This window comes from Pithys albifrons, chromosome 19 (assembly GCF_047495875.1).
Source record: "Pithys albifrons albifrons isolate INPA30051 chromosome 19, PitAlb_v1, whole genome shotgun sequence".
In the NCBI taxonomy this organism is placed as follows: domain Eukaryota; kingdom Metazoa; phylum Chordata; class Aves; order Passeriformes; family Thamnophilidae; genus Pithys; species Pithys albifrons.
Window position 1 is genome coordinate 2,041,562 of NC_092476.1, and position 70,385 is coordinate 2,111,946.

Below are 70,385 nucleotides of genomic sequence, written 5' to 3' on the forward strand. Positions count from 1 at the left end.
TGAGTTGGAAGGGAGGCTGTGTCCTCGTCTGGAAAGAAGGAAAGAGTTTCACAGCCCAGTTTGGAGGGAAAAGCACTGTTTGCACAAGTAGGTACCATAGCCATGCAGAAGCCTTTGCATCCACACCTTCACCTGCAGTAATTATTGGGAATATCCAGGATTCAAGCTCCAGTGTGGTCCCACAGCCCTCATTAGACACAAGCACCCTGTGCTGCAGTCCCAGAGCATAAATTTCTTGGAAACTCTTTTTTTTCCCCATTGGTTTCCATCTTAACAAGGAGAATTAGATAAAAGCCCTCTAATTAATTAATGCCCTTCAGTTTTGCCTTATGAATACTGACTAATACAATGACATAACTAGAACTTCAATAAAAAAGAACCCCAAACTAAAATTTATCTTCGTCCATCAAGCATTAAACAGAATAGAAGCCCATCTGGGGCTGAATTCTTCTGGTCACTTTGATGTTTGTTGTGGTCTCTTTTTACACTTCAAAAGTTTTAACTGCTCATATTCATGTTTTGCTTCTTCCTGGTCTAGTGGAAAGTGTCCCTGCCCATTGCAGGGAGTGGGAGCAAGATGGTCTCTAAAGTCTCTTCCAACTCAACCCATTCCTTGGAGTTTAGGGTATTTTAACCCAACAAATCCTCCTTGAAAGGTTCACAGTTTTACTTACCTCAAGCTCTGTCCTTCCAGGGTAGAGCTCAGAGCTTGGAGTCTGCAGCAATAACCCCCCAGCACAGCTCATGGCCAGGATATGAGAAGGGTCCCCACAAAGCAGGGGAGGGGTTTCACATGTGAGTGCTCCAAAACATCAGGCTCTGTCATTTGGGAGGATAACACCCCCTAAAATGCATTTTAGTGTCAGATTGGGGAGACAGTCGTGGCCCTGGGTGCTGCTGCAGCCAGAGAACCACCAAACACACACAGCAGCAGCAGCACCGGAGGGTCAAACCCAACCCGCACCACGGGGAGAGCACCTCTAGAGAGCAATTATCACCTAAAGCACTGAGAGGCTTTTCATCTTCAAAGCACATTAAAACCACCACCTAATTCATGTTTACAACAGCCCTGTATGCTCAAGTGCCTCAAACAACCTCGATTCATAGACACAAAAAGCTGAGGGTGATGTAGTTTGTTCCAAACCAGAAGGAATCTGCACTGAGATGGGAATGGATGCTGTTTGCAAGCAGTGGCCATCACAAGCCTGTCCAGATGACATTTCTGAGCAAAGATTTATAACAGACTCAAGAAATTATTTGAGTTGGAAAGGACCCTAAAGATCATCTTGTTCCAGTCCTCATCACTTTGGTCTCATGGACTCTGAATCACACTGGGAGCAGCTCCAAAGCCACAGCAGCACATGCAGAATGGCACTTCCTCCCTGCCAGGCTGTGCCATTTCTCCCACTTTCTGTTTAAAGGATCTCCTTACAGGGGGATTTAATTGACAAGGAAAGTTGTGCACAGGTGCTCACCTAAGGAATTCAGTAAACAGGATATTATGGAAGCACAGTTCAATGCACTGCAGTGTTAATGCCTTAATTCATTCAGAAAGGAAACGTGACTGACTGAATTTCCTTTCTTTTCTTTCTTTGTTTGACTCGGCCTTTCAAAAGTAAAGAGAACAAAAAAAAAGGTAAGCATTAAAATCACAAAGGACCATTTCCAAATTCTTTGGAAGCATCCCTGTGGATCCTGTGCAAAACCTGCTGCACTGGGTGGAGCAGAGCAGAAGGAGATGCCTCCATCATTCCTTGCAAGTAAATGTGGGAAGTCCTGCCCATCCTTTCTCGTGCTGTGCAGACTGGGGAGAACAAGCTCAGGATCAGGACAACAAATAAATGGCCAGAGATGGAACATTATTCTCAAATTTCAGCTCAGTGGATGTGGCCCTTCTGTCCCCTCTGGCTTTTATGTCACAGCTGGCAAGAGTGTGGCCTCTGACTGCTCTTCCCAGTCTGCAGAGAGCTCTCAGGAAGCCCAGGAACACTGTAATGATTTTGTGCACTGGTGCAGAAGCTTCAGGTAAAGCAGCTGCTCTTTCTCAGTATCTTTTTTTAACAAAGCTTTGCAGAGCCCTTTGGGAACCAGAAGCCCATCATATAAATCAGATTCAAGTACAGATAAAACCAAATTATTTTATATTTTCCTTTAGACTTACCATCCACTTTTTAACTAACTAGAGTGTCACTTCTGCCCATCTCTTGCTACTGTTTAGATCTATTTTTTCTCATGCAAAACAGCAGGCTCAGGCACTGCCTGAGGAGACACACTGCATATTTACTGGAAACCATGTGCTCACATCAACAAACCTGTGGAAAAGCACAAGGATGATGCATTTGCATCATCTAATGCTACAGCCCAGACTCCTGCCAGGGAAGCCCTTTAGCAGGAATTCAGAGCACCTAATTTAGAGACCTGCCTTTTCTGAGAGCCAGAAAGAGACAAAAATAAACTGTGCAAACCCAACTTCCTTCAGCATTTACTGCTCCACATCTGCAGCTGCACCCAGATGAGAGAGTGCTCAGCCACTGTCAAAGCCACCAGCTCCTGGACAGCAGAAACACTCTGATAGTCAGACCCAGGGCATGATGATCATGTACAGACCAACACCGAGAGTGATTTATTCTTGGTTATAAAGGGGTTAAAAACCAGCTGAGAATGGCAGCATTTTGTACCTCTGTAAAAGGTTACCCAAAACTCAAGTTCTTGAGGAGTCAGATCTGCTCCCACCAAGCAAGAGGCAGATTTTACTCCGTGCCCTTATCCACCTTCTGGAACAACATTCCAATTTGGCTCAAAATAAAATTTCATAAAAGAAATTTCAGTCTTGGCCTAAGACTTGGCACAGGGAGGTTCAGCCCAGAATAGGCTTTTACGGGAAGTTACAAACCTCTGGAAAAAAACAAGCTTTAAACTGAAGAATCAACAGACTCTCGACAACAGCCTTGCCAGCCCTGTAATATACAATATATACATTGTATGTGATGCATATAGAATACTATAATTACAGCCAGATGGGGACAAACAGATATTCATTCAGGCCATGAATAATACCTCATGTTTGTAGAGAAAACCCCACCAAAATGTCTATTTAAATCAGCAGTGTTTGGAGGGGGAAACCATGTCCAATCACTGATGGGGACGTGACAGAAAACAGGTATTTTTCATCAGAACTGCCATCCTCTGGTCCAGTGGCCACTTGCCCACCTCCAGCTGTGTTCCCTTCCCAGTGGTTTTTCTGCATGGATTATGAAATATGATTTCCTCCTTTAAAAAAGCACCACACTGGCTGACTCTGTACTACAACATACTCCAGATATACATGTCAGCTAAAGAAAATTATGTTTCCTGCTGCCATCCCAATAAAAATATCCCTTCAGACAGAGGCTCTACCTGTCCTTATTTAGCACTGCTGTTCTCAGAGTCTCACTTTGGAGCTGCTCAGCCTCATTCCACCATGTTTAGAACATTTTTGCAATGGATTCCTCCTCCTCCTTCCTCTCCCTGGTGAAGGCTCAGCTTCTATCCCTAAATATCCAGGTCTCCTTGCCTTGCATGCTCCATATTGGGAGTTTCCTGATGGTCTCCCACCAAACCCCAGAATGGATGAGACACTGTGTAGCTTTGCATCCATACCCAAAAAATCATCAGGAACCTCCAATCCCGGCAGAGATTTTGCCATGCAGAGATGAAACCCCTGGCAAAGCCACCCAGGACTTGTGGCCACCTTCACCTTCAGTGTCCAAGGTGTCCAAGTGCCAGGTCCAAGCCCCTCTGATGCCAGTGTTTACAGCAAACCATCCAAACCTGTATCTTGTTAAACAGAGCAGAGTTCCACAGGCTTTGGACAAACTCTTCACAAAGAAACTCAGCTCCAGTAATGAACTCCAGATCATATTGCCTGAGGAGTTACAGAAATATAATAAAGGTTTATTAAACCACCTCGACAAAATCACTCACATGGTGGTTGTTGTTCACCCCAAGGAATGAAGACCATCCTTACTCTGGAGAGCTAATGGGCAGCTCTGGTGTGGCAGAGAGGAGCCCTTGGACCCCTCCTGGAGATGCTCAGCCCCAGGTGGGACCCAGGGTCCTTCAGAAAGCCCCTGTGCAGGAGCAGTGCAGAATGGATTTGCATCCATGGGGATCCAGAGAAATGAGTAGTTTATGACTGGACTGTTAATTGTGCTGTTGAATGAGCCTGCAACTCATTTTGGTGGAAAGAAAATAAAACGGTGGAATGAAGGAGTCAGGGAAAAACAGTGAGAAACAAAGTGCAAAGTGAAGAGCAGTGGCCCGAGGTGAAACTCTCCCCTCCAGATCCCAAATGCTTCTGTCATTCAGGATTGAGGGACACTGGGTAGGGGACTGGGGGGATTGGTGAGCCCACACCTCCACCCAGCCACCAGTGACCCACACAATGCCATCCAGTGGTGCCACAGGGCTGGGGGCTTCAGCTCTGGCTCATTGGGGTCCTGCTCCCACCTCTGCCTCCTGGGAAGGAGTAAGGATCCCTCCCCAAACAGCTGGTGTTTACTGAATGTGGCTTAAAGATGCCTTGGCTTCAGAGGAACCTTGAAAGAGTAATTTAAAAATCCCTCAGAGCAGCACATGTGTTGCTGCCCTCAGCCTTGTGAAAGAGCTGGGATATGGGTGACTGGGCAGAATTTAGGAAACTACATTTTCTTTATTGCTCCTGTCTTTGGGGTGAAATCACTGGGCATTCAAACAATGCTTGGTGAGTGACCTGCAAATGTTAAACCCGCGGGGACTAGAGGTGATGGGTCTGACCCTAAAAGATGTTGAAGCATCCAGCTGCCCCTGGCAGAGCTGAGCAGTCCCAGGGCCATGAGCAGGGAGCCTGTGGCACAGCAGCAGGCTCGGGATGGGACCCAGAGCCAGCCCTGCAAATGCAGCAAACACAAAAGGCTGGGCTAAGTGCTCCCAGGATGCCCAAAGGATGCATTTGGGTCCATTACTGCACCAAAGCAAACAGACTGTATTATAGAGTGATGCAGGGAGTGCAGAGAGGAGGAAGGGCAAACAGGAGAAAGAACCCAGCAATATTTTCAGTGTTAAAACCCACACCAGAAGCCAAGAAAAAAGCAGCCACGACTCTCAGAGCTGCCCTTTTGTGCCAACCCCGACCCCAACATGTGACAGAGGGATGGGACCTTTGATGGGGGTTTTTTCCATGGGCACCCCTGTGCAGCAACACAGCAAAAAGGGGACCACATAATAAATATCCAGTAATTTCAGGCTTTTTACAAGAGAGAAAACCATCCCCAAGAGCAGGACTGCAAAGCTCACAAGGAGGGTCAAGCAATGTATGACAGGCCATATAAAAATGCCTTTTCTCCCAACCCTCAAGTCAATGATTTCCAGAGGTATGAGACTACTTTAGTTCATCTGTGCATTAACTTCCTATTTTTCTAAAAATGTAAAAAATCCTACCTGGCTCTCCACCCCCACCTCTGTCCCTCTTCTTTAGGTTAACAGACATGAGCATCACCCTTGCTCCTCCTCAAAGGATGTGCTTGACCCATCATTATTGTCCAGCCAGATTTATGGCTCTAAGACCTTATTATTACTAAGCTGAAAGTAATTTTTATTTGCTGGTCATATTTACTCTGCCTCCTTTATGAGCTGCACGTATTTCTTGGGTCATTTTATTCTCTCCCAATTCCCCACCTATCAGGCTAAAGCCACGGAGGAGAGAATTTACCAACATCTCAGCCTGTTTACCAACATCTCACTCTGTTTACCAACATCCCACTTAGTGCAGCCCAGTTTGTTTAACTTCTGAGAACTGCAACTTCCTGCTGGGCTTTAATCCACCTCCTCGGGATCCGAGGTGGAAAAACGTCCTGGGAGCTGCGGGCTGCAAGAGGAGAGGCTGGAGGAGGAGGAGACTGAGGAAATTCAGACAAAAGGTAAGATGTGGCTGAACTCTCAGGGACTGTGTTTGGCTTTAAATGCCTGCAGCCTGCAATTCCCTGTAACCCGGGGAACAAAGGAATGCAGGATATCACCCATTCAGACCCCGAGGAGCAGATGGTCTCTGCTCCCATGAGCAGCTCCTGCTCCGGACAGTTTATTGTTTCTCACCTCCTCTCTCCCCCAGCCGTATTCTCCTCCCCAGCATCTGCACCCACTGTTTGCTTTGGCTTTTTTTTCCAACCTCCTTCCCCAGACATCCTTCTGCACCATCTCTTTTCCCAGCTGGTCCCTCTTGTATTGGAGAACTTCCTGCAGTTTGTTCACCTTTTATAGCTGAGAGTCCTGCCTTTTCTGCTGCCCTATAGCAGGCAGAGCCTTCAGTGTTCTTATTCCTACTATTTTTAATTTTCAGCTTCAGTGTGAGGCCCCTGCACCTCTGGAGCATTCAGGAATGGCTGGCATTTCCCTGTCCACATGGTCTGTGGGAATTGACCACTACCTCAGCTAAAAAACAATGGGAAATCTCATGAGATGCTGCTCAGGGGATGGGGTCACACTTGAAAATGTCATGGTCTTGCCTCTTGTTTCTAAAGCCATCCTTACACTCTCCCACAGGACATAGCAAGGCAAACCCTCACTGCACTTGTCCCACAATATCCTTCCTTCCCCACAACTCCTATTCCCATGAAGGAAGGTGGTGGCTGGAAGCAGCATAATCCAACAAAAACACAAACCAGAACTGAAGAACCCTGAAATAGCCACTGTGGCCTTCTGCAGAGGTCCTGCTGGAGCCTGTCCCACCTCCTGCTCCATGGAAGTTGGCTCACCATGCTCCTCTGCTTGATTTCTTAATTCATAAAGTGTATTTTTGGAATATCTCACTTCCCAGGCATTGGGACTTCTGTCTGTCCCTGACAGGGCTGTACTCCAAAATACACAACAGGTTCAGAGCAACAGCCACGACCCCCCCACACTGTGTGACACACTGTGACACCTGGGAAAACCCTGGTTTGAGCCCACAGTCCTGGTCTTGGTGTTCAAGGATGCACAAGGAGGTCCCACAGGTGTTTGGACAGCAGTTTTGCTTCTGTTTCCCACCACCTATAATTATAACAGTTATAAACCACACAGGACCAGCAGCTGAATTTTCCAAATAATTCTTAATAAACTGTTATGGACCAGGGGAAAAAACACACCGAGATGTAAGAAACTGAGATACAGAAACTACCTCTGACAATGGTGCTGCAAGAGCAAGGCAGGACAGTTTGGAGCTCGCTGTTGTTTGTGGACAGAGCTCTGGGATTAATTACCCCCGAGAGAGTGTTCACACAAACACTGACACTGAAGCCTCTAATTGTCTTTTCCCTGGACAAACCCAACCCGTGACCCGGCTCAGCTTCCAAGCAAGCCCTGATCAAAGCAAGTGCTGGAAACAATGTTGTGTCTGAAACAAATACATATTTCGGTGCAAATCTCCTGTTTACAGATGCAGAGAAGACATTTTTCAGCAGGGCCCTGAAACCACAGCGTGTTTGTCCAATTTCTCTGTAGCAAATTCGTTCCTTAGCAATGAAGGAGCGAGTTGGAAGGAGGAATAAATAAACCAGAATATGCAGATAATTCAAAAAACTCTAGGCAAGGAGTAAGTACTGGAGAAAAAAGTTATAGCCAGACACAGATGCAGAAGGCAGATCTCTGTCCAGCTGTCTGGATTCCCTTCCCTTCTCCACAGGCTGGGATTGCTGCTGGCTGAAGGAGACAACCTGAAGAGCAGAGGTGGGGACCTGAGCCAGTCACTGGACAGGAGGAGAGTGATCCCACCTGGGCAAAGGAGATCTGATTGCAGTGCCTGCAGAATTTAGATTTTAGTGAGAAAAAGATCTGACAAGGGAAACCTAAACTCTGAGCTGACAGGCCAGGCACTGTGTTGGAGCAACAGAACAATAAAGGTAATAAAGTGTTTTGGGACCACTTGATTTAGATATTTGGAAGAAATTTTTTATGAGTGTGGTGAGACACCAGCACAGGGTGCCCAGAGAAGCTGTGGCTGCCCCATCCCTGGGAGTGTCCAAGCCCAGGTTGGATGGGGCTTGGAGCAACCTGGGCTGGTGGAAGGTGTCCCTGCCTGTGGTTTGTGTTGGACTAGATGCCCTTTAAAGCTCCCTTCCAGCCCAACCCTCTCTGTGACTCAGAACTGACAGTAACCAGTTCTCTCGCTGGGTGCTCTCAAGTCCAGTCCTCCCTACATTATGTCACCCACCAACACCCCTACTCAGCTCCAGGGCAGGGGAGGGCATCCTGCAGGGACTGGGGAAGGCTGCAGCCCCCACACCCTGGGGAAGCCCCCCAGTTTGGGGGTGATGCTGCTGTGTGTCCCTGCCACCTCCTGCAGCTCCCCGTCCTGCCGCAGCCTGTTGGGGCTCCTCCTCTGGCCGAGCCTCACACACCCTCCAGCCCTGCACACAGGAACTGCTGAGCAGCACGGGAGGTGGACAAGCCTCTGCAGGCCCCAGCTCAGCCCAAACACATGAAAATCAGGAGAAAATTCCCCTTGGCATTAGCAGGGCACTGTACAAGGCTGCCCTAATTCTGAGGAAGGCATCGCTGCAGGGGCACCCCAGAGCCCTCCATGCCTTTGAGGAGGGGAAAAGGGGCAGCATGAAAAGACAGGAAAAATTGACCTTGTGCTCTTTGCTGGGTGCTCGTGGTGGGACATGGGGTTTGCTGTGCTGCCCAAGCTTGTGTGTGTGACAGTGACATCCCAGAACACCTGATGGCACCTGGCAGCCAGCAAGGAACATGGCAGCACTCCAGGGAACTGTGGAGAACCAGGACACCATCCTCTATAGCAAAACATTCCTTCAAAATGTGTGAGAGAAGGTTTGGGTTGGATCTCAGAGGGTAGTTGGGCTCTGAACAGGCTCCCCAAGGCAGTGGTGATGGCCCCAAGGCTGCCAGAGCTCCAGGAGTGTTTGGATGATCCTCTCAGGCTCATGGTGGGATTCTTAGGGGTGTCCTGTGCAAGGTCAGGAGTTGGACTGGATGATCCTTGAGGGTCCCTTCAAACTCAGCTATTCCAGGATTCCATGATTCTATGAAAACAACAGGGTTTAGATATCTCCCAGTGGATGATCTTCCAATGATCAGCCAAAAACTTCATAAATACCCAAAGGATCATCCCAGCTGGCACCTGTTTGCAAATTTGACCAACAAAAGTTTGTTAGAAACATTAAAAGCCAGTTAAAAACCAGAGCCTCGCAGCACAACTTCAGAGGAAAGGCCTCTGGCTCCCCATGGTGATCCTGCCCTGATGCTGGTTTAGCTCATGGATACTGAGTGGCAACACTGCCAGTTGTGATGTCTGAGTTAAGGGTCTGTCAGCGTTTCCATCACGAGCCTTTCATTTCGGGGATTTATTGCTTGGCTCCAAGGATTTGCTCGAGCTGGAAGTTTGGCAGGAAGGACCACGCACAGCAGCACATTTCCCTCATCCCTGAAACCCTCTGAACAGCAGGAAGGTCCACACAGATCCCTAATTGAGGGTTGCAGCCTCCTCCAGAGTTTGGTCCTTGTAGTTAAAAATGGCAAGGCCAGACGAGTGTGATTTCACTGCCTGGGGCTGGCTGGGAAATGGAGGCACAGTATCAAAATCAGCTACAACACACATTTTCCAGCCCAAGGAAAAGGTGTCAGAATTGCTTACACTCCCATCCCTGCTCTCCATGAAGCCTTCTTGCTGGATTCTACACCTTTGTCATGAGTATTTCACTGGGGAGTAAAATATCCTTGGCACTAATTTAACTGTAAATGCTTTTAAAGCACGAATTTCTTAGTGCTTGGTTATTTCTATTTATTCTTCCAGCGTTCCTATAAGAAAATATTTATTTAATGGAAAGCACTCCTTTGGGAAGGCCTATCTTTTCCTTAGGGATTTTCCTGAAAGGGGATAGCTCATCCAGCAGTCCCCAGTGAACAGCTGTGTTTCCAACATGGACAATGTGCCATCTCAGGGGGATGTCACCACATCGGCTCCACTGGCTCTTCCCATGGGCAAACCGTGTGACACACTCTGTTTGACTTGGGGTAAATTCACTTCATCTGATCTGCCTGTGAGGGGAAAAGTAAGTCAAAGATTATGAACTTGCTGATGCCTATAAGACCAAGAGCTGTGGTTGTGTCAGGGCACCCCATGCCCCATGGAATGTGTGACATCCCTGGCATGGGATGAGCACTGAGGCAACATGTTCCTCTCCAGAGGGTCCTGACAATCTCAACCCAACAGAGACAAAGCAGAGTGCACCTTTTTTCCTCTTCCCACTGTATTTTTCCATCCTGATCTTTCTGTTTCACCGTGGGGCACCTGATGGTGCAGCGTGACAGGTGGCAGAGGCTCTGAGTGTGCCCAAGCACATGGGGGGACAGTGGGACTGACAGCACAGAGACCCTGGGGGGCAACGCTGTCTCCTTGGTCATGCAGGGGTGCAGGCAGGGTTGCAGGGTTGCAGGGATGCAGGCAGGGATGCAGGCAGGGATGCAGGAATGCAGGCAGGGATACAGGCAGAGAAGCAAGCAGGGGCACAAGGATGCAGGCAGGGATGCAGGCAAGGATGCAGGCAGGGGCACAGGGATGCAGGCAGGGATGCAGGCAGGGGCACAGGGATGCAGGCAGGGATGCAGGCAGGGGCACAAGGATGCAGGCAGGGATGCAGGCAAGGTTGCAGGCAGAGGCACAGGGATGCAGGCAGGGGCACAGGGATGCAGGCAGGGATGCAGTCAGGGGCACAGGGATGCAGGCAGGGGCACAGGGATGCAGGCAGGGATGCAGGCAGGGGCACAGGGATGCAGGCAGAGGTGCGGGTCGAACCACCCCCTCCCCTCCCCGTGCCCCTCCAGGACCCCCATTGCCCCCCCATCAACTCACAACTTCCCCCACAGCCCCCCATCACCCCCATCTCCCCCCATTCCCCCCCATCACTCCCCATCGCCCCCATCACTCCCCATCGCCCCCATCTCCCCCCATTGCCCCCCATCACTCCCCATCGCCCCCATCACTCCCCATCGCCCCCATCACTCCCCATTGCCCCCATCTCCCCCCATTGCCCCCCATCACTCCCCATCGCCCCCATCACTCCCCATCGCCCCCATCACTCCCCATCGCCCCCATCTCCCCCCATTGCCCCCCATCACTCCCCATCGCCCCCATCACTCCCCATCGCCCCCATCACTCCCCATTGCCCCCCCATAGCCCCGCAGCGCCCCCTGCCGCCCATAGGCGGCGTTCTATCCGAACTACATCCTCCAGGAGGCAGCGCGGCGGGGGCGCCTGCGCAGTGCGGCCCCCGTGCCGAGCCGAGGCCGGGGCGGCCGCCCCGGCCCATCATGTAGAGGTGCAGCCGCTCCGGCCCCGGCCCCGCGCAGGGACCCCCGGCCCGGGCCCGGCCCCGCCCCGCCCGCAGCGCCCGCAGCCCGGCAGGCGGGGCCGCCGCCGCTCCGCAGCGCTGCCGGGCGAGCCGCCCCTGGAGGAGCCGCGCGGGGGAAGTCTTTGTGCGCGCCCTTCCCCCAGCCAGGCGGGGGACAATGTCTCAGCCCCGAGGTGAGCGGCGTGCGGGGCCGGGGCCGTGCGGGTGCGGCTGCAGCTGAGCGTGCAACTGCGTGTGCAACTGCATGTGCGTGTGCAGCTGCATGTGCAGCTCCGTGTGCAATTGCATGTGCAGTTGCATGTGCGTGTGCAATTCCGTGTGCAATTGCAGCTGCATGTGCGTGTGCAAGGAGCCCCGTGCGGGTGCAAGTGCGGGTGCGTGCATGTGCTTGTGCGGGTGCACGAGGGTTTGCACACCCGCGTTGCCTCGGGGGTGCAGCCTCGGGTGCGTGTGCGGGTGTGCAGGGGTGTTTGCACGCCCGCATAGCTCGGCGGTGCGTGTGCATGTGAGTGTGCGTGTGCATGTGTGTGTGCATGTGAGTGTGCATGTGTGTACATGTGTGTGCGTGTGCATGTGTGTGCGGTGCATGTGCGTGTGCATGTGTGTGCGTGTGCATGTGTGTGCGGGTGCATGTGCGGGTGCACGCGTGTTTGCACGCCCGCGTTCCTCGGGGGGTGCAGCAGCAGCCCCCGGCGCAGCCCCCGGTGCAGCTCCCGGTGCACCCCCCGGTGCACCCCCCGGTGCAGCTCCCCGTGCACCCCCCGGTGCACCCCCCGGTGCACCCCCCGGTGCACCCCCCGGTGCAGCTCCCCGTGCAGCTCCCCGTGCAGCCCCCGGTGCACCCCCCGGTGCAGCTCCCGGTGCAGCCCCCGGTGCACCCCCCGGTGCAGCTCCCGGTGCAGCCCCCGGTGCAGCCCCCGGTGCAGCTCCCCGTGCACCCCCCGGTGCACCCCCCGGTGCAGCCCCCGGTGCAGCTCCCGGTGCAGCTCCCGCCGCATTTCCTGCTCCCTGCGCCGCTGCAGCCCCGCGCTGGCTCCAGCCGGGATCCGCTCCCGGGATTCCCGAGCGTTCGCCGCCTTTGGCACGGCCGGGACACGGGGAAGGAAGGGGGTGTTGGAGGAGCAGCTGCGGCCGCGCTCGGTGCGGGGTTAAAGCAAACTTTGAAACAAGTCAGCGGAGGAGATGAAAGGTGAAACTGGAGTGGAGTTACCAGGAATTAAATATATACCTATGTTTCCATGGGAAAGTATTGTTCTTGTGCCAGAGCTGAGATCATTTTCCACTCATTTCTCCCCCCCCCCCCTTTAATATTTGGTAACTTTTGGTCAGAGGCAGCAGCGGAGTTTGTCACACCAGGACGCTCCGAGCGTGCAAAAAGGCAGGAATGGAGCGTTTGGGAGGTGCAGAAAGGCAGAAATTGGGGATTTGGGAGCTGCCGAAAGACAGGAATGGAGCATTTAGGAGCTGCGGGAATGGAGCGTTTAGGAGCTGCAGAAGGGCAGAAGTTGAGAATTTAGGACTTGCAAAAGTGTGGAAATGGAACGTGTAGGAGATGCAAAAGGGCAGGAATTGGGGATTTGGGAGCTGCAGAAAGGCAGGAATGGAGCGTTTGGGAGCTGCAGGAACGGAGCGTTTGGGAGCTGCAGGGGAACAGAAGTTGAGAATGCAAAAAGAAGTTGAGATGCAAAAGGGCAGAAAATTGAGAATTTGGAAGCTGCAGAACCTGAGCATTGAGAAGCTGCACAAATTGCAGAAGGGCAGGAGTTGAAAATTTGGGAGCTGAAGGAATTGAGCCCTTAGAGGCTGCAAAAGGGCAGGAATGGAGCATTTAAGGGCTGCGGAAAGGCAGAAGGGGGGCCCGGAGGCAGCGGGAAGGGGTTTGGGAAGGGGACGGCAGTGATTTATTTTTGCCAGTGTGGTGGTGAGTGCTCGCTCTGTGCATTTAACTCTGTGGTTATTCCAGAGTGGCTCTGCCTTGTGTCCTGCAAGGAGGGGGGGTGGGAGGAGGTGGAGAATTTAATATTGCAAAAATGCTGTGGGAATGAAACAGCCCCTGCAAGAGCAGGCGGAGAGGTTTAAGGAGGAGTTGCTGTGGCCATTCATTGTGAAAATAGATGCCCATGTGTCAGCACCGGCCACACAGATGCAGCTTTTTGGGAGCTTTTTAAATGCTTGGGTTGGATGTTGCAGCTTGGATCTCAGTGCATCCTGCAGCCCTTGCACATACTTGGGATGGTGGGAGCAGGTCCCAGACTGGCTTTGGGGCTGCCTCTTCTTGCGTTTATTTATTTATTTATTTATTTATTTTAAATAAGCCGTCTGTGAAGTCAGTGGCCTCTCCCAATAATCCTTGCAGGGAGGACATGGGGAAGGAGGTGCTTGCACAGCTCTTGCCACACAGTTTTCCTTTGTAAGAAAAATGTAAAGTTGTTGTATAATTTATTCCTAATTTGGGTTTGCTGCAGTCATCTTTTCCAGCCAAGTGGGGAATTGTAAAAGTTTCCGATAGAAAGAGCCAAGGAAGTTTGATAATGCAGAGTCGAAGCTGGTGATACCCACAGCACTCTGCCCATGGCAGGGGGTCCCTGGGGGACCCTTGGAGTGGCAGGGGTTGGGCAGGGAGGCAGCTGCTGCCATGGGGGTCCCCAAAAAGCCTTGGGATGGGAAAACCTGAGTGTGCAGAGCTGGGGACAGGCAGGGACCTGTGCTGGTGGCCCTGCAGCCCACCCTGCTGAGGGGCTGCTCAGCCCCCACTCTCCCCAGCACTTCCTTCTCCGTCCTCCTCAGTACCAGGCAAAAAGGGAGACCAGGAGTAGCCAACCCACAAAACATGATCTCAATGAATGGCATCATTCTTGAGTCCCTTTTCCGTCCGTCTCGGCTCTGCAATCCCAGTGTCGAAGCTGGAATTCCTTACACGGATAACTTTTCCAAGTTCAGCTGTTCAGGCCGAGGGTTTGCTCGGGAAGGGGTTTCAGCCCCGGGGTTTGCACCAGAGGTATCGTTCCTCAGGATGAATTCAGGGAGGCATAATCTGCATTTCAGGATCAGCTTTCATGTGCTGCACAGGAGGTTCCTCGTCAGCTCTCTAAAATACAGCCCAGAGCCCCAGCCAGCTGCTGAACCCTCTCCCTGCTTTGAATCCTTTCCAAAGTTGTTCTGAGAATTTGCCAGAGATTAATTTTTTTTTGATGCAGCTTGTCAGGGGAACATGTGAGCAGGAGGGTTGTTCTTCCATAAGGGTTATTCCCTGCAAGGAATCTCACCTAGTTCAGGGGGACCCTACCTGTGGCACGTGAACAAGCAGAGGTGATCTGCTTCCTGCACAACCACAGCATGGGCTGCTGGAAAGGTCAAAACTCCCCCTGGAATTCAGAAACAGCAGTTTCATTCTGGCCCTTTCCAGAGCAGGAGGGAGCAGATGCCTCCAGCACTGTGCTCATAGTTCTCAGCCATGCCACCTGTACCCTGGTGGGCTCCTCAAGGGTCCACTGAAATATAAAATACAGGTCAAATCAAACTCACCACAGGGTGCAAACCCCTGCATCTCACCCCGTGCTCATTTCTACCTTCATCAAAGCTGAAAAGAACTATTTTTTTGTTGTTGGATGGAGCAATCCATAGCAAAGTTCCTGAGCACAGCAGGTCCCTGCAGGTTGCCCCTCACCTTTGGAGATCAGCCCATCCCAGACAAGTGGGACTTGATGCTGATGGAGCTCAGAACTTGAGGCACTGCCCAAATAGGGCCCATTTGGCTGTTGTGGCTAATGGGATATTATTTTGGAAGAGGGGAAAAACAAAAGCGAAAGTCCTTGTTAATTACAAGCTAAACACAGTTTGAGGCTCTAAATCTGAATCTCCCAAATTCATTGTAGCCAGGGAATTATTCCCTGGAGAAGCCCACATTGGAGAAGCCACCTGCAAATATGCAGATTTCTCCATTGAAAGAAGAAAAGGGGAGGGGGAGCAGTTCCCAGTAGGGCAGCGATTCATAAATAGTCCATTGGAATGAGCGATATTTAAACTAGTTATTGCTGCCTGTTGAACTTACACTTTGTTGTTTTAAATGCAATTTTCTGTGCTTGAGCTGCAGAGGGAAGACTGAGATTATGAGCAGCACAACATGTCCCACGTGATGCTGGCTGAGCATGTACCCTATGGACTTTGACCAAAGGCCCTGCACATATTCAAAATACTACATTTTTATGTGAAACACTTTTTTTTTTCCAGCTAGAAGGCTCAGTGGAACAGATGTAAAGGCTAAATGGTGGTAGTTGGGTTTTTTTTTTTAAATCCTGGGTAGGTGGCAGGTTGTTGCTGGTGTAAGATTAACCTGTGAGCAGCTCCTGTGGGTTGTGCAATGTGCATTTTGCCTCGTCAGCACCACCTCAGCTTCTCCCCACTCACACACTGCCATGACACAGGACCTGGCACGGGCACAGGGAGCAAAGCCATGGCACGGTCAGCCAGGTGCAAGCCTAGCAAAGCCTGGACTAGCAGCAACCAGGCCATTTCAGGTCGAGTTGCTGGTTCAGTTTTAATTCTTGTTTTAAGGATCCCCTGTTGAATTCGTTTCTCCCTGTTGCATGTGCTGCCTGCCCTGCTGCAGTGATGGAGGTGTCTGTGTACCTGCTTTGGGTTAAGAGGGGGAAAGTGTTTCTAAAGAGGTTTAAAGCCTTGTGCAGTTCCAGGCTGGAGGATTTAACCTGCATGGGAAGAAGGAAAACCAGCTGGTTGGGGTACAGAGTGTTTGGCTGCAGATGAAGTCTGGCATAGACCAAATCCCTGCTGTGCCCAGGTGAGCACCTGGTTGAGTCCCTCCAGTTGCTGTTTTGCTGCCTGCACCCCCTCCACTGCCCTGAGGAGGTGTTTTTAGGGTGCCTTGTCCCCATGTCCTGACATATCACGACAGCAGCAACATGCTGGGCAGGGCAGCAGCTCCCTCGTGCTTGGCAGGGACAGGACACAAACATTTAAAAGCTCAAACTATGGAAGCAATTATAGCCATAAAAGTGATAAGTTGCAGGGAAAAGGAGCAAAGAGCTGTTTTCTCCTCACTGCCAGGCCAGTGCTGCTCCTTTGTTACTTTAGTCACCAAGAACTCCGAGTTTCCTTGGGGTGAATTCCCTCCTGTGACACATACACAAGCTGCTAAGGTGAAGCAAATGATGCTCAATTAAAACCACAGGAGTAATTTAGAGAGATGAGACACTTCATCCCTCCCAGAGTATTGGGGTACGGCAGATTTGCAAATTCTGGGTCCTGTAGTTGCAAAATACACCAGATGACTAAAAAGTTGCCTTTTTCACACCCAAACAGTACCTGTGTTTGTTGTCACTTGTCCATTTTCTCTGGCTGAAAAGAGCTGTAACAACACCTATAGAAGCCTTTGAAAAACAACACACCTGAAAAAAGCTCTGATCCCTTTTTTAAGTTGGAAAAAGCAGAATAATATGGGAGTTTTGCCAGCAGAGGAGTGGGAATGGCCTTGCAGCTCTCTGCAAATGCACCTGGAGGACCACAGCCTCTGTTACCCTGGTCATGGTCATGATTCCCAACCCTTCCCCGTGGGGTTTCCTGCCTTCACCCCATGAACTTGCATTCCTGATGCTCAGCCTGCCCACAAGGGCTGCTCCTGCTGCAGCTCCAAAGGCAAAGCTCTCAACTTCCCAGGGAGTTGAAGCATCTGCTGGGCAGGTCCCAGCTTTGATGGCAGTGGGTGGCACAGGTAATTCTAAGTGAGAATTACTCACCCGAGCACACAAGTGTCCCTTCCTGCAGTCACTCATGTTTGAGGGGACCCTTTTGGGGTGCACTGGAGTTGGCAGTGTGACCCCCACCAGCAGCATTATTGTGTGAAGTGTTCAGTCAGTCTGCAGTGGGTGGATAAATTGCAGGACTGTTCTTTTAATTTTAGACATGGACAGAGCTATAATTAAAAAAAACAATCTGTTTCATTACCTGTAGAGTTACTTAGCTCCCTTCCTGAGGGCCTGTCTGGGAATAGTTTAAGGGATTAGCATTATCAGCTACAGCAGTGTTAGCAGGAAGGCAGATCCAGGAGCCTGGAGCTGTGCCATGTCAGATACTGTGATCTGTGGTGGCAAAGTGGTGAAGGCCATTCAGTGCAATTTCCATATCTGCTCATTGCGCAAAAACTTGGGGCTTTTTCTGCTTTTGTTTTCCAAATCCACAACACTCTGCACTTTGACAAGTGTGAATGGAGAAGTGTCTCCTGCTCAGTAACCCTGGCTCAGTGCAAAACAGTTTGGAGAGGCCAAGTCTGAGACTGTTGCTTGTAGAGCTTTCTTTCACCTCAGAACCAAAATTAAACCTATCCTTCAAACCTTCAATCCTTCCTTTTCAGCCAGGAATTCCAAGCACCCTCTTGATGTTTTAGAGGGTTCATCCTCCATGAAAGTCTCCAGAGTGCTGAAGGACTTCTGAGTCACCTTTACTTTGGAACTGATGCAGACAAAACACTGAATATCCTTTGTGGGAGCTCTGAGAAGCCACTTGTGCATCCCTGTCTGCTGGTGCTAACAGAGCTGTGGCTGAACATCCCTCTGGATTTGCATCCCAAAGTCAGGCAGGAGCCTGAATTTTTACAAGCATGGTCAGAGCAGCATCTGATGGCATCAGGAGAGGGCTTTGGGGCAGGAGCTGCTCTGGCTGCTTCCCTTTCAGGTGCTGTAGGAGCAGTGGCCGTGGCGTGTTGGGCTGCAAAAATCTGAGAGCTGCACAAAGGCTCTGCAGCTGAGGTAGGGTTTCATATCTGTAAGAGAAAAAGCATTTCCCCCCCTGTTTGAGCAGGAAAAGTTCACAGAGCAAAGCTGATCCAGTTTCTTGCTGTTGCTGTTTTGTTAGCCTACTTAGCCTGCAATGTTACAATCAAGGCTGGATTTTCTCAGCCTGCACCCAGGCAGATCAAAAATCATTAGGAGAACTGGAGCCTGAGCAGCATCCACTTTTAGTGCATTCAGATGAAAACAGTGGGGGGAAAAAAGGAAAATAAAAAACAGCAGAAGTTGCAGATGAGATGCCAAAGATAAGGCAGCAATAGAAAATCAGTGCAGGAGTCAACACTTCAGTGTGTCTGCAATAAGAGGCCTCTAATGAAGGCTGAATCAGCACGGACTTGGAGCTGCTTTTGAAGGAGAGTCTTTTTCTAAACAAAAATATGTAATTGCACTCAATGAAATATGCTTATCAGTGCCAAATGGCCTCAGAGCATCCTCTGGTTGCTCTGTGGAAGTCCCAGGCAACATATTTTTGTGCCTGTGTTCATCCTGCAGTGGGGTCTGATCCTGAAGTTCCTCACTCCTGTGTTTTTGGCAGGTCTTATTTCACACTCAAGCAACAAGTTATAAAAATTACAGCTTCACTCCATGTTATCATTCCTCTTATGAATGTTTATTGCTTCTCCAGTAGTTCAAGGGCAGATACAGAAAGTGACTCAAAAGTCTTTTGTTTTTTCTGACAGCTCTAAAGTGATGGAAGTCCCCATCGGACAAAGACAGACCTTCCCTGAGAACTGGCACCAAAAAGGAAGGGAGAGGGAGTGTTTTAAAGGCAAACGGGGTTAAACTACCACAGTGTGTCTGCCCAGGGTTAAAGCACAAATATGTGATGTTTACTGTAGTGTGATTCAAGGACTGAACACCTGTAGGAGCTGAGAATAGCCATCCTCTTCTGCCAGTTGGATGAAGGAGGAGACAGAGACTTTATTTGCTGCCATCAAACCCCCTTGGGGCTAAGCTACAGCTTAAGTAGATTTGTTTAAGCACTGAGCTTCAGCACTTGGCAAAACTGCCCCAAGCAGAAGCACAAGGCACAGCACAGGACTCTGGCAGCCCTGCTGGGCCCCGCAGGTGCCCTGGGCCACCCCAGCCCCTGCAGAAGAAGGTCAGGATCTGACCAGCTGGGACTCTGCTGTTAGTGGGGTGCAGGCACAGGTCTGACTGTGATTTCCAAACTCCTTGCAGGTTTGGGAGGTAGGAACAGGGCAGGGAGGCTGCTGCACCTGAGTTTGAACAGCATTGATGTCTGGGACATGGAGATGCAGATGGATCCTGCAGTCCCCTCCTGCAGGTTTGCTTCTCTGCATGGAAGGATGCTGGTTAATGCAGAAGCTCCCTCCCAAGCAGACCTTGGTACTTAACTCTGTTAATTAAATGCTTTCAAAACCCGCAAGATTGACCTTCACTGCATGCCCACAGATTTTTCTCTCATTTAACAAGCAGAGGGCTGTCAGAGTAGCCTATTAAAGCAGAAGAAAGGCAATGCTCATACTGTTGGGTTTTGACCTGTTCCAAAGCGTTTTTCTGCTTTTTAACTCTGAGAGATGAAAACCACAGTCCCCTAACAACCTACCAGGAGAAACCAGGCTGGAGACAGAGAGTGCTTGGCTGGAACATGGCACAGTCTGAAAAAATAGTGAATATACTTAGAACTTAAGTTTATTCAGATATTTATGCAATAAGCCAAGACACCCATTATATAGACTGGTCCTTGTGTAACCTGAGAGCTCTGGTATGTGGCATAGAATTGTCCTTTGGGAGATACTCTCTAGAAAAAAATACAGGCAATCAACATATCTCTGACTTCCTTACCTTTCCCAAGGACACCAGCAATTTGCTCCTTGCTGAAAAAACTTGGAACATCTCTGCGGAAAACTTGAATTCCTGCCAAGGAATTGGTTCCACAAATTAACTAAAAGACCAGATTGGTGCAGTGCATGGATGGACATCCCACACCAGCCCCCAACAGAGCAGCACGAGCCGGAGGGGCAGCCCAAAATAGCCCCTGGCAGCTGGGGAGGGTGGCACAGGCACTGCTTGCAGAGAGGATCAGTAGTAAGTTGCTTTCTGGAGATCAGACAGGCTGATTTGGCAGGTTTGGCAGAGAGAGGAACCCCATGGCTTGCACCTCTGCAGGTCTGTGTGGGGTGACAGCAGGGGAATGTGCCACCTGAGCTGGGCAGCACCAGCTCCCTCGTGGCACCACTTCAGCTTCATTCGTGCCATTAGGCAGCTTCCTTTGGAGCTGAGCCTGCCATTTTTTTCCCTCTGTTTTTTTCTTCCCCTCATAAACATTTGGTATTTCCCCCGCAAGAAATCAGAAGCTTTATGTCTGATAAGGGGCTGGAACAGCTTCCTGCACTAGGAGAGCATTCCTCCTCTGGCTCTTCCTGCAGCCAAACCAGAACAATGCCAGCACTTCCAGCGTCATCAGCCATTCACTCCACCTCCAAGCACACTCATTGAGGGCCCATCCTGTGCAGCATCTCCCCAGCCAGCACCTCCTGCAAAGGGAGGGCTCCTTCCCCAGCAGTGTGTTTTAAAAAGGCTGGAGCAGTCCTGAGCTTCAGGCAGAGCAGCTGTGCCCAAGCAGGGCCCTGTTTGGACGAGTAGGGGCTGAGGAAATCTTTTCTTTTCCCTTAAAGGAGAAGCTCAGTAGGATTTTTTTCATGTTTTCATCTTGAACCTACATGTGCACGTGCTGAACTTGGAGCATCCCAGTCCTTGTGCAGGAGTCAGTGGGACTGAATGTGCTTGGTTGGGGCTGAGCACACGCATAAGAATTTACAAGGTTGGGATGTATTTTGTCCTGGTTGCTAAGTGAGATGGACATTATGGATTTGTGGCCATGATTTATGCTATCCCGCTTCTCTTGGTTGCTTTTTTTTTTCCTCATTTCTGGTCTTCTTTCCCATTTCTGCTTATCTGCTCTTGCCATAGAAAGCAGCATCATTTTTGGGAGTGTGTGTGTATAAGTGAAACGACAGTCTAAAAACTTGCATGAGGAGTTTGGTGGAGGCTTTGACAGAAAGGCTTATAAAAGGAGGTTTGTATTTTCAGCTCCTGATTTAGAGGACTGGGTGGAGAGATGTGACCTGACGGGCTTTGATCCACATGGATGTATGGGGAGAGAAAAAATGTGCCCAGTTGTGTCAGGGACACTTTATTAGGGAAAAAAGGATAACTCTTGCTGCCTTCTGCAACAGTGCTGTGCTGTAGTGGATTACTTCAATGTGTTCTCCAAATTGAGATAAAATTGCATGAGAAAAACTGGGGAAAGGCTTTTGTTCTTTACATGCTGCTTGCTCCTTATTTGACATACAAGCGTGTGCTCTTCAGCCTGGAGGAGACTGAGGAAGACCTCACAGAAGTCAGCAGCTTCTCCCTGAGGAGCCCTGGAGGGACAGGCACTGATCTCTGCTCTCTGTGACCAGTGACAGGACCCAAAGGAATGGCTGGAGCTGTGTCAGGGAGGTTTAGGCTGGATCTCAGGAGAAGGTTCTTCTGCAGGTGGTGGTGGGCACTGACCAGGCTCCCCAGGGCAGTGGGCACGGCCCCAAGGCTGCCAGAGCTCCAGGAGTGTTTGGACAATGCTCTCAGGGACAGGGTGGGATTGTTGGGGTGTCTGTGCAGGGTCAGGAGTTGGGCTGGATGGTCCTTGTGGGTCCCTTCTAGCTCAGGATATTCCATGATTCTGCGCAGGTGTCTGGCAGGTCATGCTCTCTGACCTCTGACTAAAATGGGTTTGAACTTTTCAGGGCTTCCCTGGAAGCAGCATCCACCCTCACCTGCACAGCTTTGAGCTCCTGGAGCCTCCTTGCCTGTGCCAACCTGCCTTGCTGAGGTGTTTGCAGGACCAGCCTTTGTGTCTGTGGTGGGACAGACTCGCTGCCACAGCAGTGCTGGAGCTGCTCCGTTCCCTCCTGTCTCTGGGCTGGTGGTTTCCTGCAGCAGATATTGCTGACAGTGCAATGAATAGGAGGGCAGCTGTTCCCTGGAGCCTCCTCTCCTGCCCTGGTGATGGGGCAGTGCCCAGAGCTGCAGAGCTGAGCCTTGGGTGGGTGCTGGGGCATGGAGGGGATGTGGGTTTGGCTTTCCTGCAGTTTCCTTGGCTTCCCCCTGTAAATAGTGGTCTTGTGTGTTTTTAAAGTAGGACCTACAGGTTTGCTGGAGGCATTACCAGCAGAGGGAGCAGGAGTTGGTTCCTTCCATCTACACTGTCCATAACCATGAAATACCATCTTTAATAATTGAGATATAAAAATAAGCAAATAAGCTCTTAAGTCATTAAAGAACAGCAGGAGAGGGTTGTCCAACAGGGTAGCACAAAGGCAGGTTGGTCAAAGTCATGTTGAAAAATTAATCACCAAATTTGGCTGAACCTTTACCAAAATTCCCCATGACAAAATGTTAGGGAAGGAAGCAGATGCTCTCCTTCCATGGCAGTGCTGCTGGTGCCCTGATATTCCTCTAATGAAGGAAAACCTCTGGGCAAGGTTGCCACCTAATTTCATGGTTTAACATTGACCTCCTGTTCCTCAGGACTTCTGCAGGAGGGGAGGAGGTCACTGAAGAAATGGCCTGTAGAACATTCTGCTGTTTCCATGAGTATTCCCATTTGGCTGTAATATTGATACTTAATAACTCACAAAATGACCAAATCAATGAGCAGTTTTCTCTCGATGGAACATAAATTGCTCATTTTGACTGAAGGTGGCTTCACTCATGAGCAGAAAATTATAACTCCAGTTTTTGTATGCAGAGCATCAGCAGTAGATGTCTGATAATGGTGTGGTTGAAATGTAGAAATTTACAATATGCTGAACAAATTGGTAAAATGAGACTTCAGTGGCTGCCTGGAGCACCTGGTAACAGAAATAAAACCATACCTCGGGTTGCTCTGTGGTACTGACTGAATTTTATTCCATCCTGCTGTGGTGGTGATGACACCAGGACAGGGAAGGTGTTCAGAGGGCAAAAGCATCTCTGTGGAGAAATGAGGCTGCATTAAGATGAGGGGAGCAGGAGCTGGGGGATGAGTCTCTGTGTTTGCTGTTCTGGGGACAGTGACACCCCAAAGGGGCTGTTGGCTGAGCAACTCAGGTGAGTCCTTCTTGGCCCATCACACTCTCCTGCTTTAGGAAAGTCCTGCTTTTCCCCTGTTCAAGCCTCCTGACTCATTTTGGCTGAACAAGCCTTGGCACTTGCCCACGTGGCTTTGCCAGTGGGTGCTTTGGGTCAGCATCGGGCACAGGAGGGTGATGATGGGGAGCCACTGGTGTCCGTGTGTGGGTTGTCCCTTTTGGGACTGGAAGAGGAGCAGAGGGCAGCAGTCAGGTGCCCAGGGGACAGGGACATGCTGCAGCTATTGCAAAGCCTAAGCCAGTGGCATGGCACAGCCTTTACACCCATGATCCCTCTCAGCGTGGCACTTAGGACAGCCTTAGTGGGAATGTGAGCTCATGCTGAGCTTGTGCTTAAATCTGAGCACCAACAAGACACCAGAGCCCTCCCAGCTGGAGCCTCGGGGCTGAGATGGGCTGTGAGTGCAGCACAGCAGTGAGTGGAAATGTCACCTTCCTTTTCCAAAGCAATTTGCATTTCCCAGTGCTGCCAGCACATCTGACAGCTCCAAGAGGCTCTGGCTCGGGAGGCAGGTGCTGGCACTGCCAGGACATCAGTCCCTGTCCTGGATGCAAGAACTGGGCACTCCTCAGGGCTGGGCAGCTGGGGAAGATGCAGGAGCTGCTCTGTGTTTTCAGGGGAGACAAAGCTATGATGCAGGGCCCCCACTGTTTCTTTAAAAACTCTGTGCAAGATCCACTGGGGGAAAATCACAGCTGCACCAAGCACGTTAAAAAACCTAAAAGCAAAATTGAATCTGGAGGGAGACCTTGAGCAAAAGTGTGTCTGATGTGGGGTGTCTGATGGGGAGGGGATCTTACCACTCTAAGAAAATTGAGGTTTGAGGCTCTGCAGAGCAGTGGGGAAACGAATTGGACTCTGATCCTTATGGGTCCCTTCCAACTCAGGGTGTTCCACGATTCTGTGACTGTATGAGGTTGATGCTCCTTTACTGTGTCAGGTTTTCCATGGAGCAGCGTGTTTGGGAATTGTGGAAGTGTTCATAGCTGGGCTGTGGCACGTGGATTGAAGGCAAATCCTGCCCCCATCGTGGCCGAGGCGGATGGAGCACCTGCTCTGCTGTTAAATATAGGACTGCTGCCTGCTCAGTGCTCGTGTGGGAAGCTGGTCAGAGCTGCCTGTGGTCCCTCACTGTGGCCTTCTGGGGTGAAAGCCTGGGGGACAAGGGGAAGTTAAAAAAAGCAAGCAGAGCACCGGGAATGTTGCCCAGTTCATGGGCAAACCCACAGCATCCCCTCAGCTCACCCACTGGCTCTGGGAGCTGCAGACCCTCATCCATGGCACTGCACAGGGAGCACCCATGGCATGGGTTCCTTAAGACACTTTTCAGGGTGCTGCTGCTGCCCTGAGGAGCAAAGCCCACCCTGCCTTCCTGAGGGGCAGGGAGCACAAAGGCTTGGATAAGCCTTGCATGCCATGAGGCAGGAATATTTGGAAAGCTCTTCGCCCTTCTGTGCTCCTCTTCCTCTGCTGGCAGCAGTGGGAGGTGTCCATGCCCCTGCCCACACATCCCTTCGTGCAAGGGCAGTGCCCACCTCCTCCAGTGCCACGGGCAGGTGCTCTTTGGCACAGAGGAAACAAGCACGAAGGTAGTGGCAGTGAAAGCAGCCACGTCCTCCAAACCCTCCGGCACAAAACCCCTTTTGTTCCCCGGGTGAATTCCAAGAGCTTTTCTCCAGTTTTGATTCCAGCGAACTCCCACTGGAAGCAGACAGACTGAGGGCTGAAAACAAAGCAGCAGCTAAACGAAAAATCCCTCATAAAAAAAATCCCCACGAGGGCTGGAGGCTCTTGACAAACAGCTTCCCTGGCCTGCAATTCCTGTGGATTTCCTAATTTGAGATAAGCAGCAAAGAAAACAGGCTCTGAGATGGGGAGGCAGTGAAGCCAGTGGACCTTGGCAGAGGGGAAATACAGGCATGATTTATGGTGTGTGGGGGACTGGAGGGAGCACCCAGAGCTCCTCTGCTGGGGTTTCTCATGGTACCCCAGGCCATGAGGCCCTGGTGGCGTCTCTTTGGCCGTGGGATCTGCAGCACCATCACATCTTTCCCACAGCTCGGGAGGATGCAGCTGCCTGAGTGCTGGAGGTGCAGGAACACCACAAGGGATGCAGCTGGCTCCAGTGACCATGAGGAGCAGAAAACCAAGTCCTTTTGGGCATCTCTTGGACTCCAGTGGGATTTCCCTGGGCCTTTGGCTGCCTGTGGCTCTCACAGCCTCCTGTTGTGCAGCCACAGGTGATTTGCAGGATTTGAGGGTGTTTGAGACAGTGTGATGGGAACAGAGGAGTGGAGGTGGTGTTTCTGTGAAGTTATGTTGCTGGGTAAAAGAACAGTCAAGCAAAGGAAGGTGAGAAGAGGGAAGAGGCTTTGGTCCCTGTAGGATTTGGGGCAAGCTGTTGGAGATGGGAGTGTACATGGACAAAGCATTGACCTTTGCATTTTGTGTTTTTATGCATGTGCCTCCACTGTGGTCTCTGGAGGATCCAGCATCTCTAGAACATCCAGGCACAGCCCCAGCCTTGGCACAGGAATGTGTTTCCTTGCAGTTAAAGGGCGTTACAGGTGTGTCCCAAGCCTGGTGGGCATCAGTGCTGCTCTCCCATCCTTACCTTGAACCACTTCCATGGATTTGGGTGAATACTCTCAGATGCCAGGGGGAACAGGATGGTGGTGTGATCCCTTGCTGCCTTGTGCAGCCCCCATGAAACGTGGGCTGCATCCTTTGGTGGTTGCCAGTGTCCTCATCCATGGACGTCCTTTGCCTTGGTGGATGTGAGTCAGAGCCCACAGCAACAGAGGTGTTTTTGTCTGAGTTCGTTATTGCACACACACACACCTGTGCCAGGCAGAGGGGACGCACACAAACAAGGCTTGTGCAACTCTGGGGTTTGGACTTGATGAGATCCTTATGGGCCTCTTCCAAGTGGAGATGTTCTGTGATTCTCTGACTAACTTGCCCATGGCCATGGATGGGGTTGGTAATTGAGAGTGTGCACATCCGAGTGCCCCATCCCTTCCACCCACCACCTCCTCCCCTCTATCTGATGGATCTGAGGCACTGCCTGTCCCTGACAGAGCATCTTACAGCTGGGGTGAATCAGCAGAGAACTGAACATTCCCACTTTGCACCCTCCTGGAAGATCCTGGCACCAAGGAGGGTGGAATTACCTGAGGGCAGGTGCCCCAGCTCGGGTGCAGCGGGCGCTGTTCCTGCTGGGTGGTGTTGCCACTGTGTGCACGGAGGTGCTGCAGTTTGGGAGGAGCTGTGCCCTTTCCCCCAGGCCATTGGAGTTGGAGCAGCTGGATGCACACGCCGGATGAGTTCAGCCAAAGTGTTGTAACAGGGTTTTTAATATTCCAGTCTCTTGTGCCCTGTGCTAAAAACCGTGGGCAGGCAGAACGCTCCTGCCTCCCGTCTCCCACTTCCATCAGCACCTCAGGTACGCTGGATTTCAGCCTGCTCTGCATTGCATCTGTTTTCTGAAGGAAAGCTGGCTGATCCAAAGGCTGCCTGGCAGTGCAGAACGGCAGGGGAGAGCTTGTCTGGCCTTGTCACATCTGCAGATACCCGTGTGGTCCTGGCACAAGCCCAGCAGGAACATGAGTGGTTGCCCCGCGCTGTGCCTGCACTTCCTGTGATAGATTGGAAGTGATGCTGCATCTGGGCTGGGAAGGGACATCATCTGGAAAAGCTGTTTGTTGTCACCTGCCTGTTAACATCAGAGGAGAGCCTATGACTGCTCTGTGCTGGTCTATGAGTGTGAAAATGGGTGCTGAAGGCCCAGTCTCCTCTCATGTTGGTGCTCCCTGCAAGATAACAGTGGAATGGTGTGCAGGGAACAAATCGGGGCAGAGCCCAGTTTGGAAGGGAGGTCAAAGGTCCTGATGGATGGAATGTCCAAGTCCATGTGGGAGCCCGTGAAACAGCTCAGTGAGGTGGCAGTGACTTCCTCAAGTCATGAAAGATGATCCTGAACTCCCATACCCTCTCCTGTGCAACTGTATCTTCCTCTCCATCAGACCAGCCTTCATCTCCAGACTGGCCTTGGGTGCTGGTGTCCCACAAAACCTGCTGGATGGTTGCTCCAGCATGTGATTATCCCAGTGTTCCCTGCAAGGTCCTGTGGATTGGAGCTGCAGTAGGGCTCAGTTTTGTCTGGTGGGTGATTCCAGGGGGTACAGAATTGCCCCCAAAACTGTTTCATCTTCCTGCCCATCCCCAGAGTCTTTGTGTTCAGTGCATGTCTTAGCACAGCATCTCATGTCTAATCTCTATCTAAGTGTCTCTTCCGCTTTGCACTCAGAAGGTCTTCTAAAATTTGGAGATGCACTCTTATCAGAGTGAGAGACAGACTCTCTTAACCAAAATGTGCAGATAGATAAGGAGAAATTGCATCCCCCTGGTTTCAGTGTTGACACAAATAACCCAGCAGCCTGCAGCCCTTCTGAGGGTGTGTTAAGAGGAGAACGGGCAGAGTAAGAGAGATTAGCCTGAAACAGGAAATTACCTTCGGAATTGAATTACTGAAATACAGAGCTCACTGAAAGGCAGGCAAATAGGTCCTGAGATTTGCAGGATTTGGTGACATTTCTCTGTGTGTCTGCACTGCAGGATTCAGAGATTAGTCTCCTGGAGTCCGTGTTGCAGAGCTTTCTGCTTCACCTTGTTCCAGCATTTTCTTCTGTGCTGTTCAGAGCTTCCCCACCGAAGTGTCTCCTGCTGAGGCCACTCAGGCAGGCACCAAGGGCTGACCTTGGGATTTTACCTCACAGCAAAGCTGGAGATCTTTGTCTCCGCTGTGTTTGTGCCTCGGCAGAGCTGAGCGACGTCAGCCGCGACTCAGAGCGCGGCTCCTGCAGCAGAGACACAAATAACCCTGGCATTGCTCAACCTCTGCCACCGGTGCACTGGGTGCAGCTGCACCGCTCCCTCTGCAGCCCTGCTATTTTGGGGTGGGCCTCTCCTGCCTGGGCTTTATTACAGCTTGCAGGGTTGAGTCAGAGGAGCGAGTTGAGCCCTGCGAGTTGAGCCCTGGGGCAGTCGCTGGCAAGGCCGGGTGCTGGGGCACAGCTGGGGCACAGCTGGGTGCTGGGGCATGGCTGGGGCACGGCTGGGGCACAGCTGGGGCACAGCTGGGTGCTGGGGCACAGCTGGGGCACAGCTGGGTGCTGGGGCATGGCTGGGGCACGGCTGGGGCACAGCTGGGTGCTGGGGCATGGCTGGGGCACAGCTGGGTGCTGGGGCATGGCTGGGGCACAGCTGGGGCACAGCTGGGTGCTGGGGCACAGCTGGGTGCTGGGGCATGGCTGGGGTACAGCTGGGTGCTGGGGCATGACTGGGGCACAGCTGGGTGCTGGGGCATGGCTGGGGCACAGCTGGGTGCTGGGGCATGACTGGGGCACAGTTGGGTGCTGGGGCATGACTGGGGCACAGCTGGGTGCTGGGGCATGGCTGGGGCGCAGCTGGGTGCTGGGACATGTTTGGGGTGCTGGGACATTGACAGCTGCTGGACCTATCTGGGTGCCTGGTGCATGTCTGGGGCACAGCTGGGTGCTGGGACATGGACAGGTGCTGGGACATGGGCAGGTGCTGAGACATGGGCAGGTGCTGGGACATGGACAGCATGGCCACCCTTGGGGCAGGACAGTGACTTACATTCCCAGCACTTTAGTGTGGGTACCAGTGATATCAACAAGTAGTTTGGGATCAGCTGGTATGTGGTCACTGGGGGAACTGTGCCCAGGCCATGGCATGTCATGCTCTTCTCCTCTTCAGGAGCCTTGCTAATTAAAGTGGCCTGTGAGTGCAGCATCATCTGCTTGGATGTTGTGCTGGTGTTCAGTGTTTCCTTCTGTGCTGTCCTGAAACTCATCGGCAAAATCCATCACAGGCATAAAAGTGCTCTTGCCTTCCCCTCTTCCTGACCCAAAATGTGGTTCCTGGGGGGGAAAAAAGGAAAATAAATAATGCTTTAAATCAGACATGGATGTGTCTGTGGCCACCAGGTGACCCAGCAGCTCCATGGCACTGAAAGGAGAGGAGGAAAGCCTGAAGTTGGGAGCCACCTCAACCGTGGCAGGCTCAGCTCTGTTCCCCAGACAGCCCTGAAATGAGTTGTTAAGGAAACAGATTTCAAATTTGCTGTTTCCAAGGAGTTCTTGCAAACAACCACAAGGGAAGACACAGATAAAGGACGTGTGGGAAACATCCCTGTCCTGTGCAGAGGACATACCATCGTCCTTGTTGGAGTATCTTCATTTGCCTCCAGCTGATCCAGTTGCTCATGGCAGTGATGGAAGAGCAGCCAGTGGCACTTGGCCACCTACTGACAGGGCTGAGGAGGGAGCAGCTCAGTTATATTTTGAGAAGACAAAGAAAGGGCAATATCCACCTCATCCCTTCCCTTGGCCTTTGGTTGAAACTTCAACAGCTTTTAAGCATTGCTTGCATATTAAATTCTTTCCCCCAACTGGTGATCAATTTAAGGACTTGATTTCCATTTCAGCTGGAACAGAGCCAGGCTGGGAGAATAAATCAGAGAAAAAATCCTTAGGAAAGACAGTAAATAAGCCACTTTTATCTCCTGAAAAAGTGGGAGAAAGAGGCATGTCCCGCCTAGGAAATTTTACCAGCAAGTTCTTAGAGTGTTACTTGAAAGGAAATGTTGCTACATGGCTATTGAACACAGCTTTAATAATAAATTGTGGTGAAGACAGAACTAGTTAATATCCTTTGATGGAAATGGGAGCTCTTTGTGGCAAGGAACCATTTACTTTGGATTAAATCATGAAAAAAGTTTTTGACTGCAATGAAAAGTCTGGAGACAAGGGAATGGGATTTTCCTTCAGAAGTCGAAGTTTGTTTTCTGTTACAGCCTATGTGGGCAGTGAATTCCTCTGTCTTCCCTTTGTTATTCTCTGTTCTGCTTCTTACCCTTTCGCTGGGAAACTTTGAAGTTTCCTTTTTCAATACTGATATTTAACACTGCCCTAATTGAAGGGGGTTGAGGACATTCATCTCTCTGCTCTGTCAGTGCCAGTGGGAAGAGGTTAACGAGCCCATTGGAAGTGTATTTTTCTCCCCTCCCTGAGGAATTGGGTTTAAGACCTTCACAGGGAAGTATTTAATGTGTTTTCATTAAGTCAGGGTTTCTTTTTCCTATTAGGATTTTGCTTTCAGACCTCATTTGGTTCTCAGTGTTGGCTCAGTGGGGCTGATCTGAGATGTGCAGGAGGCACGTGGGGTCGGTGCTGGGAGTTGGAGGTGATGCTGCAGCCAATTGCTGGCATTAAAATCCTGGAGTCATGGAATCATTAAGGCTGGAAAAGCTCTCCAAGATCATCGAGTCCAAACACTAACCCAGCACTACCAAGCCTGCCACTAATCCATGTCCCCAAGTGCCACATCCACATGTCTTTTAAACAGTTCCAGGGATGATGATTCCACCACCTCTCCAGGCAGCTTGTTCCAATGCTGACCACCCGTTTAGTGAAGAAATTCTTCCTAAATCTAATCTAAACCTCCCCTGACACAACCAGAGACTGTTTTCCTCTCATCTGAGGCTGTTCAGCTGCCATGAGCAGTGTGTTTGCAAGGAAAGCACAAAGGCTTTGTAAAGGTGGCAACTTCTGCAGCACCAGTGGGTTCCATATCTACCCTGGGATTTTTTTTTGCTAAAAGAAAGCAAATTTAAGCTGATGATTAACATTACAGATATCCTGGATGTTTTGCTGAATCAAAACTGGCTTCTGGAGATGTCTCAGCATCGCTCCAAGCCAGGCTGGTTTTTTTCCCCCTCAATTATTCTTAAAACTTGGCTTTTGAGTGAAGTGCTTGTGGATGTCTCTGGGTGGCAAATTGCAGGGAGAGCTCTCGAGTGAACTGTAGCTCGAAGGCTCAGAGACCAGCAAGGCTCCAGGGGTTGTTTACCCAGAAAGTTCATGGGGTTTTTGGGTGCTGGGTGGCAGATGCACAATCCCATCTGCTGATCCCCCAGCACTGGGAGCCTTTTGCAGCAGGAGCCACGTGTAGGCTTTGTGCTGTGTGTCATGGCTCACTGGGGTTTTCCTTTTTGCACATCCCAAGGAGTTGCAGTGAACCCCCTGCACTGGTGCTCAGACCTTGGTTTGTGCCTCAGGAGCAAACCTTGTGCTGTTAATTTGGTGTCTGAGTTGCTCATGGGCTTCTGCACAGCTTGGGTGTGGATGGCTGGTGCCTGCCATGGGTGGCTTTTGTGCCTGTCTCTGAGGTGGGGACTTATTTAATCACCTATTTTTGTCAGATTTGCAATCTCCAAAAGCTCAATTTCTCTGTCAGATGGGGCTGGAATGGGCCAGTGGATTTACACTTACCACAAAGGACACAGACTCTCAGATAAACACATGTGGTGATTTTCTTCAGGAAACAAAGCTAAAAATAGTAATGATTCATAAAAACGCTGTGGAAAATACTGGTTTGCTGGTGGATGGAACAGGTAACATCCAATTTTGTATGTTATTAAGCTGCCTTCACATTCTGAGCTCCTGTGCAGATGATTTTCTCTGCAAACTGCAATTTAACACGGCGTCATCTCTCAAAGCTGTGGCAAACAGGGGGATTTTATTTTGACAGCAAGACACTTGCTTGACAGTTCCTATTGAAGAGAACTGATCTTGGGACTTCCAATTATTTTTTTCCTTAAAAAAATAAAACCCTCTAAGCAACTGTGCTTGTCTTTGGGGGGAGACTCTTTCAAGGATGCGTGAGCTGGACCGCTGAGTTTTGGGGGAGCTGCAGGGGCTCAGCTGAGCTGTGCAAGGGGCTCCAGGGGCTGGGACAGGGGGGCACCTCAGTTCCTGCAGCCCCTGAGGTGGCAGCCCTGGCTCTGCCCCATGTTCCTGGTTTTAGGCAGTGTCAGGGATTGCCAGTGCTCCCTGCAAACCACTCTCAGCCGCCAGCCCCAGAGGCTCAGAGAGATGAGTGCTTTGCATGTCAGAACAAAAGGAGCTCAGAAACTTGGCCTGATGCAGTTGAGAGGCATGAAATGGCCTGATTTCAGCCCAGGGTTCAGTAAATAACCCCACGGTGAGCAGAGTCCCCACGTCCCCTTTGCTCCCCCAGCTCATCCCGTCAGTGCTGCAGGTGCCGTCCCACACACAGCAATTCCCACTTGCCATCCCTTCTCCCGGTGCCACCATGAAATCCATGTTTTATTCTTGCTCCTTTTCTTCTTTTCTTGAAAAGAAAACCCCAAAGAATGTTAAATGGTGCCTGTGTCTTGGCAGCTCAAAGGCACGGACAGATTGTGCTTCAAAAAAATGGCAAAGCTTCAAAATATTGTATTCTGTGAAGAAGAGACAAGGAAAATAAACTCCCCAAAGTGCAGATTTTATTTCACCAGAAGGCTTTTAATATTTATTTGGGTTTGGCACTTGGCTACCTAGTTCTGCTGACACCACTTGTGAACCATGATAAGATTAAACGCTGTACAACCTGTTCTGGTTCCAGTTCAAATTAGGGTAATTTCCAGTAGGTTCCTTTTTCACCCTCCCAGAGCTGCCCCAGAGCAGGTTCCTGAGGTTCAGGTACAGCACTAGGGGTGGTGCAAGCAAAGCCACAAAGGAAAAAATTTAAAAAAAAGGAATAATTTGTGCCTGTTTCTCATTTGATTTTGGTTGTGCCAATGTGATTGTAGCAGGATGAAGGGCTGGTCCATGTGGTGTGTCAAAAGGCAGCTGGTGAGTGTTAAGAGGGAGAGTTCAGCTCTAAAGAGGCAGTTCCTGCCTCTGTGGGCAGCTTAGTGGATGTTTGTGTCTGGATTTCCACATAGAAAATCAGGATGAGGATGCTTTTCTTGTGCCTGTGGTTGTCTTGTTTGCCTGGGGATGCAGGCAGGTTTCTGGAGGCAGAGTTCACTGGGGTGACAGGCTTGGAAATTGCCAGAGAAACAGGGATTTTGTTGGCCTGCACTGCCAGACCTGTATTTTTGAGATTCCTTTTTTAGCTGACACGCCAACATCCACAGCACTGTTACCCATTTAGCATCCCGATGGATCCCGAGGGGCACTTGGCACAGCTTGGGCAAGGAATGGAATCCAGAGCATCCAGCACAGCAGGGCTTGTTCCTCAGTTGTGCCTTCTGGATGCCTGTGCAGTACAGCTAAGAAAACTAGAAGGAAAAGGGTCACAGAGCAGCTCTGCCCACTGTAGGAATTCCTCCACTGGCTTTTAGCATCATTTCTCTTTCCTTCCAGACCAGCTTTTACCTCTTGGGAGAACTGAGAGCTGTTTGTGCTTCTGAGTGACCTTGCTGCTTTTATTGTGCCTTCTCTGTGTTAGGTTGGAAGCTCCTGGGAGCAGAGAATTGGCTTTTTTTACTTTTTTTTTCCCATTATGTAAATTCAGCTCTGTTGATTTCTAACCCTGATAGTGAAGGTGGACAGGGGTTTTCAATAAATGCTTTTCCCATGAGTTGTCAGCTGGGTTCTTGCAGCCTGTCCCATCCTGGAATGACTCTTTGCCAAAAGGAGTGAGCGTGATCCCATCTTTTGGAGCAGACAAGGAAAAAAATACTAAAAAAAATAATATTGACAATCTGAATTGACTAATTGATTCAAAAAGGTCATTTTCCATTCTGGGTGCCTGGACTTTGAGCCAACACCCCTCTGGCACTGGGATGCACAGGCATCTATTGACAGGAGTTTGTGTCAAAAGGAAAAACAAATTTAGACATGTATAGGTGAATTTTGAGAGAGTGTGGGGAAAAGAGAATGAAACTCATGCTTAAAAGAAAGGCAGTAATTGATATAAATTGTTGGGGTAAAAATGTTAAATGCCTAAATTAGATGCTTGTGCCTTTTTTGGGGGGGGGGAACAAGGATTTTCTTGCACAGCCAAACAGCCAGTTGTTTACCTTGGGGTTTTGGTGACATGACTTATATTCCCAGGTTATTTTATCCATGAATTCCAAACCCCTTGCTGAAATGTGGCTGTATATGTGCAGTCATAAAAAGGTTCCTGTGTTTCTGCCTGGCTCTGTGTCTGCTGACTTGGACCCCCTTTCCAGGAGAGCTGCATTGAGCTCCTTCAGAGTTTGAGTTCCATCCAGCTCAGCAAAGCTTGGCTGCTCAGTGTGAACAGAAACAAACAGCTTTGAAGCTGCAAACTTAATTCTGCTTTATTTTTTTCCTGGATTTGCACAGCTTTAATGGCCAAGAGGTGAAACATCCAGTTAAACAGAATCAGAATCTGGACTTTCAGATTCAATTTTAAAAAGGTTTTTAATGCTGCCAGGGTTTGCAGTTGTGTATCTGGAATGGTTGAAAAATCTAAGAAATGTTCTAAGGGATCCTATGTGGGTAGGAGGAGAAATACCTTTTCCTTTTGCATTTTCTGCCTTTGCCAGAGCTCCTGCCTGTTCTCTGTACCAAGTTGGCAGCCAGACCTTGCAGGTCTAAATGAAGCCTTACTGAACAAAGGCACTTTATGTTTGAACTCTGTGCCCTGAGTCTCCACCACCAGCCTGGCCAGGCATTTATGTTAAATAAGGTCAACAAATATAGACAAGCTGTGTTTTGCAAATTAACCCAAAACAAATCCCAACAACAACAACAACAACAACAACAACAGTGCTTTTCTTTAACTCTGCCTCTTCCTTGTTTCACAGGCAAGAAGAGAAACCCTGGGCTGAAAATTCCTAAAGAAGCATTTGAGCAACCACAGACAAGCTCCACGTAAGTCTAAAAACACTAAAGAGGGAGAAGGAAAAGAAAGCCACGAAGCCCAGTTGCTTCCAGCCTTTGCTGGTGCCTGCCCTGGCCAAGGCCAGGCTGGATGGGGCTCTGAGCACCCTGGCATAGTGGAAGGTGTCCCTGCCCATGCCAGGGGGTGCAACTGGAGGGGCTTTAAGGTCCCTTCCAACCCCAACCATTCCATGATTGGGTGATAATCACTTCACAGCCCATGTATTTTATTTCTCAGGTAGTGCCAGGGGGTCTCAGCCCATCACCTGTGCCCATCACGTGCCCACGTCTCATGTGCTGCTTAATAAGGCAGGAGAAGACAAAAAACAGAATGGGCACCCAGTTTTGGCTGAGGTGGCACTTTGGCCACCCAGTTTGAGTAACATGCCTTTGATCAAGGCAGAAAAATGCATCCCCTGCTCCACACAGTCAGCCTTGCAAAAGGAAACCCTCTAGTTCTGAGGCAATTTGGGCAGCTCCAGCCTGCCTGACTTTCTTTGCTTCCCTGAGAATTCACTTTTTTTAGCCTGTTACCATGTGCTGTGTGACTGAGGCAATAATTTACAGTGGGTCTAGGTCTTTATGCCCATTTAATCCATTTTTCCTACAGGCTGGCAGGGATTTGGTGCTTGCCACCTGCTTTGCCTTTCCCAGTGAATGGCTCTGGGTTCCTGCATGGGGTAGCTGGGTGTGGGAAATGCCAATTCCAGCAGCTTCCTTCCTGAGCCCTTTCTGGGGTGACTTTGTGGATCTTGGCTGTATGTGTTGCTCCTGCAAAACCAGGAGCCTGCTCAGGGCTCCAAGGGCTGCTGGATGAAGGTGTGAGGGGATGGCTTGGGGCACCATGGGGGTTATATTTATTCACTGAGGGGAAAATGATCTTTTCAAAGCATCTTTTCCCTTTCCTGCAGGCCACCCAGAGATCTAGACTCCAAAGCCTGCATCTCTATTGGGGAGGAGGTAAGACCAGGGGACCTTTGGGGACAGGTGACCATCCTGGGCTGGCTGCTGTGGGATCACTTCACTTCAGCCCCCTCAAAAGGGCAGATTAATAAATACCAACTATTAGAAATAATTCAGCCTGTTTTGCTTGAAATGGAAGGCAGTTGCTGGATAAATAAAAGCTGAGAAGAGCCAGCCTGGGAGCCGCTGAGCTCTGGGGGCTTGTGAGCCCTGGCAGCCACCTCCAGCCATAGATACTTGACTGGCACGTGGGGTTTGTGCTCCTGCAGCAAGGGCTGTGTGTGGGCCAGCAGTGTGGCCCCTTGGCCAGCTGCAGTGGGACCTGCTGCTTGGCACAGCTCTGATGAACATGTCCCAAACACTCCCCCTCTGCCTCTCATGGCACGTGGGTTCCCTTCATATTTTCCACCGTGGAAATTCCTTCCTTGCTGCAACAAGGTGCAGCTAATCCCCTGGAAACAACCATTTTAAAGCAAGGGGATTGCTAACAGAGCCTTCTGATTTAAAGCCTCGATCCAAAGTATTTCCCTTCACTAATATGGAAGGCCATCTCCTCAGGAGTCTAACTCAGGGTAGATCTTCCTGTCCTGGAAGCAGATCCCTGTGACAGCATGGAAAGCAGTCCACCTGATGGTCTGAAAGAAACAGCAGGGAAAAACCAAAACCCAGGCCCGTTATTTTGATAGGGAAAAAAGGGCAGAACAGAACCATAAAAGCATTTTAAAGCTGGACGACAAATTTATTAGGTGCAAAAGATGGGCCTTGGTGTCAGCAAGTTAATTTATGAAGTGAAATGCTAATCCAATAGTGTTTTATAATACCTATCTTTGGATGCTTTTCTTTCATTTTGTGTTTTCCCTGGCATGAAGCAGGGCCTGGAAGGTGGAAACAGTGTGAGATGCTTCTGGAGCAAAATGGTGCAGCACGGAGGCAGAGAAAATGCTGCCTGCTGTTAGAGCAAGCAATGCTCCAAGAAAATCACTTCTCTCCTGCAGTCCCAGGGATGAGGGAAGGCTCCAGAAAAGCTCCTTGCACAGAGGCAGCCAGGCTGTGGTGGATGGTGCAAAGACAAACACTTGTAAAGCCCAGAGCTCATTGTGTTCTACAGCCACAGATCTGTGGCTGTCTCAGAGGGCCTGGCATGCCATGGCTTGTATTTCCCATAGATCTGTTCCCTGTTTATCCAGCCAGGTTCCTTTAGGATGGGCTCCCTCTTCCACCAGCCTGTCTGCCCTCACCCTGATCCCGAGGGAAAGCCACTTTCCCTCCCCTCCCTTTTGGCTTTGCTGCTCATTTGAAGTGCCCTTCAAGCATTTGTTTGAAGAGGATCCCCTTGAGCAGCAGGAGCAGTGTCAGAGATGCTTAAATTGCTCTTCCTCCAGAATGTTTTGCAGGGCTCCTTGTGCACATTCCCACAGTGCATCCCTGCTCCCTGGGGCATCCCCAACCACTGCAGGCTGCAGGAATTTTTCTGCTGTGCCGACAAAAAGCTGTGTGGGATTATTCCCTGTGAATGGGTCCCTTCTCACCCGCTGCCTTCTGCAGGGTGACTGAGTGATGTGGTTGTGAGTTCAGCAAACAGAATGGCAGGGCTTAGTGGCAAGGGCCTGCTTTAAACATCCAAAAATAATAATAATAATAGGCAAAAAATAGAGCAACTGCACAATATCGTAGCAGAAAAGAAGGGCAGGTTGGGATGCAGAGTCCAAACAAAGTCACCCTTTGTGTAAGAACAGGAGGAAGAGATGACAGACAAAACAAATCCTCTGTGGTTTGAAAATGGGGCACACTCAGTTGCTGTTTGGTCCATCTGCAGGTCTGGAGAAATAAACTGTTGCAGATCTTAAAAACCTGGAGGTATTTTCATGATTGTTTGGGGGAGGAGAAAGATGGAAGGAAGAAAAATTAAAATAAGACTGAAGGTGATTCCCAGGGGAGAAGCTGGTGTGGTGTGTTCCATCCCAGCACTTAGAGGATGGAGAGACTGAAAGTGCTGCCAGCTGAAGGTGACTGGGAGGGACAGGGCAAGAGCATGTAATGACAAGACAAGGGGGAATAGATCCAAACTAAAACACAGTAGGTTTAAGTTGGATATTAGGAAAAAATTCTCCCCTGTGAGGGTGGTGAGGCCCTGGCAGAGGTTTACCAGAGAAGCTGTGGCTGTCCCATCCCTGGAAGTGTCCAAGTCCAGGCTGGATGGAGTTCTGAGCAGCCTGGACTAGTGGAAAGTGTCCCTGCCCATGGCCATGAAACTGGATGTTCTGTAAGGTTTCTTCCAACACAAAGCTTTCCATGATTCTGTGACACTGGGCTGTAGGTGGCTCTCAGAGCATCCCACCAAAGGAACAGCTCTTCCTGTGCCTACTCTGCTCAGATGCTCCTTTACATTCCTTGAGCAGGGAGATTGGACCAGATGACTCCAGTGTGTCCCTTCCAGCCTTCCCCATTCTGTGATTCTGTGGCACAGGCTCTGCTCACAGGGCACGTCCTCCTCATCCCTGCCTGCTGGCTCATCCTCCCTGCAGCCTCTGGGTACTGGGATTGGTGTGCTGGGGAGGGCACACACAGGGTGAGGGGATGTGCCAGGCAGGGCTGGATTTTGGGGGGCATTCCTGCCCTGGCACAGCCGTGGCCACCGTGGTGCTGAGGGTTGTCTCTCCTGCAGAACTTTGAGGTGAAAGCCGATGACCTGGAGCCCATCTCCGAGCTGGGACGAGGTGCGTACGGGGTGGTGGAGAAGATGCGGCACATGCCCAGCGGGCAGATCATGGCAGTGAAGGTAGAGTGAGCCTCGGGCTTCGTGTCTGTGTCTGTGTGCCCACCACAGCTCTCATCTCACTGGGCTGAGGTCTGCTCCTTTCCTCGTGAAATCCTCTCTGAACCAGTGTTCTGTCCCAGGGTGTTTTACTCTCCTCTGCAGTTCCTTTGCTGATTTAAAGCCTTCAGTTCCAAGTATTTCCCTTCAAGGCCATCTCCTCAGGAGTCTAACTCAGGGTAGATCTTCCTGTCCTGGAAGCAGATCCTTGTGACAGCATGGAAAGCAGTCCACTGATGGTCTGAAAAAATAGCAGGGAAAAAGCAAAACCCAGGACAGTTTTGAGCTTGAGGGACTCAAAGAGTGCTGAGAGAGGTTTGAGCCTTTTAACCAAGGGATGTGTTCTAAAACTGTCATGCTCAACGAGTCTCCAGCACTACAGTGCATAAGTCATGTTTATCTGCAATATTCCTGTTTTCCTAGGATTTTATTTGCCATAATTTTTTAAATGTACATATTTTTTTCTGATGTAGTCATACCTTTAGATTCAGGGCTTTGCACTTTGTAAAGAAGAATGAATTTAATTGCATAACAGTATTTTCTCATCTGAGAGTTTTTAAGGGAATTTGGAATGGGACATTTTTGTTGGGATTTTCACATTTTGCCTGCTGCAGTGGGGTCTTGATTCAGGGCAGGCTTGTAGATGCTGTTATGAAAAGTTTTCATAACAACAGCTTAGACTCATAAATTTGGTCATGGGAAAATGTGTAGTTTGGGAAGGACCAGTTATTGCTTGGCTGAATTTTACCTCAAGTTTCCTTTCTGAATAAGGAAAAAAGAGATGCAGAGCTGGAAGCTATGAGCAAACTGAGGGAAAACTCTTAGCTCCTCAGTTGTGGATAGACTTTGCTGTGGGTGCTAGGTGGGACATTTCTCAGGGCTTCTGTGCTCTGCATTTGGACTTCTTCTTTGCTTTGGTGTTCACCAAACTGCAAAAGATGTCTGTGAGTGTGATGGAAGATCTGAACAGGGTATGGCAGGAGCATTCAGGCCATCTATGGTGCTCAACAGTTTAATTCTGTCCCATTGCTGACCTTGAGGGGCTCTGGCCACAGAACCTGGGGTATGTGTGTGACCCATGTTGGATTGTGCTGTGCCCTGTTGTGGTGCTTTCCAGCTGAGGGTCCCCAGGTATTTCATATAAATGGCATTTCTTCCTGGGAGACTGGGAAAGGCACATTTTCCAAAGCCATGAGGAGCCCACGGGCTCTGGTGCAGGGCTGGAGTCCCCTCTCATGGCCAGAGTTTGCTGAGATGTAATAGATGTCCACTACAGCTCCCAAAGTCACAGCTTTCCACCAGCCTAGACTCTGATTTCCTGCTCCTTTCTTCTCTCCCAACACTCGTTTCTTTTGGCTGTTGCCAAGAGTGGTGTTTGCAAGGAAGAGCGAAATCCCCTGTGGTTTGGGCTGAGGTGAGAAGATCCCTGTTGGCACTGGATGCTCCTGCCATGGTGCTGTGCTTGTGATGTGCCTGTGACAAAGAGATGTGATAAAAGGGGGACACTGGGGGTGTGGTGGAAGGGTCAGGGTGTGGTGGGAGGGTCAGGGTGTGGTGTGGGGGCCCCATGGCCAGCCCAGGTGTGGCTGTGGCACCCAAGTGCTGGCAGCCACCACTGACCCGCTCTGTCCTCCAGCGGATCCGAGCCACAGTGAACAGCCAGGAGCAGAAGAGGTTGTTGATGGACCTGGATATCTCCATGAGGACAGTGGATTGTCCCTTCACCGTCACGTTTTACGGGGCACTTTTCCGAGAGGTACGGAATCCTGGAGCTGAGCTGTGCTGCCCCTTCTCCCAGGCCCTGAATTCCCTTCTCTAGACTTCCTCCAAGTGCCAAGGGTTTAATCACCATCTAGACATGCAGGCTTGGTACAATATGGATTTGTTCAATCCTGGCCTAAGGATCTGTCACATACAGTGAGTTTTATTGCTGGGGGTGGCTGGTCACTGAGACCACCAGCCCACAGCCTGGTCCTGTAGTGTTAATGCTGCTCTGGCTTGGGATGAGAAAGCCATGGGGAGGAAAAATGTGGAGAGCTCTGAAAAGCAGGATTTATTGAAGAGTTTTAAGCATAGCTCTGCAGAGCTGAACTTTTCCTGGCTCTGCATTAGGAGCTTCAGTTCTGATAACTTTTTGAGCTCCTACATCACCAGAACTCTGCTTTGGGAAAAGACAGCAAAAAGTACCCCCTAAATGGTAGGGAATGTGACAGCACTTACTGCCAGCTGGAGAGGAGGAAAGAAAAAGCCCAATGCAGTTTTGCTGAATGAGTTTTAAAAGACAGGGAAAAGGCAAAAGGGTCAGCAAAGAGTTTTGCACAGGATAGGAATGGAAAGAAAGGAAGGAAAGGATGCCTGGTCCAGTAGGCAGATGTCTGCTCTCTTTATTCTCCAGGGAGATGTGTGGATTTGCATGGAGCTTATGGATACCTCCCTGGACAAATTCTACAAACATGTCATTGACAAAGGCCTGACGATTCCTGAGGACATCCTGGGGAAAATCGCTGTCTCTGTGAGTACTGGTGGGGTGAGGAGGGAAGGGGCTTCTCTTCTAAGCCAAGTCCTACGTGACCCAAGCTCTGTTCGCACCAGGAAGAGCATGGTCCGTGGGCCACAGCCCATGTGGACATTCCTAGCTGGCTTCCAGGATCTGGTCTCAGGTGAAGTTATTTTTAATCCATAAATAACCTGTAAAGTACCTGTGCGTGACACGGTGTGAGATGTGGGGAGGGTCCAGCAGTTCTTTTGCCAGGGAAGGTCCCTGGGTATCCACCGTGACCCTGGGCTGCTGGGAGGGTGCAGGACTTGTGGGAGACCCTTCAGGCAGGTCTGATGGGGATGGGGTGGGTGAAGGCAGGTGTTTCCTCCTCCTCATGGTGCTGCCAGCTGTGATTGACTCTGGCTTTGTTGTTTCAGATTGTAAAAGCACTAGAACATCTCCACAGTAAGCTCTCTGTGATCCACCGAGGTGAGTGCCAGGCACACAGCCCTGACCACGCTGGTGTCTGTCTGTCTGTCTGCCCTGCTCTCAGCCTGACAAGGGCTCCCAAAACACCCCAGATAAAGTGGGCCTTTGACAGCAAAAATATTCCCCAGCATCTCGTGACTTGCAGCAAAACCCAGTCAGAGGAAATGGCTGCTGGAAGCTGCCTGCTGGTCCCAGGTGGAGAATTGAGCTCCAGCCTGGTTGTGCTGGCAGGAAAAGGGTTGCATTTCCTGAAATCCCATGGTCTGTTTCCACACCTCTGCAGAATTCAGCCAATCTTCTGACCCTGGTGAGCTTTGGACCAGGCTCTGCCAAGGTTTCTGCCCCAGTTCTGTGCTGATGTGCAGTGAGAGGCATTTCCCTGCCAGAATGATGCCTTGGACAGTGATCTACCCACCCTCATCCCCTTCCTTGAGCTTCCCTGAGCACTGCTGGAGCAGAACAGTTCAAGAGCTAAAATAGCCTCAAGTGAAATCATAAAACCCTCCTTAAATTCTTCTGACATTTACCCCTCTAGAGCATCTCAAAGATGCCGTGAACACACTTAGGAAGAAACAAATTTGCAGTTGCTGCTTGACACCTTTTATTTTTAAAGGGTCATATTCAATTTGTCATGAGGAGGAAAAAGCTCTCCCTGGAGTGTGTGAGTGCCTGGGAAGGAGCATCTGAAGCAGCAGAGTTCAGCTTGAGCAGGCAGCCACACTGAGTACACTCTGCCTGTGGCTGGGAGTTGAGTTTCCACCTTCTGTATCACTTACAGGAGGTGGAAAACACTGCTTGGCTCTTGGATTTCTGTTTACTTGTTTGATTTCCATTGAAAACTGTCTTACTTCAGCACAGTAGCAGATGGGTGAGGATCTCAGATACCTGAGGGTTTTGATTGCAGAATACTGATTAGAGAGCAGATGTTAAGGAGCTGTAAACCACCCAGTTCTAATAAAGAGGACTCAAAAGCAGCTTCTGGCCTCTCTCAGATGATGTTTCAGCCTTGTATTTAATAGTTTATCACATGGAGACAGAGGATCTTCTTGCAGAAGAGACCTGTTATTTCTGGGTGGCAGCAGGGAAAGGATCACTCCTGTTGGAGTCACCCGTGCTGTGTTGGGATTTCATTTGGGATTATCCTCACAGAGCAATTGTCTGCTGTGCAGGAAAGCACCTCCATGCTCTTCTGTATATCACTTTCTGGCATATTTCTGTGCCTTGATTTCCCTTTTTGATGGGAATTACAACGTGATGCAAGTGTGAACTCACCAGGGATTATGAAGCCGTGATGGGAAGCAGATAAATCTGGCAGTAATAAATAGATGAGCCACTGGCTTGGTTTCCATAAGGTGTGAAGCACCCACACTCCTGCTGCTGCTCACGCTGCTGTCAGGCCTGAGATCTTCAAATCAAAGCCCATTTCTGAAATCTTGGACTTTGTCTTAGTTACAGCTCCCTCCTTCCCTGCACCCTTTCATTTCATCCTTTCCTGCCCACTCCTCATGCTTTCTCCATGAGTTTTGCTTTTGGTGGAATGAGATCAGATCTGTGGGGACTTGGCAGAGCTGCAGCCCTTTGCAGACATCCCATGGAGATGCCCCCAGCCCTGCAGAGCTGCTGTGGTGTCTGTGGCCATCCCATATGCTGTGGGATATGATGGTTGTGTGCAGGGTTACCTCCCTCTGCCCCAGATGGAGGAGGGAGTCTGCAGGTGAAGGGACACTGGCAGGGCACATGACAGGCCCATGAGTTGTCACCTGAACAGCAGCAGCCGCAGCCAGCGGGGTTTTGGCATGTCCAAGGCTCAGGGCTCTGCACAGACTCCTTGGGTGCCCTCTGCTGATAGGAAGCTCTTCAGCCTTTTTTGGCTTGGCCCAGCCACCCACATGTGACAGTGACTGTGGTCTGTGTTCCTTCTTGCAGATGTAAAGCCCTCTAACGTGTTGATCAATACGCAGGGGCAGGTGAAAATGTGCGATTTTGGCATTAGCGGTTACCTCGTGGACTCGGTTGCCAAAACCATGGATGCAGGATGCAAACCCTACATGGCTGTAAGTTGAGCTGTGGAGAAGCTGCAGGGGAGCAGCCAAAGGAACATGAGCTCGGGGGGAAGGATCAGCCTCTGTCATGTGTCCCGGGGACTCCTTTGGGAAGGCATATCCCTGAAGTTAAGGGATACAGTCCCCCTGTAAAGGGGCAGAGGGGGAGACAGGTCTCATGGATCTCCTGGGCACAACCTCTTGCTGCCTTTTCACCTCCCTGTGACTTGGGAAAGGCTCTGGAATTGCTCCCTCCTGCATGTTTGCCATTTGCCTGGTGGGGGCAATAATACTTAGCGTCTGGAAGGAAAAACAGTCTCCAGGGATTGGGTCCCTTGGGCTCCTCCAGGGAGCTGCTGTTCGGGATTCACCCTTTATGGAGTACTTGCACAGGGTGAAAACAGTCCTGGAGAGTTGAGGCCTGTCACCCCTCCATGCCAGCTATGCCACCCCAGTCCCTGGTGCAGGTGTCACCTGCTTCTGGTGCCCCATTTCATTGCCTGCCCTTACTGTGAGGATGGGGGACCAGATTTGGCCCCACAACAACCAAGAGAGCAGCCTGGTGGTGTGGGCTAAGTGGGCTGCCACCCTGAAAGCCCCACCTGAGGATGGTGAGCCCTGGTTGACTGGGCATGGCACTGGGACCATCCCTGTTCCTCATCCACCTCTGTCTCTGTTCACAGCCTGAGAGAATTAACCCAGAGCTGAACCAGAAGGGGTACAGCGTCAAATCCGACATCTGGAGCCTGGGGATCACGATGGTAGGGTGGCCTGGGGGCTGGCAGCGATGCCAGCCGGGCTCAGTGTTGCTCATGGTCTCATTTTCCTCCCCACAGTCCCACTGACACTGGTGGCTCTGGTTCCTTGGGAAGATGGTGGAGTAGGAACGGGAATACAGCTCTGGGGGAACCCGGGGATGTGCTGTAGGGTTGAAGGGAAGGAGAATGGAACTGCTTTGTCAGCTCCTTAGTGCTGCAGCTGCCAGGAGATGGCAGCATGGACTAAGGCACAGGCACAGGCGCCTGGAGCAGGTTGGGTTCCGAGCACAAAGACCTTGTCCCGGCACTCAGCAATTTAGCAGAGCCCCCCTCAGCAGAGCAGGGCTGGGTGGGGTCTCCCACGCAGTGTTTGGGGGGGATCCATCTGCTCACAGAGTCATTTTACAGCGCAGTTACCCTGTGCAATGTGGGGCTGCTTTTAACTTCCCACCTTTCCCGGGTGATATCGGACATGGAGGGAGCAGGGAATTGAATGTGGAGCCCTCTGGGTCTCCTCTGGCCTCTTCCTTTTGCTGGGGAAGGTTAAGCAAGATGCTGTGGCCTGAGTGGGGTGTGAGGAAATCACAGAACGGTTTGAGATGGAAGGGAGTTTACAGCTCATTTTGTTCCACCCCCTGCCATGGGCAGGGGCACCTTCCACTATCCCAGATTGCTCCAAGGCCTGTCCAACCTGGCCTTGGACACTTCCAGGGAAGAATTTCCTCCTGTCATTTATTCTATATCTCTCTTAGTTTAAAACTAATCCCCTTTGTCCTATCACTGTCTGCTCATGTGAAAAATGGCTCTCTTTTCTTTCTGTAAGCCCCGTTTAGGCACTGAAAGGGGCTCTGAGGGCTCCCTGGAGCCTTCCCCTCTCCAGGCTGAACAACATCAGCCTGTCTCCAGCCCTTGGATTTGTGCAGAGCCTAAAATCACACCCCTGGGTGGGCACAGGGAAGTCTGAAATCAGTGGGGTGGCTGGGCTGTGGGGTGTCCTCCCCTTCCCTGAGGTGCAGGCTGTGTCTCCCCAGATCGAGCTGGCCATCCTGCGCTTTCCCTACGACTCCTGGGGGACGCCCTTCCAGCAGCTCAAGCAGGTGGTGGAGGAGCCGTCGCCGCAGCTCCCAGTGGAGAAGTTCTCAGCGGAGTTCGTTGATTTTACCTCGCAATGGTAAAATACCTTCATGGCCTCACTCACCTGTGTCCTTTTGGGCTGAGAAGCACAGGGGCCATTGGTCTCCTGTGTCCCTGTCCCCGGGGGCAGCCCTTGGGTGTACAAACCCAGTTTTGGGGCAGAACATCCCCCCAGGAAGGGATGTGCCTTCCTGCCCTCCCTGAGCCGGGTGGGTGCCTGGAACTGTGCAGGCAGAGCAGTGGTGGTGGTGGCTGTGTGAGGTGGTGAAGAACAGGCTTCATCTCCTCTGGGGGATGCATAGGAGGAAGGGTTTAGGAGGCTCCTCACTCCAGTTGCCTGTGCACAGAGTTTCCTTTGCACAGGCAGGTGCAGTCAAGCAGCTCCGCCAGCCCCTCACGTCCCCGAGGCTGGAAAGGGGAGCAGGATGTGGAATGGCTGCCTTCTCCTGCTCCTGCTGCCAGGGGACACAGGTCTGAGGGCAGAGGTTGCCCCGTGGTGGCCCCTGTCAGCATCTCTCCCCCTCCAGGCCCTCCAGCCGCTGTGCTGCTTTCCACTGGACTCAGAGCGGGAACAGTGGGAGGGTTTGGCTGCGGTGTCAAAAAAGGCCTGAGGCTGTCTGGAGGCTGTGGGAGCTGCAGAGGCTCTGCAGGGAGCTCAGAGCTGCCCTCAGCACGGCTCCCAGGGCTGGCAGCTGCCCCACAGCTCCTGCCTGCTGCTCCTCCAGCTTCCCTGGAACCGCGGGGCAGGCGGGTGATTTTCCAGGCGCTGCAGTGCCCTCCGCTGCCTGCCAAGTTGGCAGGTGGATGGTGGGTTTCTGTGGTGGCCAAGAGAGGACGACAGATCGACAAATACAGAAACATGAGACTGTTCCTGAGTGCCAGTGCCAGGGACGGAGCTCAGCCGGCTCTGCCGTGACCCAGAGAGGGGATTATCGGCCACTCCTGCCTGGGGACTCTCAGTACCGACGGTCACATTCTTGGGAGTTGTGTTCAAACATGTTTTCATGCCTCTGTGGTTTCGCTCCTCGCCTCCCCACCGACCCATGCTGGGGAATACCTGCCATGCCCACACTGCTCTGTGTTTGGAGAGGTGGGAGCTGGCTTGGAAAAACCCTCTCCCAAAATGCCCACCGTTTTTGCAAGGCCCACGCTGAGGTTTGGGACCAGCTGTTGTTCTCTCATGCTGTTTGTTGTTGCCAAGTTGCCTGTTTGTGCCAGGCAGGCTGTTGTTCCTCATCGAGTGGTTTGCTCTTGCAAGTCTGGTGTCCTGCAGCTCAGGCTGGGGCTGGCTTAGGAGTTACATCCATGGCCACTTTGGGAAGCATTCCTCTCCTGGCAAATCGTGCCCTTCAGGATCACTGAAGATCTATCAATGCCAGCATTGGGGCATGGACTCAGAACAGTGAATTTGGTGGCAGATTGCACTAGTTCTGTGTTGTTGAGTCTGAGAATTTGTTCTGACACCAAACCCGGTGACATCCACTCAGTGCATCAAGTCTGAGTTAGTTTTATGTCTAATTCATCTGCTGCATGGGGCAGTGAAGTCTGATCACCTGTAGCCACTGCAGGAAAGTTCCTGGGATGTCTGAGTCAGGATCAGATCCTAATATGACTTTCATTCCTGAAAATTTACATCGATTTCAGTAACTTGTCACCAGATTTCCTGCTATTAACAACCTGGGAAGAAGGTTTTTATTCACAGAGGGTCTAAATTAAGAGAATTATACCAAATCTGGACACAACCTTCAAATTCACCTTGTCATCTTGGCTCAGGCCTCTCTGGAGCTCAGAGGATGTGACACATCCCGTACCTCCAGTTCAGCAACATTGGCACGTATCGGCCCTTGGTTCCTCTGTTCATTCACAACATGACACTGAACACGAGCCTGCTCCTCACAGCAAGCAGGAAATATCTATTCAGTGTGTGTCCCCTGCTTCCTCTGGGCTCCTGCAAATCCCAGCAGAGGAGCCACTGATCACTGCCGAGGTTCTCACTTTTGTTTGGCTCAGTGTGACACCTTTTCCCCGCCACCGCCGCGTACGTGTGTGAAGATCTTTTCAAGTTGCTCCAAGTGTCTTTCCCCTAAATACACTGCCAGGAAGTGAGTAGAGATTACGTCCTGTCTTTTTAAAAGCTATTTTCTGCTGGAGGGAAACCAAAATAACTTCCAGCTACAACCCTCCAGAGCCATCTGTTGTAGAAGAGGAGAAAAAAAGGATGTCCCATGGAACCGTCCCTGCTGATAATGGCGCGGTGATAAACAAATAGTTGTACACGTGCTTTGGAGCCACTTGGTCACTGCTCTCAGGCAGAGGCTGGAGGCTCTATCCATTCCTTTAGTCACTGGCCTGCTGCAGAACACCCAAAAACCCAGTTGTATGTGGCCTCCAGCAACAGGCAGTGTCTTGACTGGTGTTTATGGTGTCTCCAGATCTCTTGCTTGACCTTGAGATCACAACACTTGCTCGTATCCAGCTCTGTGTTGAATACAGAGTGTGTTGACTGAGGTGTCTTCAAATTTCCTCAACGTGGATGAGTAGCTGAACTTATTCTAGAGGGACTTAAAACCTTGATTTTGTATAGTTTTATGGCCTTGCTTAAATTGCAGAGAGAATGTAACTTCTAATTTTTTCTTCTTTCTTTTTTCTGCATTAAAGCTTGAAGAAGAATTCCAAAGAACGGCCGACATACCCAGAGCTTATGGTGAGTGTGGCTGCATCAAGGAGTGTGTTGGTTCAGGGCTGCAGTGGGTTGTGATGAGATGCTGAAGGCAGGGATTCCAGTTGTGATGATGATTTGGGATGCTTAGCATCTGTTTTTTCATAACAGGCATGAGAATTGTGACACTTCAGGGCCCTGGGAGGGCGTCTGCAAGTCAAAGATGCTCTTTGAAATCTCATTCAGGTGCTTTTCCAGTCAGATCAAGAGAGAAAAAAATATATAAAAGCAGGTAATAGATTTGCTAAGGGGCAAGAATGAGGCTGTGAGGAATCAGTAAGGATAAAATCCTTCTCTTGGGTTTGATGATAAATTCAGGCACCTCAGTGTGTGCCAGATGCTCCACATGGGCTGCAGGAACTGCCATGGTGCCTTGGAGAGGAGGCTTTTGGGCAGAGTAATTCCTGGATGAGAGGGACAGAGACAAGTCTGTGACTAATAATTCCGGTTATTGAATTTTATCTGCTGCTTAGAGACTTTGCTGGGAGCACGTCTAGGGCAGAGGAATAACTAAGGAAGAAAAGGCCAATAAAGGCTGGGGCTGGGAAGGGCAGGGCAGGGCCCTGGGTGAGCTCCCAGTGCAGACACTGGAGTCTGCTCAGCCACAGCTCTGGGCTGCAGCTGGCAAGAACACTCTCTGGGGGCAGGTTTTTCTTCTAGGGCTCCACAGCTTCTTTGGCCTCTCTCTCTGGTACAGATCCTGGTGCTCCTAAAAGCTGGGAAAAAAGCAGGAGACCTTAGGAAGTCAGTGTTTCACTCCTGTAGTCATCGAGTTCTTTTTGCACTCTCACCTGATTCACAGCTTGATAAAGGCAGGAAGGTGCCTAATACTGTTATTTCTGAAGCTCCTCACCCAAATGCTTCCTTGTCCCTACATTCCCACCCCTGTCCAGTGCCACTGGCAAGATTGGATTAAGGGTGGAAAGTGCTGCAGAATTTCCCCAGGCATTGGTATCCCTTGAGCCACAATTCCTGGGACAAGCCATCCAGAGGATCAGTGTCATCACCACCTCACACTGTCTGCTCAGAGGTGTGAAGGTGCCAGGGTTTAAGGTGCTCTCACTGCAGGTCATGCTGGAAGCCCCTGTACCTCTTGAACCTGAGTTGTGAGCAATGAATGATTCCTGTGGCATTTTGTGCTGGGCCCTGTAATGCAATTAGACTATATATAGGTCTGATTGACACACAGTTTGCCCAAATACTGGTTTCAAACAAAGGGATTTTTAAAAAAACTTCTTTTTGGTATATTATTGACTTAATACATATATTTATTTTAAGCAAATCTCTGAACTTTGCCAAGTGGCCTTTTATCAAAAAGGTTCACCAAAGCAGCTCCGTCTGTTGCAGCATTAATTCCCATTGGCAAGCGAGTGCATTTCTATTGAATTAGGTTCTTGGATCACCTCTCTGGAGTATCTCAATGCTGTGGTATTTTATGGCTGACATGAATGTTGTGAGGTCCTGTGGTTGAGGGTTGCTGTTTTGTTGGGGTTTTTTTCTCTCTCTTATGGCATTAAGTTGCGGTACTGGATTGGACTTGTCATTTAGACCAAGACTGCTCCCTTGCTTTCCTGTGGAATTGAGGTTTCTCATGGAAAATATGACTCTATGCTATCTTCAGCATCAGGAAAACTGATATGGATGCTTAATTTCATTTTCAAACCCACTTCCCCAGGTGAAGTGGAGCGTGAAACTACTGCAGGGCTGGTGGTCTGCACATGGTGTGGAGCACAGCCCTCCTGGCATGGGGGGGTTCAGTCACTGGGAGGCAGGGCTGGAGGTCACTGCTGCCACCCCTGCCACACTTGTGGGTGGCTCCAGACTGTGGGTGTGACTTCACTGGGATGTGAGAGCAGTGACATCACGCTGGGATAATAACACGGCAGGTCATTTGGGTCACCTCCCTGAGAGTTATTCAGGACACTGCGATTCCTGTGACTGTCTGACCTAGGGAGACCTTAAATTTTGCCTGGATTTTTGCCTCAGCCCATTGCTACTCTATTTCCCACATAATTGTACTTCCTCTTCCTTACTGGTGTGTCTTTGGGTCACTTCCCAGCTCCTCAGAGCTGTCTTGATAACTTTCTGCTCATGCCTGCCTTGGAATATCTCTTTTCTTTGCCCTTCTCCCTCCACTTGGCCACTGCCATAAACAATCACTGAAACAGCCAATGCTCAGGGACTGAGGAGAGGGACAGCTTGCATAAAACCTGGAAACCCCAAATTGTCTTAAAAATCTGTCTTGAAATGAGAGTGTTGGTATTAAAACTGGGCTCCCCCAACCTTGCACAGGCAGTGATAACTGTGACCCCTTCAGGGGCTGCCTTTTGGTTCTCTCTGACACCCTCCATCCAAATGAATCCAATTATCTGCCAGGACAGTGGGTGTTGAACAGTGTTTTGGGGATTTCAGGTGGGAGTTGTCTGATCTCAGCTGACATGTTGCTGTCCTGGTACCAAACCAAACCACTGGTGTTGGTTCAGAGGGGCTTTTGTTGCTGTCAGAGGGTATTTGGTTGTGTTTTTCTTCCTTACACATATTTTTCCGTTCGTGCTGAAACGTAGGCGAGATTTTCTGGCAGGATTTCTCCCCATGTTGGTCAGGATTGAGTAGTTAAACACACCAGTGCGGGTGGTTTTCCAGTCGGGATGGCTTTCCTGTGCAGTGGTTGGGGTGAAGTAGCCATGACCTGCTGCGAGTGGGAGCAGTTCAGGGAAGAAATGAGACTCAGGAGTCACCAGAGGGTAAATACACAGATAAAGGAGGAAGCTGAGGGAAAACCCGCTGCAGTCAGCCTTCCTGCAAGGTTTGCCTCACTGCTGTTGGATGGTGGGATGGGGAACCACCACCTCGGGAGGTACACACAGAGCTCTGGGGGCACGAGGTGCTGGAGGTGGAGGCACTGATTTTAACACTGAGAGCAGCCCAGCCCAGCCCTCCCAGGCAGGACAGGGTTTAGAAGGAAGCCACAAGGGCAGCACAGCTCTGCAGCTTTCCTAGAGTGGCCCCTCGAGCTCCCCAACCTGCCTCAGCTGCAAACATGGAAAGCCCAATATTATGGTGCTAATGACAAAACCTTTTTCCCCTGTCTAGAGGATTGTCTGAAAAGGCTTTTTGGTTCGGTCCTCAATGTCGTGAATAATAAACTTTGCTGTTTCTTCTCTCCTTTCTTCCCCAGCAACATCCTTTCTTCACCCTGCACGAATCCAAAGAGACAGACGTCGCCTCTTTTGTCAAGCTCATCCTGGGAGACTGAGAACTGGACTTGTAAATGAATTGCCCTTCTGTGGACTGGTGGGTGCAGGGGAGGGGCGCGTGGCAGGACTTGTCATGGAAGCACCAACAGAAAGTCGCCGTGTTTTGTTTTGTTTTGTTTTCATTCTGAGAAACCCCCACCTCGCCCAAGTTTTTTAAAGGGTTCTTTGGTATCCATAGTGACATAGAACGAGCTGGTTAGTGAAATGAATTTTAATAAGGTTGGTCACCTTAAAACAAAAACAAAACAACAAAAAAAAAAGATTTAAAAGAGTGATTTACATATTTAATGACAGTCCCTCTTCCTAACTTGCTCCTCATCCCCTTTCCCTTCCCCCTGAACCAGAATTTGCTTTGTCATGGTAATAGGTGCTATGGTAGTCATGAAGTTGTATGTAGATTTATATTTTGTCCCTTCCATTATTTTAATATTTATGTTAAGTGCTTGATGGAATAGATTTCTGTTTTATATGAGGATGAGTGCGTGGTGACGATGATGATGCTAAATGAGGCCACAGCAAGCAGCAGTCGTAGGGCTTTGCTGGGGAAAAAGGTGTCAGAGAAAAGAGGTGGAGGAGGAGGAGGAGGAGAAATGTCTCTGTTGTGGAAAATGTTTAATGTGCATCGTAAAAGGAAATTATAAGCAAGACTTGCAGCTCAGCTCCTCGAGCTGCTCTCGCAGCGTGTGAGGTGGGAGGGAGGGAGGTGCCGGTGCCCCTTCTCCGGACACCACGCTCCGAGTCCGGCCGGTGTGTCCCGGCCATCCCGCGGGGCACTGCCAGCCCCCAGCTGGGCACAGCCCCTGCTCTGCATCCCAGCGCCTCACAGCAGGCAGGCCGTGGGCTCTGGAGTGGGAATCGCTGGGATAGTGTCTGGGACGAAAGCCCCAGAGAGAAGTAGATTGACAGATGAGTTGCACAAAGGTGAGGAGGAGGCTGCGTGGTCAGTGCCCACCTGCCCGTGGGCCCAGCAGTGTTGCAGTGCCCGAGGCTCCCTTGGGCTGGGGATGAGCTGCTTTGGGCCTAAAAGGGAGCTCCTCTCTCCTTCTCCGGGTGAGACAGGATCACAGGATGCATGGCATAACACCTGTGAAAAATGGGATGTTGTAGTGCTGCTGGTTTCCAGGGCTCTTGGCACTGTGTTGGCAGCATTCCTTCTGTGCTTGCCCACACTTTGGGAGTGCTGGTGCTCCCTGGGAGCCTGTGCTGGCATGTGGTTTGGGCTGTGTCCAGCTCCAGCTAGGATGCTGAGGGCAGCCAGGAGCACTGGACTCTGGCATGGCTTACAGGTGTGTCCTGTAGGAGCTGCAGCCTGGAACCCGTGCAGGGACACCACAGCCCATCCATACCAGGAGCTCATTGCTGTTGGCCATGTCCTTGAAGAAAAGCTGCCAGCCAAGGGCAGGAGAACAGAGGCTGTGGGGTCGGAAGGGAGACAGAGATCACTGGCCTTGGGGTTACTGTCTAGAGAAAAGGGAGGACTGTGCATTGTGAGATGTTGCTGAGCCTGGAGCGAGGGGGCTGCAGACTGATGGTGGTTTGACTGAGCCACACCTGCCCAGCTGCCTCCTCTGGCCATGAGATCCTTTACCTTTGCCCATGGCTCCTTCCTGCAGCCCTGGGAAGGGGACTGCATTCCGGCTGCTCCGGGGGTGCATGTGTGCCTCGTGCCCCTCCACGTGCTTCCCATCCCCACCCATCGCTTTGGCACAGCCTCTCAGAGGCAAATCCCAACTAGAAACATGCCTTGCTCTGCAGTATTTGTTCTGCAGGGTGTAATTCAACCTGGGGTCCAGCTCCTGCTCTCCCACTTTAGCAGCTCCGGACTCGTCTGCTGCACGTTGGGCTTCTGGAACAGTCTGAGCATATTTTGGGAAGCGATCCCTTGGAAGGGCTGATGGGGAGGGTAGAATTTAGAGCAGGGGTTCCCCAATAGTGGCACCTCTGGTGCTGGGGACATGCCAACACTTTGAAAGGCGCACACAGACACCGCCAGTGCCTGGACTGCCACTGTCACCACTGGTAGTGCCTGCAGGGGTGCCTGTGAACCCAAAACCAGTGCAGCTGTGCCCTGGGCCAGTGTTAGAAGAGGTAGGAGAGCTTTGCTCAGGGGGGGTTGTCAATCCTTGTGCCCCTCAGCTGCAGAGCAGGGGTCTCTCAGAGGGCTTGCAGGACTTCCCAGGTCGTGCAGACTCTGGGGAAGAGGTTCCCCTCCCTCCTGCCTGCCCTGCCCTCGGGAACGATGAGCTCCATATCCCGCTTTGTGTCGAGGGGAACCTTTCAGGTTACATTTTGTGGCAGATGAAACACAAGGATGTTTTACTTCACAGTGTAATTTTAAGAGGCCTCACATGGCTCATGATCTGCCCTCTCATATTCCATGGTGTGTATGTGTGTGTGTTTTCTCTCTCTCACTTTCTCAGAGTCACAGAGCTGTTTTGATTGATTGTCCTCAGCTGCAGCTCAAAGTCCAGCCAGCCAGTTTATAGACTTGGTTCCAGCATCAATTCTCGCTTTGAAAAACATGACATTTAAAACCACCCTTTGGTTTTCCTACATATGGATCTGATGCTTTTGTTGAAGACTGTTTTTGCCGTTTTTCTCCTGGAGTATAAGTCTCATTTGGACACTGCATCTCCTTGACCTCAGAGCACCTTTATTTCAGTGCCATTGTAATTGACAGGTTGAATTTATGAGATACTGTCAAAGTTCAGTATTAATAGCAGATATTAATGTCACCAGCGTTTTCCAATAGAAAATTAATGTCAGTGTTGTCTGCAGCTAGTAACCCTCTAAAAGGATTCCTACATGTCTCCACACTGCATGCTGAGTGCTTGCTTTTATGCTTTTTGCTCTTGCAGTGCTTGGGCCGTCTAATCCTTTTGTTTTAATGACATTACAATAGGGCAGGCAACAAATCACTTCCCTCCCCTGCTCATTCCCCGTGACTTCGTTCCTTTAAAAGTCATTTGCGTCAGCCTGGAGCAAGTGTGGAATGAAAACCGATCTGAGGGATCACTGCTGTGGAGGGGAGTGAGGCAGGGGAGGCTGCAGAGGCTCTTGGTCTGTCCCTGCATCCCTCGTGGCACGTGTGGGCACTAAGCTTGGCCTGACCCAGGGAGTTCTTAGAGAGAAGCCAGAGCTGGTGGCCTCGGTGCAGGGAGGAGAGCCAGGGACTCCTGTGTGCTCAAAGGCTCAGCAAACACACTGGGCTGAGAGATGAAAGTGAGACTTCTCTCTTGCAGTGCATTGTAACCTCTGTGGAGATGAAAAGCCTTTGGTCACTGCTCAGATCGTTGCTTGGCTGTAACATGAGCACAGCCTTGCCTAGGATAGATGTGATTTTTGGGACATTAAGCTTGTCCCAGCATCCATGCCCCTGAACAGCCAAGGTGTTGAGGCTTAAAGCTGTTCTTCAGAAAGCTCATTTGAGTTTACGCAGCACAGAACCATGGGCAGTGTGTTGGATTGCCCTAAACTGGGATTTTGGAAGAAGCAGGTCTCATGCCATAAATCTGAAAAGAACCCAAAACCCCACCAGGGAGCAGGGAGGAGAGCAAAGCTGCTGGGAACGCAGCACTGAACTGGAACCTGGACCAGCTGCAGATGGATTCCAGCACAGGCAGCCCTTTTCAGAGCAGGGAGGGTCTCTCTGCTCTGCCACAGGTTACTGGGCTGCAGGAAAAAGACACAGCCCATCCCTGGGGATCCCTGGGCATGATGTTCATCCTCTTCTTTTCCACCCCATACAGCTCTTGATGTTCCTGCAATCTCCTGAATGCTTGAGGCTTTGCCATCACTAGAGCTGTAAAGTGTCACTGCCAGGAAAGCTGTTTTCTGGGTCTCCAAGAGCCCACTGGTCCCTTAAATCTGAAAGAGCAGTCAAGAGGGCATTTTCTGGTTAGTGTTTTTAAACACCAGGTTCATGCTGCTGCAGTGGGTGCAATGCCCATCTCTTCTGGAGTTCTTTCCAGGTGTACAGACCTTTACACAAATATCTCTGTACTGTATTTCTGCATTTTCCCTGGCTTATGTCAGGTTTACTGGGGAGGAAGGAGGCAGCTCTGAGTTGTTAAAGAAATGGAGCACCATTTCTGGAGGCAGGTGGCCTGTCCTGTGTGATGGAAGAGGCAGTTGGTGGGTTACTACTCAGAAAAAGCTCTAAAAAAGATTTGCAATGGATCTCCCTGTTTATGAGCAGGTGCTGTCGGGTCAGTACCTTGTCTTGGTGGGAAGGGGCTGCCAGACTCTGTGCCAGGCAGGGAGCAGTGTCTGGTGCTGAGGGCAGACCCTGGCATGCACAGCCCTAGCTGGGATTTCTCCATGCTTGCTACAAGCCAAGTGTGTACCTGCACATTTCCCTTCTTCCCAGACATTTTGGAAGAGGAAATCCTGCTTGGTCAACGCAGCATTGCTTTAGTGGCTGGTCTGATGTAGTTCAGACAAGGTTCCCACCAGCTCCCTTGTTTAATAGACCTCTTTTTTATTAAAAACAACCCCCAAACTCCTCTCTCAGAAAAGCCAGCCAAGATGCTCTTTTTTTTTTCCTCTCTTCCATCTTGTTCCTCTTAGAGGAACTCTGGGAGCCTGTCTTGGTGCTTTCACTCTTTCACATGCCAAAGATTGCTACATCCCTCTTAGTTACGCTCCTGCCAAACCAGATCTTACAGTCTTGCCTCAAAAATCATCCACTTCCCTGCTCCTTGGGGTTCCTTTTGTTGCTGTTGCTTTTTCATTGAATTTCCTCATGTTTATTGACATGTCTATTGTTGAGCTTCCTGGACACATGCAGCTCTCTTTTTCAGATACAGGGAAAGACAAATAGTTGCCTTCACTGCTCTGCCCCTGCTGTTGGGGAAATACTGTCAGTGATATGATTCCTACAGATGGGATGGGTCTCATTTAGAGCTCGGGTCGTGGAGGGTGTAAACTGGCATTGCTCCATTGGCTTGGCTGGAATAAGGCCAGTTTTGTCCAGCTGAGAATCTGTCCTTAATGTCTAAACAGTTATTACACACTAATAAAGATTAATGATTGTAAATCCCCACGGATTATACATAAAATGGCAAGTTTTACTCATTAATCTTTATTGCCATGTTATAGCTGTTTATGTTAGAGGAGTCGCCTCTCTCTGCTCTGAACATGTACTGAGGAGGGGGATGAGTGTGGGGGAGATGGAGGGTGGACACACCAGCCCAGATGGCCACATGTTTTACAGGCTGTGTCCTCCCCCAGGGTCCTTGTTTCCTTGAAAGCCGTTAACCAGCAGCAGAGGATGTATCCCAGAGCTTTGTCTGCCTCGCTGGCCTCTGCCTGGGCTATAAAATCCAGATTGTTTCTGGTGAGAAGGGATCAGATCTCCTAATTAATATTTCAGCTCTGCCTTTACTGGAGCAGATGGAGAGTATGAAATTTGACATGTGCTCTGGCAGGCCAGTGCTCTGCAGTGCTGGGAGGTTCTCTCTCCCAAACTGGGGCTGGAGGAGATGCTTTCTGGACAGTGGCTGCTGAGTTGCAGGTTGAAAGGGCACTGTTCCTTCACATAACCCCACACCCTAAACCCAGTGAATTCTGGTAATAAATAGGGCCAGAAAAAGCTCACTGAGTCTCAGGTTTCAGGTGTCTGTGGATGTGTGTAGGTCCAGCCAGGAGCTGGTGGTGCCAGCCTGGACACAAAGGGCCATGTGCTGTATAAATGAAGAGGACTCTAGAAGAGTGTAGTAAACTTTAAGGGTGGATTTAATGACATAGGGACAACATGAGTTCTCTGATAGGCAGCTGTGCCAATCCACCCTGCCAGGGAAAGCCAGGGACAGAAAGGGAGGACAGGACACAGCCACAGGTTCCATGGAGTGCCCATCCTGCTGAGAGCAGCCTTTCTCTCCCCATGCACTCCTTCAAGCCCAGATCTGGGGGTAATGGCTTTGCTCCCAAGTCCCAGGCTGCCACTGCATCCCCAATTCCAGCAAGGGAAGCAAAATCTAAAACCCCAAAGAAACCCACAGGGATAAAAGCTACAAGACGTGTTGCTGCTGTGTGACCTCGTGTGTCGCTGCTTCCCCCGCTGAGTTCCAACTCAAACCATGGGAAAAGCATGGCAGAGGCCTCTGTAGCTGAGAAAGGAATGGGTAAACATTTTCAGGTGGTCTCTAACAAGCCTAATGCTGGAAATATTCAATTTACAGGCCACCAGGATGAAGGAATCCTTGGGAGCCTGCGCAGCCGGCAGTGCTGTTCTGCTGGGAGCAGTTTGGGCTGCAGGATGTTTCTGGCCTGGGCTCCCTTAGTGCCCACCTGGGCTCCCTTAGTGCCCCCCTGGGTGCCAAAAGGCCCTTTGCCTCCATCGACACCTGAGGTCTCAGACACCTTCGTGGTTCAGGTTTTACTGTCGTGGCTTTTCCTGGCAGCCTTTTGTCTCGGTGGTGGGTCAGAGCGCAGGGAAGGGAAGGGGCCTCCAGCCAGCTCAGCTCCGGGAGAGAAGGAGCTGCCTGTGCTCGAGGGGGAGCCACAGCCAGGATGTCTCCACCCTGCAGGTATTCAGCTGAATCCCTTGGTGCTCCACTGCCATTCCATTGAAATTCCCAGGGGGAAGTGCAGCAGCTCCAGAGGTGCCGCGGTGTCGTTCCGAGGCAGATCATCCCTGCCAGCAGCTGGGATGGGCTCCCTCCTCCAAAGGCTCCTGATTTTCTCCAAGGTCTGGGGCCAGAGCCCAGCGAGGTACCGTGAGGATAAGGCAGGAAAAGCTTGGAAGCGTCTTCAGTGTTCTGGAAGTAGGGCTGGAAATCGCGAAAGACCAGACGCCCTGATTTCCAAGGCTATGTGGATTTAGCCAGACCTGAAAACCCTTCCTAGAAGTTTTGTTTCAGGGTATTTTGATCTGTTGCTTTCACTTTTGGGCTTAGCTAAATCCAGGAAACTCGGAGTAGTGTCGCTCTTGAATAAAGGCTAAACACACCCCAAGTATTAGTGAACCCATCAGGAAAGTTTCTGTTTGGTTTATCTTACAGGAATAATTCAGGCCAGCTCAGGGTTTACTTCAGTCTGGTTTTACCCCAGATAATTATTACTTTCGGGAAAACAAGAGAGCAGACCATGGTCTTTCCACAAGGCTGTGACCCAGAAGGTGGATGGAGATAAGTGCTACGGGGAGAGGGGGCCAATAACTGAGGGCTGGAAGGAGCAGCCTGGCTGAAGGCACTTCCATGGCCTCCAAAAACACAAGAGAGACAGTTTCCCCAGAGGTTGTGTGATAGAGCTATCAGGATCTGCCATGTCTCGTTTTTTTCCCCTCTAGGAAAGAACATGCAGCCATCTCAGAGTGTCCTGGAACAATATCCAAAAGCCTTCAGTGTTTCTCAGCTCAGCTGTATTTTTTTTTCAGGATGGATACTGTGAAAAGCCAGGAGGGGCCAGGTGTCCTTGATTTACACAGCAAGAGTGAAGGGATGTAGATTAAGTGCCTCATCAGAGCCAAAAAGGTGTGTTTAAAGATAAATTACAGTCGTAGCTGTTCAGCCAGGATCAAATTTTCCCATGTACAGGTGCAGCTGCAGAGCTCTCCATCCATGCTTAGCCCAAATTTAGTCATGAGCCTTGCATAAATACCTACACCATGGACTGTGCCTTCTGGGGGGGCTTCTGGCAGGTTGGGGTTCAAAACAGGATCACCAAAACCAGGATTTGACTCCAAACATTCCCTTTATAATCTGTGTGTAAAGTGAATTTCCAGAGCTCAGCCACTGTTTTGTTCCCTCCATAATTGTGACTCGAGCAGTTTGTGCTTGGTGTGAATTGTCCCTGTGCCAGGGGCTGCTGGGAATAGTCACAACATACAAGAGAGTTGGAATTTTGCATTTTTGCATTTATTTTTAATAGCTGTGCACTGGGGGAAGCTGCTGAATAGAGTTTCTTGTAAGCTGGAAATGTGTTGGAGTAAAACTTGTCATTTCTGGTAGGAAAAAAACCCCAACAACTCTAAGAATGTCCAAAATCTTTGCTTTAAGGAATGACAGTTTTATTGGCAAAGATCCATGTTTAGCATCAATATATGAAATTTCTAAAGTTTCTGCCTTAAGGCCTGAAATCTGCTTTTTCTCGAGATAGTGGGAAATTTTTGACAAGGATATTTCTCCATAATTTTGGATAGAAGAAAAAACCCTCCAAAATATGAGCACAGTGGAAAAGCAACCACTGCCCAGTGGTCTCTGGGATTGGAGAAGGCACAGGCAAAGCACCTGTGTGTTGTGAACATGATAGAAAGGAAAAGACTTTCCAGCCTGCTGTAATGCAAGGCCATATTTTACTTCATTTTTAGGATTTTTTTTTACAGTAACATTGTTTGTTTTCTAACTGTGAAAGTCTCTGCTTTTCCTTACATGTGGAAGGCTAGTTATTCTTTCTCATGTTCTTATTATTTATTATTTATCCCTTTCTGGTACTATCCAAGAGGTGCTGAAGGTATCTCCCAGCCTGCCCTTGAGCCATATGGAATCCCTGTAGTATCTCCTAACAGCTGGGATGGCAGTAGATGACTAATTATTATTTTAAATTATATTTAGAGCAATTTAGATTTTTTTTAAGTGTCCTGGTTTGCTCTAGAATTAGAGATGGGGATAAGAAATCTTTTTTTTTTTTTAAATCATGGTGTTTGATTTTTCTTTAAACATCTTGGAGGCTTCTGAAGAAACCTCCTTGCTTTAGTTTTTAGTAGGAGAAGCACCAGTTGGGTTTTAATTGTTCCTTCAAGAGGGGATTGACTAACACCAAGGTTCAGTTTAGCTGGTAAAGTGTTCTGTGTCACATCATTAACCAAAATTACACTTGGAATTCTGAGAAAACAATCGTTTTCCACCTGAAAATTAAAATCTGGTCTGTGATGTGCTTGGTTTGTCCAAAGCTCATGCCAGGCTTTTCTCTGTCGAATTTGCCTGGAGTTTGTTTGCCCTTAGCCCTGGAGCCAGTGGGACTCAGACAGAGCTGGGGGACACCCAGGCACCCTCTGGCCCAGTGTCAGCTCTGGGATGGAGGACACAAGTCGTGCAGAAATGATGGAATAACTAATAAGCAGCTTCTTGCTTGGCAAGAGTTTTCGAAGGGAAATCCCGTGAACGTGACCTGTGTGAGAGGAGCAGGACTGGGGGCTCAGACCCATCACTTTTGGTTCTTCTCAGTCTCTTTCTCCTCTATGTAAGGTGCTCTAGTGCTTCAAAAGCTTCCCCAGCCTTTCTGATAAACAGTAATAGAATCACAGAACCACCAAACCATTTAGGTTGGAAAAGACCATTAAGATCATCGAGTCCAACCATAAACTCAGCACTGCCAAGGCCACCACTCAACCACGTCCCCAAGTGCCACATGTCCACGTCTTTCAAATCCCTCCAGGGACGGTGACTCAGCCCCTTCCCCGGGCAGCCTGGACCTTGTGGTGCATCTGTTTTCAGACAGCTTGCATTGGTTTTCTGGTTTGTTTTTTCTTCCCCCTATGTATAAGAAATGTTGGGTAGCAGAATGTGGAATTCATTAGAAGTTCATAAAGCAGGGACCTCAGAAGGATGTGGGTATAAATGCTTTTCAGGCATCCGAGGTGAACTTTAAGTGGAGCTTTGGCCCTCATTTGCTTTCTGCTTTTCAAAAACCATTTATGAGAAAGTGGAGCTGTCAAAGCCATGCATGAACTTTGCCTTCTTGCAAATAACTTGTCTCAAAGTAAATTGTCCAAATGCACAAGGAACTTGTCTCTAAGTAAATCCAGTAGCTCTACAAAGCTGGAAACGTATGTGCATTAGAGTGTGAGTGTGTGAGTGAGTGTGTGTGAGTGTGTGAGAGTGTGTGTGTGTGAGAGTGTGTGTGTGAGTGTGTACATGAGTGTGAGTGTGTGTGTGTACATGAGTGTGTGTGTACATGAGTGTGTGTGAGTGTGTGAGTGTGTACATGTGTGTGAGTGTGTGTGAGAGTGTGTGTGTGTGAGTGTGTACATGAGTGTGAGTGTGTGTGTGAGTGTGTACATGAGTGTGAGTGTGTGTGTGTGTACATGAGTGTGTGTGTGTGTACATGAGTGTGAGTGTGTGTGTGTATACGAGTGTGTGAGAGAGTGTGTGTATGAGTGTGTCTGTGTGTGTGTGTACATGAGTGTGTGTGAGTGTGAGAGTGAGTGTGTGTGTGTGTGTGAGTGTGTGTGTGTGTGTGTACATGTGTGTGTGAATGTGTGTGTGAGTGAGTGTGTGTGTACATGAGTGTGTGTGTGAGAGTGTGTGAGTGTGTGTGTGAGTGTGTGTGGGTGTGTGTGGGTGTGTACATGTGTGTGTGAGTGTGTGTGTGAGTGAGTGTGTGTGTACATGAGTGTGTGAGTGTGTACATGAGTGTGTGAGTGTGTGTGTGTGTGGGGGTGCAGGGAGTAACTCTACCATTCTGGAGATTTCAAAAACACAATGCAAGTGCTTTTAAAAAAAGGCAACGTAAAATATTTATTTCTTGGCAGAAGCACATCAGACCACATCTCCCATCCTTCTTTTAATTGCTTGGTGTTTGTTTTTGTTGTCTAAGTCTTTGCTGGCCCGTTTCCTCTGCAGTGCTCGCTGCTCCTTGGAGCCTGTCACCTCACACAACCCCTCTCAGCCCTCTCACCGGGGCAGTCATGGCTCTGGGGCTCCTCAGGACAATCCCTCGTGGTCACATCAGTGGGAGGAACAGCAAAAGTGGTGTTAGATGAGAAGGCATCCAGTGCAATATGGGCCATTTTCAGTGTTCAGCCTCATTGAGGAAACTATTCCTTTGTGAGAATCAAAACTGCTGCATCGTAACATAAGACCCCGAATCGCAGCCTTGGGGAGGGTGGATTGGATCAGAAATGGGAAGCTTTGAGATTTTGTTTAAAAGAATTGAGGTGCTGACATCTTTGTGAGATGGTACCCAGGTGGTTGCCAGTGCTGGGGAAGGTCCCCAAGGGCTTTGCCCAGGGTTTGGAGCAGGGCAGGGCCAGCACTGCCCCATGCCATGATGGGCCACTACTCCAAGCTCCTGGCCCTGTCTGCAGCCAGGTGTAATGTCATCAGCCAGATTGCAAAGCTCACAGGGTCCCCCCTGTGCTCCAGGGTCCTTCAATGGTCACCTGGCTGCCCCCTGTACAGCATCACCCCCACCCCATCTGGCTCCATCTCAAACTCTTCTCTTAACCCATGTTGCCTCCATCCATCTCAGCGCCATTCCTCGTGCTGTGAGGATGATCAGGAATAGGAGACTGACTGTAGGACCACATGTGTAATGTTTGGTAGGCTTTACTTGATGTTGTTGTTTTGATGAGATGCTTTTAGGATCCATGTTGTGCTGGATTAAGGATATTGGAACACTGAACTGCTATTCTTTAACCTTCACTGCCCTAGATCCTTTCTCCCCACTTTCTTCATTTAAAAAGAAATTAGATTGGGAAAATATATTTGACTTGAAAGAAAAAAACCCCCAAACCTTGCTGATGGAGTAAGTTAACCATCTTTACTACACTTGGGTTTTATTTCTCAGGATACCCAAAGGTTTTTCACTGCTGCTGAGAGAAGGGACAGGACACCTTTTTGAAACTTCAACCACTGTAACCGTTTTCCAGATGTGTGTGTGTGAGTGTGAGTGTGTGTGAGTGTGTCTGTGTGTCTCTGTGTGTCTGTGTGTGTGTCTGTGTGTGTCTTGTGTCTGTCTCTGTGTGTGTGTGTGCGCGTGTGTGTGTGTGTGTGTGTCTGTGTGTGTCTGTGTGACTGTGTGTGTGTGTGTGTGTCTGTGTGTGTGTGTGTGTGTGTGTGTCTCTGTGTGTGTGTGTGTCTGTGTGTGTGTGTCTATGCATGTGTGTGTGTGTGTCTGTGTCTGTGTGTGTCTGTGTGTCTGTGTGTGTGTGTGTCTCTGTGTGTGTGTGTGTGTCTCTGTGTGTGTGTGTCTGTGTGTGTGTGTGAGTCTGTCTGTGTGTGTGTGTGTGTGTGTGTGTGTGTCTGTGTGTGTGTCTGTGTGTCTGTGTGTCTCTGTGGTTTCTGTGTGTGTGTCTGTGTGTGTGTGTGTGTCTGTGTGTCTGTGTGTGTGTGTGTCTGTCTGTGTCTGTGTGTCTGTGTGTCTGTGTGTCTGTGTGTGTAACCCGGCGCTGTGTGCGTGTGTTCTGCTGAATATCGTGTGCATCTATGAAATGCTTCAAACAACTGCCTGGAAGTCAAAACCAACCACCTCTTTCCAGTCATATGTTTGCCGTGACTTTTCATAACCACACTTGAACTAGTGGTCTTGGATGAAATACTCAAAAGAGCAGGGCATCTTTATAGCAATGGTATGTCAGTCAAATTACGAGAAATGTACACAAATATAAATAAATTAAATTTAAAAGTAACGTGCTGTCTGCCTACCTGTGTTTTCCAGTGCTGCCAGTTGTCTGGGGACACACTTGCACTGCTTTTTCTAAGGATCATCTTACTCATAACAGCTTATCATGCATTACTGAAAGCTCAGGAATGCTCAAGCTGCTCGACAGGAGTAATTGTGAGTCTTGCTGCCGATGGTTTTCTCCCCACGCTCTGGCTGGCGGGAGCAGGCGCAGCCACATCCCGTCCCTCCCACATCAAAGGCATGGCCTTGGCTCCTGGTGGGACCACAGCAGCAGCTTCCTGCCCCCCACCCCAAAAAAGCAGCTTTCCAGCATGGATGGGGCGGTCCAAGGGGCTGCAAGGGGTGACAGCCCCTGCCTGGCATCGCTTTGGGGTGCAGGTCTTGGGGCTGGGCACCCACACTCAGCACCTTGCAGCGACATGGCCAAAGGCACTGGTGGTTTTTGGTGCAGCTGTTGGGCTGGAAAACAGATGTGAGACTTTGCTGTGTGTTTCACCAGGTCCTGGATCCAACCCTGGATTCCACTGCCAGCCCCATCACTATTATCTGCAATTAAGCCTTGCGTTGCTTTAAAGGTTGACTGTTGGGCCGTGCATTTGTCGTGATGCAAAGCCAATGTTCACCCTTAATTTATTGGTCTGAGTCAAATAGCATTTTGCTTGAGTAAAGCATCCTGGTCTGGGTCATGCTGAAACCTGAATCGCTGTTTCCCTCTTTCTCGTGTAAATAAAATTATCCTTCCATTTATATTAGAGTTGCTGAAAACAATATCCCAGCTCCCTCTGCTGATCCTGCAGTCCCAGCGAAGGTGGAAGCACTGGTTGCAGAGCTGATGTGCCATGGGCAGAAATAGCCCAGTTATTAAAATAATTTCTAGGGGCACAGGTAAGGAATGAGCTTTTATCCCTGGCAGAAGCACAGCAGCCTGGGTGGAACACTTTGGGGTTGCAGGGGGAGCATTGTCTGTGTCAGTGATGGGAATGCTGGTGATGCAGAGATTGCCATAAAACTGTCTGAAGAGAAGAGCTGCGAGAGGCACAGACCCAGTTCTGAGAATCCTGAACAAAACAGCTGCTGAAGTTTTCTCTGTGCTGCAGGACGTGCGTGTTCATGTGTGTTCTGTTTCAAAGGAAGAAATTAAGAGCCATACTTTTATTTTATCAAATCACATTGCCCCTGTATGTTCAGAATATTTATGCATCAGTACTTTTTTTTTTATTATTAAGGCTTTATCTCACTGTAATCAATTCCAAATACAAAACTATTTTTATCACTGCAATGCAGCAGTAATTTATAAGATGTAGACGGAACGCACACGAGATGCCAAAAGCAATTTTATGGAGCCTCTTTTGTTGTCATGTACAATGCATCAGCTCTTGCCTTCAGCCTCCCATCAATTTTAAAAGCCCCAAGATGAAAAAAAAAAATAAAAGGAGTAAGTACAGCGAGGGAGCTGCCAAGCCCTGCAACAGTTGAGATACACATGCACCTCTGGGATGGAGTTTGAACATGGCACAATAATATGAACTGTGCTGAGCTTTGTAATGCAGTTATTTGAGCTGACAAAATGGCAGATCTTGTTCCCTCTGTCTCCCTCGCCTACGATTTCATGTATGTGCAGAAAGGGAAATTGTGACATAATGTCCTGCATTATCACAACCAGCATCACATTGAAGTGAGGAAAATAAGAAAAGGGAAAGTTGAGGTCCTCGTGACTGAACAGAACTGTCCTTCTTGTTCCCTTTTCTCCTGTCATTTGGGATCCCCCCTGGATGGGCAGTAGTATCTGCTTCCAAAATGCAAATATGCCAGATGAAGCACTCCGGAATCCCCATCCCAGTTTTCACACCACCCATCTGCTGGTGGGCACTCACTCCTTCCAGCAAGTTCTCCGTGCCCCTGAGGAGCACCTGCAGCTCCCATGGATAGAGTCGTTAGAGTTCATGATTGGGGTTCTTCAAACTGTGGGTCATCTTGGCCATGCAGACATCACTGCTGCTCTCCCAGGTTTCCCTGGAGATTCTTGCAGAGAGCCCTGTCTTGCCACCTGACACACCTTGGTTACTCTCTGGCTTTCTGATGCTGGAATGCATGAAGTGGTGCTGGAAGCTTTATAATAGTGACAGGTCAAGGGGGAATGGTGGAAAGCTGACAGAGGGCAGGGTTAGATTAGATAGGAGGAAAAAATTCTTTCCTGTGAGGGTGGGCAGGCTCTGGCACAGGTTGCCCCATCCCTGGAAGTGTCCCAGGCCAGGTTGGAAGGGGCTTGGAGCAACCTGGGCTGGTGGAAGGTGTCCCTGCCCATGGTAGAGGGTGAAACAAGGTGATCTGTAAAGTCCTTTCCAACCCAAACCATTCTATGATTCTATAAATCTATGAAAATATTGCAAAGTTTTTTAAGTGCATACAGCAGCTAGAGGGGATGTAATTATTGATGTTAAAATGTTTAATTCTGTGTCATTTTCTTGCTGAATCCTACTAATATGAGAGAAATGGACAAACAGGAAATATTAATTAATTTTAATAATCAACCATTGCTTTTAACATATCCATATTAATTGGTCTCTCAATATGCTTCTACTGTAGGTATTGAAAATAAATGGAAGAACATTACAAGATGTTAAGAAATTATTAATGGCAAACATGACTAAGCCATGTTTGTTGTTTGCTTACCACTTAGTGGAGGACTTTTGGGAAATAATACTACTAATAAAAGAAACCCTTCTGAAGGAATCATTACTGAAGCATTACTTCAGGCTTCAGCATTGCGCCTCTCGGCGAGGTCAGGAGCTGAGGGCCAAGAGCTGTTGATTGAGATCAGATGGCTGGTGGCGAGAAGGAATCGAGATGACTTAACTGGAGGGATTAAACTCCAGCCTTTTGGCTTCCATTTGGCTGTTTCATAAACTGCACGCCGGGCTGTGCTCACCGCGGCGTGTGGCGTGAGCGAGGTGGGTTGGAGCATCCACGGGCCAGCCCTGAGCAGCCCAGACATCCTGGGGGAGGAGGGCACAGCCAGTGGCACTGGGAGCTGGAATCACCTCTGGCTGTGGCACAGCAGAGCGGGAGCACTGCCCAGCCCAGCCAGCACCTGTGCCTCAGTGCATGTGGGTGTCTGTGGGCACAGCCAGCATTCCCAGGGGATCCAGCCCTGTTTCCCTGCCCTGCCCAGGGTGAGGGAGGTCCCTGCAGCACCCAAACCACAACTTGGGTGCCCAGGGCTGGTGCTGTTCTGCAGGGTGAGGAACCCTCAGACGCAATGAGGAGGGTTTTGTTATCGGCAATTCCCGTCTGAAGCCTCACCCATTCCACATATCCCCACGGGAGCAGATGGAGCTTGCTCTTCTTTCTCCCAGAGCCTACCCCTTAATTTTACAACACTGATTGAAACCAAGAGTGGAAATAAAAAGTCAGAGCTGCTCTGTTTTCCCTCCCCTCCCTTCCATTATCTTCTTTCTTTTCCATCCATCCTCATTTCTTTCACATGCCTCTCAGATTGCGTCCCCCTGGTTTTCCAGTTATTTATTGACCCAGACCTAATTCCTTATTTCCAGAAATGTGTCATGAATCCTGCCTTTGAGTCATTTGCTTTTTGCTTTCCAGGCTCACCTCTTTGACCATGTTTTCCTGTAAGAGATAAGGGTTTGTGGAGTAATCTCAGCAGGACGCCTGGGTTTCATTCATGGATCTGTTGCCACTGGCTCATTATAGAAAATTAGGAGAGTTGTTTCACCTTTCAGTGCCTCACCTCAGTGTCACCATCTGTAAAACAAGGCTAATAATTGTTATCTCTTCCTTGCAGGAGAACTGGGGAGCTTTGCTAATGACCATCTGCTAAATGTTCTCAGAGCCTCACATGAACATTTCTACTGAAGTGCAAATTATTATTAGAAACCAGGGATTGTTACTGGATTGGTATCAAATCATTGTCGACAGCTTCTCTGCAGGGAAAACTTAGGCACAGCCAACAAGAACAAGCTGCATGTTTTGAAGTTGTGCAGTTGATTATATTGGCTTTCATCTTCTGGTAAGAGGATCCTCTGCCATCTGAACTCTCTGATCTCTGGGAACACAATTCATCCAATCAATCTGGAGGAAAATAAACCTCCGCAGACAAAAACATTAAGTATCCACCTGAGATCATATGAAGATGGAAGATGTTAACTAATTCTCAGCCCCCAGTCCTTAACTCTTGCACACCCAGTGCTTCTCTGGCCCACCAGGCAGTGCTTAAGGAAAGGATGTGACACATCCATGACCCAGTCTCAGTGTTGCAGAGTCTCCTGGGCCTGCCTGGGCTGAGTTATAATTGGAAACATGCAAATATTTTGCAGTGAAATTGGTGCCACTGAAGGCTTCTATGGACTGTCTGGGGGATGTGAGTTGACCTCATGGTCACAGATGGAGACTGGAGGTGCCAGGACAGGTTCCAGCTGTGGCTCCTTCCCAGTTGTCGTGGTTTGACCCCAGCTGGCAGCTCAGCCCCTCACAGCTCACTCCCCCCATGGAGGGATGGGGAGAGAACCAGGAGGGTAAAAGTGAGAAACCCCATGGGCTGACAGAAAACAGTGTAATGACTAAAGCAAAAGCCACACACACCAGCAGAGCGAAACAAGGAATTAATTCCCCACTTCCCATGGCAGGCAGGTGCTCAGGCATCCCTGGAAAAGCTGGACTTTGTCATGGATAACAGGGAAAACAAACACCATCACTTCAAACTTCCCCCCTGCCTTCTTTTTCCCAGACCTTCATACACTGAGCCTGGCAACACATGGTCTGGGATATCCCTGGGGTCACTTGGGGTCAGCTGTCCTGGCTGTGTCCCCTCCCAGCTCCTTGTGCCCCCCCAGCCTCCTCACTGGTGGGGTGAGGACCAGAAAAGGCCTTGACTGTGTGCAAGCCCAGCTCAGAAATAATGAAAACATCCTCGTGTCACCAACACAGTTCAGCACAAATCCCAAACACAGCCCTGCAGCAGCTACTGGGAAGAAAATGAACTCTCTGCCAGTCAAAGCCAGCCCATCACATGAGGCAGTGTGGGGTGAGGGACATCCCTGGACCACTCCTGAGCCTGACCCGCTGTGTTTTCTCCCTAGGTGAGCCCTGAGCTGCCCACCCAGTGCTGGTGGCTGCTGGCTTTGCTTGCCCAGAGCCCACGTTCAGCAGACACAGAAGCCACCCCTGGGTCACCACCCAAGGGCCCCGTGAGCTCCCCTGGAGAGGTTACAGGGGACCTCTGTCTCAAGTCCTTTTAGCACATGGGCTCACACATCGTGTTTTCCCTGAGCTGGAAATCCTGAGGGAGGATTGCTGGAGGTTACAGCCCATCCCTGGGGGTTCCACAGCAACACATCAGTGGGGACAAACAGCAGAGGTGGGGCTGGGGATGATTGCAAGGACCAAGTTGTGAGGAGCAGAGAGCTGTGACACCAAAACTGACAATATCCAACTGGAGAGGTGCAGCAACAGCCCTGAGTGTTCCCCCTCCAATGCCATTATGTGCCATTACGGTCACTGTCTCAGTTTGCTGGGTTTAAATAGAATAAATGTGGTTTAATGATGCTGCTCCAGCATCACTGTGGATGCTGCTCTCACACAACCCTTTCCCGAGCAACACTGGGAGACTTTGGGAGCTGCAAGGAGAACATCAATATCCCTGGTGGGACCATCTGGGGCTCTGAGACAAGACTTGGTGCTCTTGTGCAGTGCAGACTATTAAAAACGGAAACAAAAATAGCCCAGTCAATTTTTAATCAAAAAAGGATAATAACATCTTGTGTGAAGATTTTAAAAATCAGCCCTCTGCATTTAAAAATGTACTTGTAAAACAACACAGGCCTTTTGGCTATTCCCTCAGATGTATAACTTTGGTCACATGGCTCCTATTAAGACAGCAGCAAATGTTGTAAACTGCCATTTATAAGCTCAACAGAGGAAATTTCTGTATTTTTATTTTGAGTTTATAAACCCCTTCTAAGATTTACTGAAAGATACGACACTTTACTTGAGGTTTTGGAAATGGAATGAGTTCTGAGCGAAACAGTCTTGCTTTGGTAAAAAACTCCCATCTGTTGAAATTCTGATGTGTTCTTCAGACAAATATGATTTTTTTTCCCCCTTCAAATATTTAAAAAGCCCACCCCAAATCTGGCTAAGAACACAGTCACTAATACTTACACTGTTAATATTTCATAACATTGTATTTTTAAAGATAAAACTACTTGAAATACATAGCAGCATAAATAGAATCATGGAATCATAGAATGGATTGGGTTGGAAAAGACCTCCAAGATCATCGAGTCCAACCCTTGGTCCAACTCCAGTCCCTTTACCAGATCATGGCACTC

The 70,385-nt window shown here is 49.9% G+C and overlaps 1 protein-coding gene across 1 annotated transcript; it reads left to right on the plus strand.

Annotated features, from left to right (window-relative positions):
- Nucleotides 1-11,277: 11,277 nt before the first annotated feature.
- Nucleotides 11,278-52,163, plus strand: MAP2K6 (mitogen-activated protein kinase kinase 6). The gene is made up of 12 exons (XM_071573898.1): nucleotides 11,278-11,536; nucleotides 34,959-35,025; nucleotides 35,946-35,994; nucleotides 38,663-38,776; nucleotides 40,449-40,568; nucleotides 41,208-41,324; nucleotides 41,729-41,780; nucleotides 43,707-43,834; nucleotides 44,506-44,583; nucleotides 45,612-45,751; nucleotides 48,373-48,418; nucleotides 51,612-52,163. Exons 1-12 carry the CDS (start codon nucleotides 11,521-11,523, stop codon nucleotides 51,687-51,689), a joined length of 1,005 nt encoding a protein of 334 aa, XP_071429999.1. The 5' UTR covers nucleotides 11,278-11,520; the 3' UTR covers nucleotides 51,690-52,163.
- The last annotated feature ends 18,222 nt before the right edge of the window (nucleotides 52,164-70,385 follow it).

Coding starts and splice junctions, on each gene's coding strand:
- MAP2K6 (XM_071573898.1), top strand. Junction 40,569..41,207: donor ACGGGGCACTTTTCCGAGAG/GTACGGAATCCT, acceptor TTTATTCTCCAG/GGAGATGTGTGGATTTGCAT. Junction 48,419..51,611: donor CGACATACCCAGAGCTTATG/GTGAGTGTGGCT, acceptor TTTCTTCCCCAG/CAACATCCTTTCTTCACCCT.